The 72,089-nt window shown below is 40.0% G+C and overlaps 1 protein-coding gene and 2 pseudogenes across 1 annotated transcript; all 3 read right to left on the bottom strand.

The window, feature by feature from the left end:
- Positions 1-42,016: 42,016 nt before the first annotated feature.
- Positions 42,017-43,266, bottom strand: LOC127081328 (pyrophosphate-energized vacuolar membrane proton pump 1-like; annotated as a pseudogene).
- Positions 43,267-52,912: 9,646 nt separating this feature from the next.
- Positions 52,913-54,448, bottom strand: LOC127081327 (uncharacterized). Its single transcript, XM_051021598.1, has 2 exons — positions 53,599-54,448; positions 52,913-53,460 (listed from the first exon to the last, which is right to left on the bottom strand). The coding sequence occupies exons 1-2, from the start codon at positions 54,446-54,448 to the stop codon at positions 52,913-52,915; spliced, it is 1,398 nt and encodes a 465-aa protein (XP_050877555.1).
- A 6,145-nt stretch (positions 54,449-60,593) lies between these two features.
- On the bottom strand, positions 60,594-62,149 carry LOC127081326 (pyrophosphate-energized vacuolar membrane proton pump 1-like; annotated as a pseudogene).
- Between the last annotated feature and the right edge of the window lie 9,940 nt (positions 62,150-72,089).

Genomic DNA, 72,089 nt, shown 5'->3' with positions numbered 1-72,089 from the left:
TTTTAAGGAGTACGCTCAGAGGTGGCGAGAATTGGCTGCACAGATTGTGCCTCCGCTAGAAGAGAAGGAGATGACCAAGATCTTTCTGAAGACCTTGAATTCATTTTATTATGAGCGGATGATTGCTAGCGCTCCTTCTGATTTCATCGAGATAGTGAACATGGGGATGCATCTAAAAGAGGGAGTCAGGGAAGGGCGCCTGACTAGAGAAGAAGTCTCTTCTGCCAAATGTTATGGGGCATTTGCGAAGAAGAAAGATGGTGAGGCACATGTTGTGTCCTCCCATGGCAAATCAAGAAGACCCTCTGTGAAGAGGAAAACTGTGCGTCCAGCCAATAACCAGCACCAGGTGGCTCATATAGCACCTGCATTCAGAGAAAACCAGCATTATCAGCATCAAAACCAGCAACAGCAGCATCAACAGTATCAGCAACAACAGTATCGTCCTCAACAGCAGGCCTACCAGCTGTAAGACCCTAATTTTGTCCCTAAGATCCCTCATGGCATCATAACATTGCATTTGCATTGCCTCAAGGATCACTAGCATCTTGGTTCCCTTTACCCTTGGGGTGGGACTTCTTGAGAGTGGTTTGAGATCACCAAGCATGCTTGAATTGTATATCATTGCTTTTCTTATTTTGTTCACTAACCAAAAGCACAAAAATATGTCACTAACATCTTTTGTTTGTAGCTTGAGCAATCACAAGGTCCAAAGCTTTAAGAAGATCCTTTGTATAGAGATATGGCCAAGAGAAGATGATAGCAAGCATGGTAATGGTTCCCAAAGCTCTCATCCATCAAATATGCCTCCCTAGTATCTCAATTCATCATTTTGATCAAAGCAAGTCAAAGGATTTGAGGTTGGTTCCCCAAAGAAACCCTAATTCATCTATGCACCACAATGCCTTGCTCATGAAGCAACCTCAGCCCATGATCAAATGCAATCAAGGGAAGTTCTTTAATTAATCATTTCATGCATATTTGAACTTATTTGAGTGTCCTCAATCATCAATTCATCAAGATATGAGTCATGGACTTGAAAAGTTGATCAGTCAATTCATCCGACTATTTTGAAATGCACTGAGACCTAACATTTTATGTGTTGGTCAAATGGAGATGGTTCCAAAAGCAAAAATGTTCTTAAGGACAATATTAACAACTTTCATGTTCATCAAAAATTGATTTGAATCTTGGAAGTCCATCTCCCATTCCAATACATTAGAGGTCATTTTGACTGAAACCCTAATTTTGGGTCAACTTCCCAAGGACATAACTCATTCATTTTTTATGATTTTGAGGTAGGATAAAATGCATTGGAAAGCTTAAGATGTCTTCTTCAAATGTTATGTTGAACAAAATTTCAAAATCTCAAAGTAAATACATGTGATAATGCAAGAGAGTATAGGTCCTTTTGGGCCAAATGCATTAAAAGGAAAAAAAGTCCAACTTCAAGTGCCCATAACTCTTTCATCAAAAATCCAAATGATGTTAACTTTAAGTCCATTTTTATTTTCTTGAAAAGATCTACAACTTTGATGTTGGAGATCTTTTCATTTGAAGCTTGCATCATCAAAATAGAAGGGCTTGAACATGGGCCAAATTTGGAAACCTTGCATTGACATTTTTTGCACACCACACTTTAAACTCAAAATTCACTAATTTCCACACTTCAAATGAGTTTTTGTCCAACATAACATTTGTTCCTTATACAAAGACCTTTCCAACCATTACCCACATGCTTATGTTTGGATTTTCTAATTGGCATTTTCGAAGAGGTGAATGTTTAGGTTCAATTGTGGAATTCATGTTGAAATCTTGATGCACAAGCAAATTCAAAGAAAACTACACGTCCATTTCATTCCAGACTGAGATCAGCTTGCAATTGGCATTGTTTTTGGGCCTTGTGCATGATCATGCAAGCCCATGCAAGGATTGTCCATGTTCATGCACACGGATTGGATCATGATTTCCTTGCCACTCACTCTATAAATAGAGACCTCATTACATTCAAAAGGGACCCCTGATTCAACCTGTTATGTTGCACAAATCTCTCCATAGCCATTACTAAAGGAATTTCAATATTCTTCTAAAAAATTCAGATCAGAATTTCAACTTCCTTGGTTGATTTTCAGATCTATAATTCCTCAGCCTTGCTTCCTCTTCATCACTAGATCTCATTGCAAGCTTTGGTTGTGAAAGATCGTGCTCTCCATACCTGCATTTCAAAGGTGGATATCAGAACTTTTTCTCTTCGAAACTCTTTGATCCTTGCTTATTTCTTGAGTTCCTTGGTATGGCTGAAGTCCTCTCAATAGAGATATTTGATTTGTGCTTTCAATTTTGTAAAAACATGATGAACACCATCATACTTCCATCTCTGATTTCTCCATTTATAGAAATCTAGAGTGTAAGTGAATGGTATAGGAGTGATGTACATCACTTCCTCTTTCGATTGATGCCTGGATCGCATGTTTTGGCGCACATTTGCTCTTCTGCAAATTTGAGCTCTCACCGGAGCTAGCCGGAGAAGACGGTGGCGCTGGCCACCGTCCCAACTCCAGATCCAATCGTGGCCGTCCGTTTCTATTTCCAGATCTAATCCTGGTTGTCCAAACTTATGACTTATTTAAATACCACGTGTGGTTGCATTGACTATGGAACACGTTGGACGCGCGCCTCTGGATGCTTGGATCTGCCAGCTCAATTAATGAGCTCAGATCCAAGGGCTCTCGTTTTTTGCCATTTCTAATTTATGATTTCTATTTTCTTTATTTCTTTTAATTCCAATTATTTTCAAAAATCAATATCTCTCTCATTTTTAACCAAAAATTATGGGACTAATTGCATTAGTCTCCAAATAAATTCTAGTTTTCATTTCTGATTTGTAATAATTTTTATTTTGTCATTTGATATTTTTTGTGAATTTTCTCTTTTCTGGTGGTTTTTAATTCATTTTAAATAGTTTTTGATATTCAAAAAATACAAAAATATTTTCCTAACCTATTTGAATGATGATGGATCTATGAAAAATATTCTCATCAACTTTTTAATTGATTTGAGATTTATTTGAGATTTATTTGAGATTTTAGTTCAATTAGGTTATTTTTATTCATTTTTAATTGATTAAAAATAGTTTTTGACTTTTAAAAATGCTGAGATTTTTTGTCAAACTTTGTTTGACCTTGTTGAACTTGGGATAAATTGTTTGGACCTTTCAAGGTTGATTTGAAGTGATTTTGAAGTTTGACCTTTCTTTTATTTTTAATTCAAGTTTATTTTAATATTAAAAATGCTAAAAATATTTTGCTTATTGTTTGATTTCCAATCTTCATCTCATTTCTGATTTCTTATTGTTTGACTTTGACTTTCAATGTCATTTGGTCAATACATATGGATTGGTACATCTTATTTCATTTAATACATTTTGATCTTTCCATTTCCTTATCCTTTCTTCATCCATTCTCCATCTCCTTCTTCTTCTTCTTCTTTCTTTTTTTGATCAATGAGTGGAAGGTTGATAAGTTAGCATTGATTAGGGAGACTTAATCTTCCTTGATTCAAATCTAATTCATCTTGATCAATTGATCAAGTGAATGGCTTTGCATTAAGGATAAGTTGTTTCCTAAATCATGCAAAAGGCTTAAACCAATACAAGATCAATTCTCTTTTTTCTTTTTGGCATGGCAAGTTGTTGGAACTTGATTCACTAATCAAGACTTCTAACTTGTGTTGTTGCCTACATTATTATTGACCGACCTCAGATAGTTGTGACTTCTACATAAGTCCAATTACGATTGCTTAACATAGCGCTAAATTTGCCTTATGGCACACTAACTACTAACACTAACCATTAACAATTAACATTTACTTGTTGCCCTTTACTTTTATGCAATTTACTATTCTTGCACATATTATCCATTTGCTTTTCTCTTTGCTCACTTGAGCACATGTTTATGTTAATGCCATTTGCCTTTTGCTCACTTGAGCACATAATTGTGTATATACTTTTGTGCTTGTGTTTTTGTTTTGATTGTTATGGACCAAATGCAAAGAAATGGACTTAGTTTCTAGGATTTTCCCTATGCAAAGAATGGAGAATTGGACTTAGATTCTAGGACTTTCCTTATGCAAAATTGGAGTAAATGGACCTTAATGATGAAGATGGATTAGAAGGACCAAATCTCTAAACTCACTCTTGTCCATTCTTGTTTTACTTCATGGAACTTTTGATGTGTTTGCTTTTGTGCTAGGGAATTCTATTTGAGCTTAATTGGAGAAACCATTGCCATGTTCATCCAAAGTGAAAGATACAAGACACATTGAGGATCTCTTAGGAGACTTGTTTGATTGCTTATGCTTTTTGTGATTGCCTATTCCAAAGGATGGGAGCTACTTGGATCATCAATATGATCTCAAGAGAGGGAATCCATTGTGGTTTTGTTTCTTTATCCCTCACCTTCTTGTATGCTTAGGATCTTAGCCCTTCTTCTTCTTCTCTCCACTCTAACCCAAGCCAACACTTTTTGTGCAAACATTTAACTATTGTTTTCAAACATTAGAAACCTAAGCCTTATGCTTTTGATTTTCAAACTTTCCTTTCATAACACTTATTTTGAATTGAACCTTTAAATCAACTTTAACCACTTTTGTATATACTTCTAATTGATAAATATAACCCATTCAAATTTCTTTTTGTGGTTCCAATGGCCACTTGCTTAATCAAAATCTTTCATAACCTTTAGCTATTAGGTTTGAGTTATCCTTATGGTAGATGTAATACTTACTTATATCCTTAGTGATGGACAATGAGTCTTCCATGCTTATTATAGGGTTAACCCCTCACTAGCATGTTGAAGCTATCCTCACATGGTGGATTTGTGGTTTTAGGTTGAGTTTTCTCCCTTAGATAACAAAAGACCTTAAGGCTTTTGGACCAATCAATTCACCAACTCATTTTGAGATTTTTACCCCGAACTACGAGGTTTTGATCCTAATCTTTTTATAAGATGGTACGTAGGCAATGGGTTTATCCATCCAAACACAAAATGTAAATAACTTGTATATTCTCTTCTCATCTCTTCAATCATGTTTGCACAAATAAATTTCCACAAAACAACAACCTTTACAACAAGTGTGAAAAGGGCTCCCTAGGAGTACCTAGGATGTTTTGGGTTCCTAACACCTTCCCATTACATAACCAACCCCCTTACCCAGATCTCTGTTTTCTTTTACTAGTTTTTGTTAAAGCTATTAGGTTTTTGTTCGCTTTCTAACCATTCCTTTGGATAAATAGAAGTGCGGTGGCGACTCGACTTGTATGATTTACCTTGGATTTAGTCAATATCTCTAATGGTAACGAATACCCCGCTACATAAAAGTGGCAACTCTGCTGGGGATCCTTTGCCTAGTGGGTTTTGCCTACTTTTCATATTTGTTGTATTGTATTTGTCTTGTGACATATTTTTGTGCAAATTGGGATTACTGTATTATATGTAATGATTGATTTGCTTGATATTAATTCCTTGTATGCTTGGTGATCTTTGTGAGATGCGTTCTATACCCGGACTCGAGTGCACTTAGGATAGGAGAATGGCGTAGTCTTGTTGACTTGTGTGGAGTTATTCCTTAGCAAGTTGAATTGCAAGTCCATTCACTTGGTGGAGGTCATGTGGGATCAATAATGTCACACAAGTAAGTTGTGGTTAGACATTACTCTTTCCAATATAGACCTTAGAAGCCAAGGACCTTAGTTTACCAAGCCCATCTTGGCCTATTCTTAGGATGTAGTGTGAAAGTTGTTCAAGTGTAAGATTTGATACGATTGTTACGCGATACTACACTCATAAGAGTCTCTCTTGAGAATATTTTTGGAACACGAGTAGTTGTTTCTCCGATAATATCCGAAAGATGGGATGATGTCTATGGGAACCTCTTGTAGAACATGTTTGGCAGGTTTAAACCCTAGTACACTCCGTTTGGGTGGTTCTTAACCGAAACTCCATGCTCGTGACTTGCAACAAACCCTTGATTCATGGTTGATCCGTTCATATATCCTTAATATAAATGGAACATGGGTGTTGATAAGGTGTAAACCATAATCCACCAAAATGGATGATTGATATTAAGGATGATATGATCCATCCCATGACCTTTGTTTGGTGTGCTTTGCTTGATCCTTGAGTGTGATTGTTGCATTCATGCATTCATGCACTCATTTGCATCCATATCATCAATGAAGAAAATTATCAAGGAACTTAAGGGGTTTATTTGCAAATTTTCAGACATGGAAAGACAAAGAAGGAATACAAAGAAGTACAGTTTCAGACAACCAGATTTGAAAGAGTTAAGGAATCTGACATCCTATGTATTAGATCCTTTGGGTTTCAAGGCTCGTTTTGGGAAGCTTCTGCCTCTTCTGACTACTCAGGTGGATGAAGGGTTGATGAGTGTATTGGTACATTTTTATGATCCTTTGTACCGTTGCTTCACGTTTCCAGATTTTCAGCTTTTACCTACCCTTGAGGAGTATGCCTACCTTGTGGGTATACCTATTCTAGACCAGTTGTCGTTCAGTGGCTTGGAGAGTATTCCTACTTCTCAAGAGATAGCAGACATGTTGCACATAGATGAATCTCTGCTTGGTGCTCATATGACTGCCAAAGGTGGAATTCAAGGTCCCCCTTCTGAGTTCCTCATTACTCAAGCTACTGTATATGGGAAGGCCTTGAGTGAGGATGCCTTTGAGGCCATATTTGTACTTCTCATCTATGGATTAGTATTGTTCCCCAACATCGACAAGTTTGTGGATCTGAATGTTATTAGGATTTTCTCTACTCTTAATCCCATTCCGACTCTGTTGGGTGATACTTATTTCTCTTTGCATCTGAGGAATGCAAAGGGTGGTGGTGCCATTGTCTGCTGTTTGCCCCTGTTGTATAAGTGGTTTATTTCTCACTTACCACAAACGGTCGCCTTCAAGGAGAACAAGGGATGTCTACGGTGGTCCACGAGACTTATGTCTCTCACTAATGATGATATCTCTTGGTACAACCGTGTGTATGATGGTGTGCAGATTATCGACTCTTGTGGTGAATTCTCCAATGTACCTCTTCTTGGTACATGTGGCGGAATTAACTACAACCCTGTTTTGGCACGTCGTCAGCTTGGGTTCCCCCTAAAGGATAAACCCAATAACATTTTGTTAGAAGGTGTGTTCTTTCAGGAGGGTAAAGATCCCCAAGGCTTGAAGGGCAGAATGGTCCGCGCTTGGCGCAAGATTCATAGGAAAGGAAGGAAAGAGTTGGGTCCTAAGAATTGCATCGCTTTGGAGCCCTACACTGCTTGGGTTAGGAAGAGAGCGTCTGAGTATCTCAAGCCTTACGAATATCCGAGACTTACACCTATGATTATGGTCGGGCCTTCAACCCTCCCTAATCAAGGAGTAGAGGAGTTGAGAGACGAAGACCGATCACGTGCCTGAATCCGTGAACGAGAAGAGTTGCTTCAGCAGATCAAGGAGAAGGATGCTTTGATTGAGTTCCTCGAGCATCAGGTTATTGACGATACTAATGATGCATGGACTTCTCTACTTCCTCAGTCTTCCAAGTTTTGGAAGAGGAAGTACGATCGACTCGCCAAGGAGAAGGCAGATATGGAGGCAGCCTATGAGGAGGAGGTTAAGAGGCTTCGCGCATCTTATCTTCCCGTGTCCCAAGCTTTGGATGATTGTTTCTAGGGATCCATAGGATGATTATTTTCCTTTTCTCTTGTATATGATTGACAATGTTGTACTTCTTTTCCCCGATATTATTTGATAAAATATTTCCATATGTGAATAAATGCTTAATATTTCCAAAAATTTGCAAATAGAACCCTAAAAGTTCCTTTGAAAAAAAATAAAAAACAAATCATATGCACAAGCATTGCATGCATCATGTGCATAAGCAGGTTTTGTTCCCGGCTTCTTGTCCTATGGTCTAACTCTGTGTTCTTTATTTATTTCAAAGACAAGCTGACTCACCGGTACTACACCAGAGCCAATATTTCAAGACTGATGGATCATCTGGAACAGGAGAACCGCGAGCTAAAAGAGGAAGTGGCCATATTGAGTGCCTTGATGGAATCATTATTGGATGCCTAGAGCCAGTCTTCTCCGACACCTTCAACTCCTCCCCAGAGGACAGTCATCTCTGAGATTGTCTCCTCAACTGTGCTTGCAGCCAGTGCACACTTTGCTCTGACGGCCATGTCAGCCGGATTCCCGTGGGGGATGCCTCCCAATTTCATGCCCGAGGGTCCTGCTCCTACCTTTGCTTATATGCCGGCATCTAGCCCGGTCCTTGCTGTTCCTCCTCCTATTGTCCATACTATGCCCAGGGTAGACGACACCATCTATCATTCTGAGCCATCTGAAGGCCCAGATGTCTATGAGAAGATGGACGCTATGAACGATCAATTTCTTGAGCTTCGCAAGGAATTGAAAACTCTTAGAGGAAAGGATCTTTTCGGCAAGTCTGCTGTCGAACTTTGCTTGGTCCCCAATGTGAAGATCCCTGTAAAATTCAAGGTCCCTGACTTTGAAAAATACAAAGGAAATACTTGTCCTCTCAGCCACCTAGTCATGTATGCCAGGCAGATGTCGACTCAGACCGACAACGACCAATTGCTCATCCACTACTTTCAGGATAGTCTGTCCGGTGCCGCTCTGTGTTGGTACATGGGTTTAGACAGTGCGGACATCTGATCCTTCAACGATCTTGGCTAGGCCTTCGTCAAGCAATACACGTACAATGTGGACATGGCTCCCGATAGGGATCAATTGAGGGCCATGTCCCAGAAGAACAAAGAAACGTTTAAAGAGTACGCCCAAAGGTGGCGAGAGGTAGCAGCTCAGATCGTGCCTCCGCTAGAAGAGAAAGAGATGACTAAGATCTTTTTGAAGACCTTAAGTTCTTTTTATTATGAGCGGATGATCGCTAGCGCTCCTTCTGACTTCACCGAGATGGTGAATATGGGGATGCGTCTAGAAGAAGGGGTTAGAGAAGGACGTCTGACCAGAGAGGAAGGCTCTTCTGCCAAATGCTATGGGTCGTTTGCGAAGAAGAAAGATGGAGAGGCACATGCTGTGACCTCTCATGTAAAACCAAAAAGGCCCTCTGTGAGGAGGAAGACCGTGCGTCCCACCGGTAACCAGCACCAGGTGGCTCATATAGCACCTGTCTTTAGAGACAATCAACAGTACCAACAACATAACACCAATCAGCAACCACATCCACAATATCAACATCAGCAGCACCGTCCGCAACAGCAGGCCTACCAGCCTCGAAATAGTAATCAAACCAGCACGAGTTACGAAAGGAAAAGGGTCACCTTCGATCCTATTCCAATGACGTATGCAGAGTTATATCCCTCTTTGATAGAGACGAAGTTGATTACTCCGAGAGACCCACCGGCTATACCTGCTAACCCCTAGTGGTGGTATAAGCCTGAGTTACACTGTGTTTACCATTCTGGTGCTCCCGGCCACGACGTGGAGAATTGTTACCCTTTGAAGACCAAGGTTCAAGACCTTGTGAGGTGTGGCATTCTATGTTTCGAGGACATAGGCCCTAATGTGAAGAAGAACCCATTGCCCGAGCATGGGAAATCTGTCAACATGGTCCAGGGCTACCCTGGCAAGTACAAAGTCAAGTATGTCAGACATATTCGACAATCTCTGGTCGAGATGCATCGTTTGCTGTGTGAGTATAGTCATTATGAGCATGACCATGATAGATGCCGAGTTTGTTCTGTTAATCAAAGAGGTTGTCGCCAGGTGCGCAAAGATGTTCAGGAAATGTTGGATGAAGGAGTCATTGAGATCCTTCAGAATAGAAATGTTGACGAAGATGAGCCCGAAGTCAATGTGATTTCTCCAGTGTTTCAGATCCCCGAGCCTGTTATCATCAGGTATGATGGTAGCAAGCAGAAGGTTTATCCCGCATTAACCATCAAGCCGGCCGGACCAGTACCATACTCTTCCGAAAAGGCGATTCCCTATCGCTACAATGTTGTCACGGTAGAAAATGGGAAAGAAGTGTCCTTACCATATTCCTATGTTGTTAACATTGCAAATGTTAGTGGTTTGACCCGCAGTGGTCGTGTGTTTTCAGCACCTTCAAAGCCCCAGGCTAATGCTGATTCTGTTGAGGCCCGATTGGGGATGTTGTGAGTACTCCGAATCCGACACCTGTTGTTAAGCCCTCCTCTACATTGATAACTCTTGCTTCTGTTGGCCCAAGCGGCAGTGTGAAAGAAGACTGTGATGAGATGCTAAGGCTCATCAAGAGAAGCGAGTACAATGTTGTAGACCAGCTTCTACAAACGCCATCCAAAATATCGGTGTTATCCTTGCTGTTGAATTCAGAACCACACCGAGAGGCTCTGCAGAAGGTTTTGGATGTGGCATATGTAGATCGTGATGTCACGATAGAACAATTCGATAACATTGTTGCAAACATTACTGCTTGTAACAACTTGGGTTTCTGTGACTCTGATCTCCCCGAGGAGGGAAGAGACCACAACTTGGCATTACACATATCTATGGGTTGCAAAGACGACGCCGTGTCCAATGTGCTGGTGGACACTGGGTCATCATTGAACGTATTGCCAAAAACCACTCTTTCAAAACTGTCATATCAAGGGCCTCCCATGAGGCAGAGTGGAATTGTTGTGAAGGCTTTCGATGGGTCTCGTAAAACTGTGATTGGGGAAGTTGATCTCCCAATCAAGATCGGACTGAGTGATTTCCAAATCACCTTCCAGGTCATGGACATTCACCCATCGTATAACTGTCTCTTAGGCAGACCATGGATTCACGAGGCGGGCGCCGTGACATCCACCCTACACCAGAAACTGAAATTCGTGAAGAATAAGAAGCTGGTGGTGGTAGGGGGAGAAAAGGCTCTCCTGGTTAGCCATTTGTCTTCTTTCTCATATATAGATGCTGAAGATGAAATTGGAACTCCTTTCCAAGCTTTGTCTATTGCTGACCCTATTGAGAAGAAAACTCCTTCATTTGCTTCCTATAAAGATGCAAAGTTGGCCATTGAGTGTGGTGCAACTGCTGGTTTAGCAAAGATGATTAAGCTAGAAGACAACAAGTCTCGGGCTGGCATATGCTTTTCTTCTGGGGTGTTCAACGCGCAAGGGCTGTTCAAGAGTGGAGGATTCATCCACACCAGTCAAGGCGAGGAAGCTGCTGCCATTCTGGAAGAGGACGAAGAGGATTCTGGCAACTTCGTCATCCCTGGGGGAATCTGCAATAATTGGGTCGTTGTGGATATTCCAACAGTAATCCATAAGTCAAAGTAATGTTCATTGTGTTTAAAAACCCTCCTCCCATGCCAAAAGGAGGAGTGATGACATTGTTGGCGCATTAATACAATGATATTTTCATTCAATAAATTCATGTTAAATGTTTGTTTTTCCAATTATTTTCCCTTTTTGCTTTTTGCATGAAATTGGTGATCACATAAAACCTTAAAAATAGAATAAAATCAATCTTTTCATCTGCATAATGATTGCCTTGTTTGAATTCTAAAGCTTTTCATATCCAAAATCATTATGCATGATGATCAAACCCATTGAACATAATGACCCAACACCATCTCCCAATTTTGAATTCCCTGTATTTGAAGCGGAAGAGGATGATGTTGAAGAGATTCCTGATGAGATCACCCGTTTACTTGAGCATGAAGAGAAGATCATTCAGCCGCATCTTGAGAATCTGGAAACGATCAACTTGGGGTCCGAGGATTGTGTGCGAGAAGTGAAGATTGGGGCACTCCTGGAAGAGTCTGTTAAGAAGGGGTTGATTGAATAGCTACGAGAATATGTTGATGTCTTTGCATGGTCATATGAAGACATGCCCGGTCTAGATACTGACATTGTGCAACATTTCTTACCTTTGAAGCCTAAGTGCGTGCCTGTGAAGCAGAAGCTCAGAAAAACTCATCCTGATATGGCAGTGAAGATCAAAGAGGAGGTTCAGAAGCAAATTGATGCAGGGTTTCTGGTGACTTCTACATATCCTCAATGGGTGGCCAATATCGTGCCCGTGCCTAAGAAAGATGGAAAAGCCCGGATGTGTGTGGACTATAGAGACTTGAATAAAGCTAGTCCGAAAGATGATTTTCCTCTACCACACATTGATATGTTGGTAGACAATACAGCTAAATTCAATGTCTTTTCATTTATGGATGGATTTTACGGATATAACCAGATCAAGATGGCACCCGAGGATATGGAGACGACAACATTCATCACACCTTGGGGAACATTCTGTTATCAAGTGATGCCCTTCGGTTTGAAGAACGCCGGAGCCACGTATCAACGAGCTATGACCACCTTGTTCCATGATATGATGCACAAGGAGATTGAGGTGTATGTTGATGATATGATTGCTAAGTCAAGAACGGAAGTTGAACATGTAGAGCACTTGTTGAAGCTTTTCCAGCATTTGAGGAAGAACAAGCTTCGTCTGAATCGCAACAAGTGTACATTTGGAGTCCGTTCCGGAAAGTTATTGGGCTTTATCATCAATGAAAGAGGTATTGAGGTTGATCCTGCAAAGGTCAAAGCAATACAAGAGATGCCTGCGCCCAAAACTGAGAAGCAAGTCCGAGGTTTTCTTGGCCGCTTGAATTATATTTCCAGATTCATATCCCACATGACTGCCACATGTGCGCCGATATTCAAGCTCCTCCAGAAAGATCAGACCCATGATTGGACCGAGGATTGCCAGAAAGCTTTTGACAGTATTAAAGAGTATCTGTCCGAACCCCCGATTCTGTCTCCGCCTGTGGAAGGGAGACCTTTAATTATGTATCTGACTGTTCTTGAAGACTCAATGGGTTGTGTTCTTGGTCAGCAAGATGAATCAGGAAAGAAGGAATATGCTATTTACTACCTGAGCAAGAAGTTCACAGAATGTGAGTCTCGATACTCGATGCTTGAGAAGACATGTTGTGCTTTGGCTTGGGCTGCTAAGCGCTTACGCCAGTATATGATAAATCATACGACCTGGTTGATATCCAGAATGGACCCAATCAGGTACATCTTCGAGAAGCCTGCTTTAACAGGGAGGATTGCCCGTTGGCAGATGTTGTTATCTGAGTATGACATTGAGTATCGAGCTCAGAAGGCTATTAAAGGTAGTATCTTGGCTGACCACTTGGCACATCAGCCGATTGAAGATTATCAATCATTTCAGTATGACTTCCCAGATGAGGAGATCCTGTATTTGAAAATGAAAGATTGTGATGAGCCTACATTCGATGAAGGGCCAGAGCCTGGTTCCAGATGGAGTATGGTGTTTGATGGCGCTGTAAATCAGTATGGAAATGGTATTGGGGCAGTGATTATTACTCCTCAGGACACACATATTCCTTTTACAGCAAGGCTAACTTTCAAATGCACGAATAATATGGCTGAGTATGAGGCCTGCATTATGGGATTGGAGGAATGCATTGATCTTAGGATCAAGCATCTTGATGTTTATGGTGATTCGGCCCTCGTTGTCAATCAGATTAAGGGCGAATGGGAAACGAATCAGCCTGGTCTCATTCAATATAGGGATTATGCGAGGAGGATTTCAACGTTATTTACTGAGGTTGACTTCCATCATATTCCTCGAGATGAGAATCGGATGACGGATGCTCTTGCTACGCTGGCTTCGATGATTGTGGTAAAACTTTGGAATAAAGTCCCCAATATCACTGTGATGCGCTTGGACAGACCAGCTCATGTATTTGCAGTTGAAGAGGTGAAAGATGATAACCCATGGTATCATGATATCAAGTGCTTCCTTCAGGACCAGGTTTATCCTCCTAGGGCATCTGTGAAAGATAGGAAGACTCTGAGGAGATTATCAGGAAGTTTTTACCTCAATGGTGAGGTACTCTACAAAAGAAATTTTGACATGGTGCTGCTCAGATGCGTGGATAGACACGAAGCAGACTTGTTGATGACTGAAGTCCATGAGGGTTCATTTGGCACTCATTCCAATGGACATGCCATGGCTAGAAAGATGTTGAGAGCAGGCTACTATTGGCTGACAATGGAATCTGACTGCTGCAAATATATGAAGAAATGCCATAAGTGTCAGATTTACGCGGATAAGATTCATATTCCCCCGACACTTCTGAATGTGATTTCATCACCATGGCCTTTCTCCATGTGGGGAATTGACATGATTGGCATGATAGAGCCGAAAGCGTCTAATGGACACAGATTTATTCTCGTAGCAATCGATTACTTCACCAAGTGGGTTGAAGCGGCATCGTATGCAAATGTGACCAGGCAGGTGGTCATGAAGTTTATCAAGAATCATCGTATATGCTGTTATGGTGTGCCAGATAAGATCATTACTGATAATGGATCTAACTTAAATAACAAAATGATGAAAGAGCTGTGTAGTGAGTTCAAGATCGCCCATCATAATTCTTCTCCTTATAGACCCAAGATGAATGGGGTTGTTGAAGCTTCTAATAATAATATCAAGAAGATTATCCAAAAGATGGTTGTCCCGTATAAGGATTGGCATGAGATGTTGCCATTTGCTTTGCATGGATATCGTACGTCTGTCCGCACTTCAACAGGGGCAACCCCTTTCTCTCTTGTTTATGGCATGGAGGTTGTACTCCTAGTAGAGGTGGAGATCCTATCAATGAGAGTCTTGATGGAGGCCAAGTTGACTGATGCTGAATGGGTTCAGAGTCGTTATGACCAGCTGAATTTGATTGAAGAAAAGAGATTGACTGCCATGTGCCATGGTCAGTTATATCAGCAGAGAATGAAGAAAGCTTTTGATAAGAAGGTCAAGCCTCGTGTGTTCCGAGAAGGTGACCTTGTGCTCAAGAAAGTCTTGTCTTTCGCGTCCGATTCCAGGGGCAAGTGGACTCCAAACTATGAAGGTCCATATGTTGTTAAGAGAGCCTTTTCAGGCGGTGCTTTGATGCTTACAACTATGGATGGGGAGGATTTCACTCGTCCTGTGAATTCAGATGCAGTCAAGAAATACTTCGCCTAAAAATAAAAACAGAATAGCTCGCTAAGTTGAAAACCCGAAAGGGCGGCTTAGGAAAAAATGAGCGTCTCGGTGGATTGAAAATCCGAAAGGGCGGTCTAGGAAAAAGTTAGAGACACAAAAAATGAATATTTGTATCCCGCTAGATTGAGTACCTCATTCTGGGGCAATCTAGGCAAAAATTAGGGATTTGGCAAGTAACTTCATTCTGACAAGACTTTGTTCTACAACTGTCATCCGTCAGAGATTCTTGCTCATTCGTCATCAACCGAAGCTTCGAATACATCGGATTCAGAATTGGTGGAGAAATGGTCATTATGTTCAATGTAGACCTTTTCCAATATATATCACCAATTTCAAATTTGTATAGATCTATGGAGTCTTGCCATTTGCATACTACCATTCCATCAAATAAACTTGAGCCTTTTATCCAATTGTTTGCACTCTTATTTGTTTCTATTCGACAAATGTTTTGCATGCTTTTAATTGAGAAAATATCATTGTTTTGAATAAACAAATTTTTCATAACCTGTTTTTAAACAAAGTGAACATTCACAATGACGAAAAGATACTTAGGAGATCCTCAGTGCTCTCCCAATGATGGTATGATCTCCAACAGGGTAAGACTTTTGTTCATATTCCTGGCATGACTGTACCTTCTTCCTCCGGAGCCTTTTTGTGGTTTATCCTGCTGAGTGGAACGCTTGTTGAGATATTCACTACTCTCCTCTTTAACAGAGTAGCGGCCTTTCCTCCTCAGCCGATGTGATCTCCTTGGTTGGTACGGTATTTGGTGGTTGACCCCCAGAATACCTTTACCTCCTCGGATGGATTCCCCAGTAGATTGGCTTATGTGGCAGATTTTATTTGTGCAATAACTCCGGTCCCCAGCCAGATTGACCGATGATTCATCCCCTGCAGAGTTTTTGTTGCTTCCTGGTATCTCTGATCCCCGGCGGATTGGATACTCTCCGGTGAACCTGGTTTTCTCTCTTGGGATGTAGTACCGGATGTTTGTGTGCTTATTCTTTGAAATTGTTCGTGTTAGAAATGTCTGTCTGTCAGCATTCATCATACATAAATCATGCATGTGTGCATTTAATTTTCAAACAGTCGGATATTCATGTTGCATTCTTTGCCATATATCTGTGTTTGTTATCCTCTGCTAGTTGGTAATACATTCCCCAAGCAAATGTCGGTGTCTGATCCCTCAATGTAGAGTCAGCCCATTAAGCAGAAAGTGTGTATCTTTCCTTCCGCATTCCCCACTGAGTTATATCCTCGTGGACAACGGTTGTTTTCGTTTCCTCCCAACACATATATTGGGATGGGTTCCTCTATTGAGTTATATCCTCACTAGGACGAGTCTTGATTCAGTGCGCCTCTTTGGTTTGATCCTAATTTGGCCTCTTGTGACTGTTTCCTTTGGTTCCCTGTGGTATAAATGAATAATTGCTCAGTAATCAGTAATCATTCATCTTATCCCCGGTGGAGTCTGTGGTTTTCTACCCTTATACCGGTAGTTGTAAACCCTTTTTCCCCTTGCAGAGTTAACCTTCTTGTTCATCCTAATCGATGACGGTTACTCTTCTGTGGTTTTCTACCCAGTATCCGGTAGATGTAATCCCCTCCTTGACGGTTATCATTATCCAATATTCGGTGGTGATATTCCCTCGTTCTTTTGGATAATAGCTCTGATTAGGCAGTTTATCCCCAACAAGTCATCTTTCATGTACCAGTTGTCGGTAATGTTTGTTGCTCTCCTTGTTTGGACATCATTATATACCTAGTTTTGGTATCCCGATGCCTTTCTCTTTGTCGGTCGATTTATCTTTGACAGCTATGAATAATCAATTCCTTGAGTTGCGCAAGGAAATCAAAAATCTCAGAGGGAAGGACCTCTTTGGCAAATCTGTTGCTGAGCTTTGTCTCGTACCTAATGTCAAGATTCCTGTCAAATTCAAAGTGCCTGACTTTGAAAAGTACAAAGGAAACACTTGTCCGCTCAGCCATCTTGTGATGTATGCACACAAGATGTCAACTCAAACCAACAATGATCAACTCCTAATCCATTACTTCCAGGACAGCCTGTCCGGTGCCGCTTTGAGATGGTACATGGGTTTGGACAGCGCAAACATCCGCTCCTTCAACGACCTTGGCAAATCCTTCGTCAAGCAATACAAATACAACATTGATATGGCTCCCGATAGGGACCAACTGAGGGCCATGTCCCAGAAGGAGAAAGAAACTTTTAAGGAGTACGCTCAGAGGTGGCGAGAATTGGCTGCACAGATTGTGCCTCCGCTAGAAGAGAAGGAGATGACCAAGATATTTCTGAAGACCTTGAGTTCATTTTATTATGAGCGGATGATTGCTAGCGCTCCTTCTGATTTCATCGAGATGGTGAACATGGGGATGCGTCTAGAAGAGGGAGTCAGGGAAGGGCGCCTGACTAGAGAAGAAGTCTCTTCTGCCAAATGTTATGGGGCATTTGCGAAGAAGAAAGATGGTGAGGCACATGTTGTGTCCTCCCATGGCAAATCAAGAAGACCCTCTGTGAAGAGGAAAACTGTGCGTCCAGCCAATAACCCGCACCAGGTGGCTCATATAGCACCTGCATTCAGAGAAAACCAGCATTATCAGCATCAGAACCAGCAACAGCAACATCAACAGTATAAGCAACAACAACTTCGTCCTCAACAACAGGCCTACCAGCTGTAAGACCCTAATTTTGTCCCTAAGATCCCTCATGGCATCATAACATTGCATTTGCATTGCCTCCAGGATCACTAGCATCTTGGTTCCCTTTACCCTTGGGGTGGGACTTCTTGAGAGTGGTTTGAGATCACCAAGCATGCTTGAATTGTATATCATTGCTTTTCTTATTTTGTTCACTAACCAAAAGCACAAAAATATGTCACTAACATCTTTTGTTTGTAGCTTGAGCAATCACAAGGTCCAAAGCTTCAAGAAGATCCTTTGTATAGAGATATGGCCAAGAGAAGATGATAGAAAGCATGGTAATGGTTCCCAAATCTCTCATCCATCAAATATGCCTCCCTAGTATCTCAATTCATCATTTTGATCAAAGCAAGTCAAAGGATTTGAGGTTGGTTCCCCAAAGAAACTCTAATTCATTTGTGCACCACAATGCCTTGCTCATGAAGCAACCTCAGCCCATGATCAAATGCAATCAAGGGAAGTTCTTTAATTCATCATTTCATGCATATTTGAACTTATTTGAGTGTCCTCAATCATAAATTCATCAAGATATGAGTCATGGACTTGAGAAGTTGATTAGTCAATTCATCTGACTATTTTGAAATGCACTGAGACCTAACTTTTTATGTGTTGGTTAAATGGAGATGGTTCCAAACGAAAAAATGTTCTTAAGGACAATATTAACAACTTTCATGTTCATCAAAAATTGATTTGAAGCTTGGAAGGCCATCTCCAAATCCAATACATTAGAGGTCATTTTGACTGAAACCCTAATTTTGGGTCAACTTCCCAAGGACATAAGTCATTCATTTTTTATGATTTTGAGGTGGGATCAAATGCATTGGAAAGATTAAGATGTATACTTCAAATTTTATGTTGAACAAAATTTCAAAATCTCAAAGGAAATACATTTGATAATGCAAGACATTATAGGTCCTTTTGGGCCAAATGCATTAAAAGGCAAAAAAGTCCAACTTCAAGTACACATAACTCTTTCATAAAAAATTCAAATGATGCATAATATAAGTCCATTTTTATTGTCTTGAAAAGATCTACAACTTTGATGTTGGAGATGTTTTCATTTGAGGCTTGCATCATCAAAACATAAGGGCTTGAACATGGGCCAAATTTGGAAACCTTGCATTGACATTTTTTGCACACCACACTTTAAACTCAAAATTCACTAATTTCCACACTTCAAATGAGTTTTTGTCCAACATAACATTTGTTCCTTATACAAAGACCTTTCCAACCATTACCCACATGCTTATGTTTGGATTTTCTAATTAGCATTTTCGAAGAGGTGAATGTTTAGGTTCAATTGTGGAATTCATGTTGAAATCTTGATGCACAAGCAAATTCAAAGCAAACTACACGTCCATTTCATTCCAGACTGAGCTCAGCTTGCAATTGGCATTGTTTTTGGGCCTTGTGCATGATCATGCAAGCCCATGCAAGGATTGTCCATGTTCATGCACACGGATTGGATCATGATTTCCTTGCCACTCACTCTATAAATAGAGACCTCATTCCATTCAAAAGAGATCCCTGATTCAACCTGTTATGCTGCACAAATCTCTCCATAGCCATTACTAAAGGAATTTCAATTTTCTTCTAAAATATTCAGATCTGAATTTCAACTTCCTTGGTTGATTTTCAGACCTATAATTCCTCAGCCTTGCTTCCTCTTCATCACTAGATCTCATTGCAAGCTTTGGTTGTGAAAGATCGTGCTCGCCATACCTGCATTTCAAAGGTGGATATCAGAACTGTTTTTCTTCGAAACTCTTTGATCCTTGCTTATTTCTTGAGTTCCTTGGTCTGGCTGAAGTCCTCTCAATAGAGGCATTTGATTTGTGCTTTCAATTTTGTAAAAACATGAAGTTCATGATGAACACCATCATACTTCCATCTCCGATTTCTCCATTTATAGAAATCTAGAGTGTAAGTGAATGATATAGGAGTGATGTACATCACTTCCTCTTTCGATTGATGCCTGGATCGCATGTTTTGGCGCACATTTGCTCTTCTGCAAATTTGAGCTCTCACCGGAGCTAGCCGGAGAAGACGGTGGCGCTGGCCACCGTCCCAACTCCAGATCCAATCGTGGTCGTCCGTTTCTATTTCCAGATCTAATCCTGGCTGTCCAAACTTATGACTTATTTAAATACCACGTGTGGTTGCATTGACTGTGGAACACGTTGGACGCGCGCCTCTGGATGCTTGGGTCTGCCAGCTCAATTAATGAGCTCAGATCCAAGGGCTCTCGTTTTTTGCCATTTCTAATTTCTGATTTCTACTTTCTTTATTTCTTTTAATTCCAATTATTTTCAAAAATCAATATCTCTCTCATTTTTAATCCAAAAATTATTGGACTAATTGCATTAGTCTCCAAATAAATTCTAGTTTTCATTTCTGATTTTTAATAATTTTTATTTTGTCATTTGATATTTTTTGTGAATTTTCTCTTTTCTGCTGGTTTTTAATTCATTTTAAATAGTTTTTGATATTCAAAAAATACAAAAATATTTTCCTAACATATGGATTGGTACATCTTATTTCATTTAATGCATTTTGATCTTTCCATTTCCTTATCCTTCTTCATCCATTCTCCATCTCCTTCTTCTTCTTCTTCTTTCTTTTTTTGATCAATGAGTGGAAGGTTGATAAGTTAGCATTGATTAGGGAGACTTAATCTTCCTTGATTCAAATCTAATTCATCTTGATCAATTGATCAAGTGAATGGCTTTGCATTAAGGATTGGTTATTTCCTAAATCATGCAAAAGGCTTAAACCAATACAAGATCAATTCTCTTTTTTCTTTTTGGCATGGCAAGTTGTTGTAACTTGATTCACTAATCAAGACTTCTAACTTGTGTTGTTGCCTACATTATTATTGACCGGCCTCAGATAGTTGTGACTTCTATATAAGTCCAATTACGATTGCTTAACATAGCGCTAAATTTGCCTTATGGCACACTAACTACTAACACTAACCATTAACAATTAACATTTACTTTTTGCCCTTTACTTTTATGCAATTTACTATTCTTGCACATATTATCCATTTGCTTTTCTCTTTGCTCACTTGAGCACATGTTTATGTTAATGCCATTTGCCTTTTGCTCACTTGAGCACATAATTGTGTATATACTTTTGTGCTTGTGTTTTTGTTTTGATTGTTATGGACCAAATGCAAAGAAATGGACTTAGTTTCTAGGATTTTTCCTATGCAAAGAATGGAGAGTTGGACTTAGATTCTAGGACTTTCCTTATGCAAAATTGGAGTAAATGGACCTTAATGATGAAGATGGATTAGAAGGACCAAATCTCTAAACTCACTCTTGTCCATTCTTGTTTTACTTCATGGAACTTTTGATGTGTTTGCTTTTGTGCTAGGGAATTCTATTTGAGCTTAATTGGAGAAACCATTGCCATGTTCATCCAAAGTGAAAGATACAAGACACATTGAGGATCTCTTATGAGACTTGTTTGATTGCTTATGCTTTTTATGATTGCCTGTTCCAAAGGATGGGAGCTACTTGGATCATCAATATGATCTCAAGAGAGGGACTCCATTGTGGTTTTGTTTCTTTATCCCTCACCTTCTTGTATGCTTAGGATCTTAGCCCTTCTTCTTCTTCTCTCCACTCTAACCCAAGTCAAAACTTTTTGTGCAAACATTTAACTATTGTTTTCAAAGATTAGAAACCTAAGCCTTATGCTTTTGATTTTCAAACTTTCCTTTCATAACACTTATTTTGAATTGAACCTTTAAATCAACTTTGACCACTTTTGTATATACTTCTAATTGATAAATATAACCCATTCAAATTTCTTTTTGTGGTTCCAATGGCCACTTGCTTAATCAAAATCTTTCATAACCTTTAGCTATTAGGTTTGAGTTATCCTTGTGGTAGATGTAATACTCACCTATATCCTTAGTGATGGACAATGAGTCTTCCATGCTTATTATAGGGTTAACCCCTCACTAGCATGTTGAAGCTATCCTCACATGGTGGATTTGTGGTTTTAGGTTGAGTTTTCTCCCTTAGATAACAAAAGACCTTAAGGCTTTTTGACCAATCAATTCACCAACTCATTTTGAGATTTTTACCCCGAACTACGAGGTTTTGATCCTAATCTTTTTATAAGATGGTACGTAGGCAATGGGTTTATCCATCCAAACACAAAATGTAAATAACTTGTATATTCTCTTCTCATCTCTTCAATCATGTTTGCACAAACAAATTTCCACAAAACAACAACATTTACAACAAGTGTGAAAAGGGCTCCCTAGAAGTACCTAGGATGTTATGGGTGCCTAACACCTTCCCATTACATAATCAACTCCCTTACCCAGATCTCTGTTTTCTTTTACTAGTTTTTGTTAAAGCTATTAGGTTTTTATTCGCTTTCTAACCATTCCTTTGGATAAATAGAAGTGCGGTGGCGACTCAACTTGTATGATTTACCTTGGATTTAGTCAATATCTCTAATGGTAACGAATACCCCGCTACACCAGCCTCGAAACAACAATCAAACCAGTACGAGCTATGATAGGAAGAGGGTCAATTTCGATCCTATTCCAATGACCTATGCGAGCTTTATCCATTATTAATTGAAAGGAAGTTGATTACTCCACGTGACCCACCTGATATACCTACCAACCCTCAGTGGTGGTATAAGCCTGAGCTTCATTATGTTTATCATTCTGGCGCTCCCGGACATGATGTGGAGAATTGTTACCCTCTCAAGATCAAGGTCAAGACCTTGTTAGAAGTGGTATCTTGTTTTTCGAGGACTTAGGTCCTAACGTCAAGAAGATCCCATTGCCCGAGCATGGGAAATCTGCTGTTAATATGGTTCAGCGTTGCCCTGGCAAATACAAGGTCCGATATGTCAGCCATATCCGACAATATCTGGTCGAGATGCATAGATTGTTATGTGGATACAGTCACTACGAGCATGACCATGACAGTTGCCGTGTTTGCACTGTCAATGAGAGAGGATGTCGTCGAGTCAGAAAAGACATCCAAGAAATGCTGGATCAGGGTGTAATTGAGATACTTCAGAATCGTGATGAGGACGAAGTGAATGTGATATCACCTATATTCAGGATACCTGGCCCTGTTGTTGTCAGATATGATGGCAGCAAGCAGAATGCTTCTCCCTCTCTGATTATTAAGCCAGCTGGCCCTGTTCCGTACTCTTCCGACAAAGTTGTTCCCTATCGTTATAATGCGGTTGCATTGGAAGATGGGAAGGAGGTGATTCTACCCTCCACTTCTATTGTGAATATTGTTGATGTCAGTGGATTGACCCGCAGTGGTCGTGTTTTCTCGGTGCCGCCAAAACCCCAGGCTAACACCAGAAGAGTTGATACTGTTGATAGTGTCGTTCGTCCTTTGGGGAATTCTTCTGTTTCTACGAATCCGGCACTTGCTGTTAACAGACCTATCGTTGCTGCTAGAACTCCTGTCCCTGCTGGACAGAATGGTATAAAAGAGGAGTGTGATGAGATGATGAGGCTCACCAAGAGGAGTGAGTACAATGTTGTAGATCAGCTGCTACGAACGCCTTCAAAGATATTTGTGTTGTCTTTGTTAATGAACTCTGAGCCACATCGTGAAGCTTTGCAGAAGGTGTTGGACATGGCGTACGTAGATCATGACGTCACCATAGAACAGTTTGATAGCATTGTTGCAAACATTACTGGTTATAACAACCTGAGCTTCTGTGATGTTGATCTTCCCGAGGAGGGAAAGAATCACAATTTGGCACTTCACATCTCTATGAATTGCAAGGATGATGCCTTATCTAACGTGCTGGTAGACACTGGATCATCGTTGAATATGTTGCCAAAATCCACTCTGGCCAAACTTTCATATCAGGGGCCTCCCATGAGGCAAAGTGGAGTGGTCGTGAAAGCTTTTGATGGATCCCACAAGACTGTGATTGGCGAAGTTGAGCTCCCAATCATGATTGGACCTAGTGATTTCCAGATCACTTTTCAGGTCATGGATATCCACCCATCATATAGCTGCTTGTTAGGAAGACCATGGATTCACGAGGCAGGCGCCGTGACATCCACTCTACACCAAAAGTTGAAGTTCGTTAAGAACAAAAAGTTGGTGGTGGTAGGGGGAGAGAAGGCTCTCTTGGTTAGCCATCTGTCTTCCTTTTCTTATATTAATGCCGAGGATGAGGTTGGGACGTCGTTCCAAGCCTTGTCTATTGCTGAGCCTTCTAAGAAAATAACTTCTTCATTTGCGTCCTACAATGATGCGAAGTTAGCCATTGAGCATGGCGCAACTACTGGTTTAGGAAAAATGATTAAGATGGAAGACAATGATTCTCGGGCTGGCATAGGGTATTCTTCAGGCACTTTCAACAAGCACGGTCTATTTCAGAGTGGTGGTTTCATCCACACGGTTGAAAACCAGGAAGCTGCTGCTATTATGGAAGAAGATGCAGAGGAAGATTCTGGCGACTTTGTCATCCCTGGAGGAGTCTGCAATAATTGGGTCGCTGTTGATGTTCCAACAGTTGTCCATAAGTCCACGTAATGTTCATTTTTGTTTAAAAACCCTTCTCCCATGCCAAAAGGAGAAGTGATGACATTGTTGGCCCATAAATACAATGATATTCATTCAATAAATTCATGTTAAATGTTTGTTTTTCCAAAATTATTTTCACTTTTTACTTTTTGCATGAAATTGGTGATCACCAAAAAACCCTAAAAAAATAAAATAAAATCAATCTTTTCATCTGCATAATGATTTGTTTTGTTTGAATTCTAAAATCTCTTTTATATCCAAAATCATTATGCAGGTTGATCAAACCCATTGAACATAATGATCCAACACCATCTCCCAACTTTGAGTTCCCTGTATTTGAGGCCGAAGAAGATGATGTTGAAGAGATTCCTGATGAGATTACCCGTCTGCTTGAGCACGAAGAGAAGATCATTCAGTCGCATCTTGAGAATCTGGAAACAGTCAACTTGGGGTCTGAGGATTGTGTTCGTGAGGTGAAGATTGGGGCACTCCTGGAAGAATCTGTTAAGAAGGGATTGGTTGAGTTGCTACGAGAATATGTCGACATCTTTGCCTGGTCATATGAAGATATGCCTGGTCTGGATACTTATATCATGCAATATTTCCTGCCTTTGAAGCCTGAGTGTATGCCTGTGAAGCAGAAGCTTAGAAGAACTCATCCTGATATGGCAGTGAAGATTAAAGAAGAAGTTCAGAAGAAAATTGATGCGGGTTTTCTGGTGACTTCTACATATCCTCAATGGGTGGCCAATATTGTGCCCGTGCCTAAGAAAGATGGAAAAGTCCAAATGTGTGTGGACTATAGAGACTTGAATAAAGCTAGTCCGAAAGATGATTTTCCTCTACCACATATTGATATGTTGGTAGATAATACAGCTAAATTCAATGTCTTCTCATTTATGGACGGATTTTCCGGATATAATCAGATCAAAATGGCACCCGAGGATATGGAGAACACAACATTCATCACACCTTGGGGAACATTCTGTTATCGAGTGATGCCCTTCGGTTTGAAGAACGCCGGAGCCACGTATCAACGAGCTATGACTACCTTGTTTCATGATATGATGCACAAGGAGATCGAGGTGTATATTGGTGATATGATTATGAAGTCGAAAACGGAAGTTGAACATGTAGAGCACTTGTTAAAGCTTTTTTAGCGCCTGAGGAAGTATAAGCTTCATCTGAATCCGAACAAGTGTACATTTGGAGTCCGTTTCGGCAAATTATTGGGTTTTATTGTCAGTGAAAGAGGTATTGAAGTTGATCCTGTCAAGGTCAAAGCAATACAAGAGATGCCTGCGCCCAAAACTGAGAAGCAAGTCTGAGGTTTTCTTAGCCGCTTGAATTATATTTCCAGATTTATATCTCACATGACTGCCACATGTGCGCCAATATTCAAGCTCCTCCAGAAAGATCAGTGTCATGATTGGACCGAGGATTGCCAAAAGGCCTTTGACAGTATCAAAGAGTATCTGTCCGAGCCTCTGATTCTGTCTCCGCCTGTGGAAGGGAGACCCTTGATTATGTATCTGACTATTCTTGAAGACTCTATGGGTTGTGTATTGGGTCAGCAAGATGAATCAGGGAAGAAGGAGTATGCTATTTACTATCTGAGTAAGAAGTTAACTGATTATGAGTCTCGATACTCAATGCTTGAGAAAACTAGCTGTGCTTTGGCTTGGGCTGCTAAGCGCTTACGCCAGTATATGTTGAATCATACGACTTGGTTAATATCCAAAATGGATCCAATCAAGTATGTCTTTGAGAAGCCTGCTTTAACTGGGAGGATTGCCCGTTGGCAGATGTTGTTGTCTGAGTATGATATTGAGTATCGAGCTCAGAAAGCTATTAAAGGTAGTATCTTGACTGACCACTTGGCACATCAACCAATTGAGGATTATCAGTTAGTTCAGTATGACTTCCCAGATGAGGAGATTCTGTATTTGAAGATGAAAGATTGTGATGAGCCTACGCTTGATGAAGGGCCAGAGCCTGGTTCCCGATGGAGTATGGTGTTTGATGGCGTTGTAAATCAGTATGGAAATGGTATTGGGCAGTGATTATTACTCCTCAGGGCACACATTTTCCTTTTGCAGCAAGGCTAACTTTCAAATGCACGAATAATATGGCAGAGTATGAGGCCTGTATTATGGGATTGGAAGAGTGTATTGATCTTAGGATCAAACATCTTGATGTTTATGGTGATTCAACCCTTGTTGTTAATCAGATTAAGGGTGAATGGGAGACGAATCAGCCAGGCCTCATCCCATATAGAGATTATTGTTAGATGCCCAAAAGTGCTTATTTGAGCTATCAAATGTGGGCATCTTTCACTCCTTTTTGTCGAGAAAGTGTTCGAAACCGCCCTCGCTTTTGATGATTTGTAATACAATGTTAAATGATCTTGGTACCTTTAATTTGTGTGTTATTGTGCAGAAATTAGGCATGAAAGAATAGAAAACAAAGACACAAGAAAGTTGGCAAAGGAACCAAGAAAGGAAGCATTCATCAGCATGCTCGCTAGGCGAGTGTTGTAGCGAAGTGCTCGCTAGGCGAGCACTTAGCGAGCTGCCAGCGAACATCCCCAGAATTTTACAGTAGCAAAGTCAGCAAACTCGCTGTGGCGAAGGAAGTAGCGAACACTCCCAGACTTGGACAATCTCACAGCTAGCACTTGCTCGCTAGGCAAGCCACTAGCGAGCTCCCAGCGAGCAATTCCAGTAGCAAAACTATCTAAACTCGCTGGAGCGAAGGAGGAAGCGTGGGCTTCGCCTAGCGAACATGCAATCTGGACTTAGATATTTCTCTGGGCGCAGGTGCCTCAGGTGGCCTATTTTGGGGCTCGCTAGGCGAACCATTCTGCTCGCCTAGCGAGCATGACAGCTCAGGAACCAGTGCTATAAGTAGCAAGGGCTACTTTTTGGAAAAAAAACAACTTTTAGACTTAGATATTTTTCTGCATTTTCTTGGGATCATACTTTGTAACCTAGAAACACATTTTCTTCATTTTTCTTCATCTCTTAACAATATTCTACAAAAAGAAGGTGGATTCCCATCCAATCTCGATTCTTCGACTCGGATGTTGATCAACCTTCAACCGAAACTTGTTGTACAAGCTACCATGAAAATGAGTAGCTAAGTCCTTCATTTTGTCAAGGTTAGATGTAGATGATCATAAGCTTTGTGTGTATATGGGATGATCTTCATTTGTAAACTCTTTAATGATGAATATATGGTGAAAACTTTATTTTATTGATAACTCTTTGTGTTGGTTTATGATCGAGAGATGTTTTCCAACTCTTTACCTAGGTTTTCATCCAATCTTGTTTGTTAGCTAGAGATAGTAATGAATGATTTTGTTCACCATAAAGTTGAACCAAAAAGTTGTCATTTTGATAGATTGTGTGAGAGATCAACAATGGATCAAAATGGGAAAACCCACAATGTGTGTTAGAGATAAACACATTGGGAGGTCTTTGTGAAATAGTTTATCATCTGAAGAAGTTTATGAGTTTTGTTGATCGAACATATGCATGCAAAGTGATCGTCGAACCCTAACTTTGACAATCTTTCTCAAATAGAAAAACCAAAACTTTTACCGCAATTTCTTACTCTTTTATGCAAGATACCGTGACTAAAAACCAAAACCCCCCTTGTTACTTTAAGTTAAGAATTTAACAACTGTCGAACGGCGGCGATATCTCATAATCCCTGTGGAGACGATAACAAAAACCCGACACTTTAACCCTAACCCAACAATTATGCGAGGAGGATTTCAAATTTCTTTACTGAGGTTGACTTCCATCATATTCCTCGAGATGAGAATCGGATGGCAAATGCGCTTGCTTCGATGATTATGGTGAAATTCTGAAATGAAGTCCCCAATATCACTGTGATGCGCTTGGATAGACCAACTCATGTATTTGCAGTTGAAGAAGTAAAAGATGATAAGCCATGGTATTGTGATATCAGATGTTTTCTTCAGAGTCAGATTTACCCGCCTGGGGCATTTGTTAAAGATAAGAAAACTTTGAGGAGATTGTCTGGCAGTTTCTACCTCAATGGCGATGTGCTTTATAAGAGAAATTTTGACATGGTTCTGCTCAAATGCGTGGATAGACACGAAGCAGACTTGTTGATGACTGAAGTCCATGAGGGTTCATTTGGTACTCATTCCAATGGACATACCATGGCTAAGAAGATGTTAAGAGCAGGCTACTATTGGTTGACAATGGAGTCTGACTGCTGCAAGTATGTAAAGAAATGTCATAAGTGTCAGATTTATGCGGATAAGATTCATATTCCCCTGATACTTATGAATGTGATTTCATCACCATGGCCATTCTCTATGTGGGGAATTGACCTGATTGGCATGATAGACCCAAGAGCGTCCAACGGTCACAAATTTATTCTCGTAGTAATTGATTACTTCACCAAATGGGTTGAAGCGGCATCGTATGCAAAAGTGACCAGGCAGGTGTTTGTGAAGTTTATCAAGAATCAACTCATATGTCGTTATGGTGTGCCAAATAAGATCATTACTGATAATGGATCTAACTTGAACAGCAAGATGATGAAAGAGCTGTGTAGTGAGTTCAAGATTGCACGTCATAATTCTTCTCCTTATAGACCCAAGATGAATGGGGTTGTTGAAGCTGCTAACAAGAACATTAAGAAGATTATTTAGAAGATGGTTGTTACGTACAAAGATTGGCATGAGATGCTGCCATTTGCTTTGCGTGGTTATCGTACATCTGTCTGCACTTCAATAGGGGCAACCCCTTTCTCCCTTGTATATGGCATGGAGGTTGTGCTCCCAGTGGAGGTTGAGATCCCATTAATGCGAGTCTTGATGGAAGCCAAGTTGACTGAGGCTGAATGGGTTCAGAGTCGTTATGACCAGTTGAACTTGATTGAAGAGAAGAGATTGACTGCCATGTGCCATGACCAGCAAAGAATATAGAAAGCCTTTGATAAGAAGGTCAAGCCTCATGTATTCCGAGAAGGTGACATTGTGCTTAAGAAAGTCTTGTCTTTCGCGCCCGATTCCAGGGGCAAGTGGACTCTAAACTATGAAGGTTCATATGTTGTTAAGAGAGCCTTTTCAGGAGGTGCTTTGATGCTTACAACTATGGATGGGGAGGATTTCACTCGTCCTGTGAATTCAGATGCAGTCAAGAAATACTTCGCCTAAAATAAAAACAGAATAGCTCGCTAAGTTAAAATCCCGAAAGGGCGGCTTAGGCAAAAATGAGCGTCTCGGTGGATTGAAAACCCGAAAGGGCGATCCAGGCAAAAGTTAGAGACATAAAAAATGAATATATATATATATATATATATATATATCCCGCTAGATTGAGTACCTCATCCTGGGGCAATCTAGGCAAAAATTAGGGATTTGGCAAGTAACTGCATCCTAACAAGACTTTGCTTTTCAGCCGTCATCTGTCAGAGATTCTCGCTCAGTCATCGTCAACTGAAGCTTCAAATACATCGGATTCAGAGTTGGTGGAGAAATGATCATTATGTTCAATGTAGCCCTTTTCCAATATATATCACCAATTTCAAATTTGTAAAGATCCATGGAGTCTTGCCATTTGCAGACTACCATTCCATCAAATAAATTTGAGCCTTTATCCAATTCTTTGCACTCTTATTTGTTTCTGTTTAACAAATATTTGCATGTTAAATATCATTGTTTTAAATAAATAAAGTTTTATAAACTATTTTTTAACAAAGTGAACATTCACAAAGATTAAAAAGGATAACTGGGACATCTTTAGTGATTTCCCAAGGATAGTATGATCTCCAAAAGGTTAAGGCATTTGTGCATTATTCCTAGCATACTTGTATCCTCTTCATTATCTTTCAGGTTGTCTCCTTCGCGAGCGCGGAAGGAGATTATGCGTCACCAATTCCCCAGAGAGTTTGGAGCTTTGGTCCTGATTTGTTTAGAGAAGTATATCTCTAACTCCACCAAAATCCCCTAAGACAGCCTGGAGTTTGGCCTCGGTCTTCTAGCTCCTCAGTGAGTCTGGATCTAGCATCTGTGTTATCAATTATATGGTTGTTATCCCTTGTGTGGATTGACCTAAAATCCCTTATAGACTGATAAATTGATATGTTATCTCTCTTTCGAGGAAGTTAGTATTCTCTCATTCAAATTGGATTTCTCCCGCAGAGTGGGCAGGAAATCCCGACATGAGTGGAATTTTCAACAAATTGGTTTGTAGCTTATCCTCAGCGGATTCGCGTACTGTGATCTCCAACAGGTTTGCCTCCCGTTCATCCTCAGCAGGGTTTTTCACCTTAGACTTCCCCAATTTGGTCGCCAGCGGTTTATCTCCAGTTGATCGCCTTCAGGTTGTCCCCGGTTTGATCACAAACAGTCTTACCCCAGGAGAGTTTCCTGATCGGAGCCTGATTGTTGTTGTTTCCTCCTTCTCGTATGCTTTTCCCTCCTAGCGGAGAGGGTGATGAAAATGTTTATTTTCTATCCCTAGTGGAGTGTTGTTTCTCTTTTCCTTGGCAGAGACTGTTTCTCCAGCAGTATGACGAATTGTGGTGGTTATTGGAACTTCTGTTTGGCAGTTGTTCCCCACAGAGTTTCATATCTTGTCCCGATAAGTTCCCCTGTAGAGTTTCTTCTAAAGTGGAATCTTATCCGTGTTGTTTCCCCTCAGCTAAGGCTCTGTCTGATCCTAGTTTGACGTTGGAACTTCTGAGGAAGATGTTTTCTCTTCTTCCCCCGGCGGAGTGACTGGTTCTCCTTCTCCACAGCAAAGATATTCCTTTCATGGCTAGAAGTGCTTGTTGTTTGATGTGCTTCTGTTTGGGTGGTTGTTCCCCACAGAATCCCACATCACCTCCTGATAAGATCCCCAGTAGATGTCTGCTCTGAGTGATCTTATCCTTGTCTCTGCGTATTGTTGGAAGATCCCCAGCTTTGGTTGTGATCCCTTGCTATTTCCCAACGGCAGTCTCTGATTCCCGGTGATCTTGTTTGTTCCCCTAACAGTGATCTTTGTCCCTGGCAGCGACTTCATTCGATCCTCAGCATTGGTCTTTATCTCCTGCAGAGATTTGGTGTTTCCTGGTATTGGTTGCCCCCACCAGATTGGATTTCCTCCTGTGGGTCTGGCTTTCTCTTTTAAGGTGTAGTACCGGATGTTTGTCCATTGATTCTTGAACCTGGTTGTGTTAGATATGCCTGCTTGTCAGCATTCATCATACATAAACCACCCATATACATCCAGATATTATAACATCCAGATATTCATGTTGCATTGCCATATATCTTTGTTTGTTGTCTCCTGCTATTTGGTGATACATAGTTCCCCAAGAAGATGTATGTGTCTGATCTCTCCATATAGAGTCAGCCCCATAGGCAGAAAGTGTTCACCCTTTCTTCCATATTCCCCATTGAGTTATGTCCTCGTGGATGATTATTATTTCACTTTCCTCCCAAAATATGTATTGGGATGGAATTACTCCCCTGAGTTATATCCTCATTGGTTTGAGTCTTGTTTCATTGTGTCTCTCTAGTTTGTTCCTAGATTGACTACTCTTGTTATTTTCCCCTGCACTTCCTCGTAATTTAGATGAATGATTGCTCAGTAACCAGTAATTGTCCATCTTTCCCCCGACGGAGTTTTGTGGTTTTCTACCCAGTAACCGGTAGATGTAATCCCCTCTTTGTTGGTTATCTTTATCCAATATTCGGTATTGATATTCCTTCGTTTTGAATATACCACCCAGTAACTGGTGATATGTCTCTTGGATAATTGCTCTGATAAAGAAATTTATCCCCAGTGAGTCATCTTTCATTCACCCTTGTTTGGTAATGATTGTTTCTCCCCTTGATTGGTCATCATTTTATACCCAGTAGCCGGTATCCCGATGTCCTTTCTTTTCGGTCGATTTATCCTTTATTAACCCAGTAATCGGTTGTGGATAATCTTCCATGTGAGTATGTTATCTACGTTCTGACGGTAATAGATAATATGTCCTATGCGCTCTTCGATCGAAGTCTTTTTCGTCCCCAATCGAGTAAGATTCGTATTTCCTTATGGAATTGAATGTCCATCCTTTAATCGAGTTCGCTTTTTCAGCCCTTCTTTGGATGATGAGTTTTTTTGGAAATATTCCCCAATTCACACCTTGGTTGGTCACCTATTATATGGCCAGTAACCAGTATCCCTGGTGTTCCTTCCTTCTGCTCCCTGATATGACTTGTTGTCCCCTGTGGAGTCAGATTTTCCTGAGTCTAAATATACCTTTTTTAGGTCTTCCTCAGATGTTTTGGATGATTGATATCTCTTACCCTTATACCGGTCTTAGATATTCATTCTCCCCGAGCGTGTTGTTATCTCACCCTTATACTAGTGTTTTGATCACATGTCTCCTTGAGCTTATTACCCAGTAACCGGTAATACCTCAGTTTGTTGTTTCCTCAACTGAGTCCTTTATGGATTTTCCCAGCCTGAGTCCCTTTGTGGACATTTCCCACCTGAGTCCGGATTTTTTATCCGAAGTATCCTTTGTGGATAGTTTTGCTATATTGGCATATTCCCGAATACATGCATCTTTGCGTCAGCTCGAGTCTTTCCATTGATTTATTTTCATGGAATCCCTTCGTGTCTCTCAGCAAGTTTTTAGTCGTGACCTGCTCACGCATTTTATCCCTTTCTTCCCAGTAAAGTCCCCAGAGTCTCTGTCCCATTAATGAGTGTATTACTCATAAGGATTCTCAGTTTCTCCTGATCTCTTTTTCCTTTGTGGATATATATCCCCACAGAGTATTAACTTTTGCATACATACATTTGCATCATGAGGTCTCTTAGGGACCAAAATTCGTCTCTTTGTTATTATTTAAGCCCATTCTACCTCGTCGAGACGAAGATTTTAACCTTCATATCTCCGGCTAGAATGACCTTAAATAGGGGCATCTGTAAGACCCTAATTTTGACCCTAAGATCCCCCATGGCATCATATCATTGCACATTGCATTTGCCTCAAGGATCATAGCATCTTGGCTCCTTAACCCTAGGGTTGGGACTTGTGTGAGTTGGTTTGAGACCACCAAGCATGCTTGAATTGTATATTATTGATTTTCTCATTTTGTTTACTAACCAAAAGCACAAAAATATGTCACTAACTTTGTTTGTTTTGTAGCTTGAGCAATCATGTGATTCAAGGCTCCTAGGAGGCCCCTATGCTCAAAGAATGGCCAGATGAAGTTGAAAGCAAGCATGACAATGGTTCACAAATCTCTCAATTGTCATATATGCCTCCCAAGTATCTCAATTTGTCAATTTGTCAAGATAAACCAAAAGGCTTGAGGATTGTTTCCCAAGGAAACTCTAATTCAACTGTGCATTGACTGTGCCTTGCTCATGAAGCAACCTCAACCCATGATCAAATACAATCAAGGGAAGCTCTTTAATTCATAATTTTATGCATATATGGACTCATGTGAGTGTCCTCAATCATCCATTCATCAAGATTTAAAGTTTGGACTTGAGAAGTTGATCAGTCAATTCATCTAACTATTTTGAAATCCACTGAGACCTAACTTTTGATGTGTTTGTCAAATGAAGATGACCCCAAGATAAAAAAATGTTCTTAAGGACCATATGAACAACTTTCATGTTCATCAAAAATTGATTTGAAACTTGGAAGGTCATCATTAATTTCAAAACATTATAGGTCATTTTGACTAAAACCTTAATTTTGGGTCAACTTCCCAAGGACCTAACTCACTCATTTTTCATGATTTTGAGGTTGGATAAAATGAATTAGAAACTTTAATATGTCTACTTCAATTGTTATGTTGGACAAATTTTCATAATCCTAAAATAAACACATGTGATAATACAAAATATTATAGGTCACTTTGGACCAGAGTCATTGAAATGTGAAAAAGTCCAACTTTAAGTGCCCATAACTTTCTCATCAAAAATCCAAATAATGCAACGTTTAAGTCCAAATTGATTGTCTTGAAAATATCTACAACTTTGATGTTGAAGGGTTTGTCAGTTGAGGCTTTCATCATTGAAACAGAAGGGCTAGAAGTTGGTCCATTTTGGCAAAATTCACATACACATGTTTTGCACCTTGAACTTCATGATCAGTTTTCATAAATTTACCAACTCCAAATGGATTTTTGTTCAACATAACATTTGTTCCTCATGCCAATACCTTTCCAACCATTACCCACATGGCTATGTTTCAATTTGGCAAAGTGCATTTTCGAAGAGGAGAAGATTTATGTTCATTTATGGAAACAATGTTAAAACTTAGTGCACACTCCATTGCAATGCCATGTACACGTCCAAAACACTCCAACTACACTTCAGCTTGCATTTGCCATCAAGTTTGGGCCTCCCATGCGCCTGTACAGGCCCATACATGGAGGCCCTCATTCCACATGCACACGAGTTTGTCATTGCTTGCATCAGCTTTCACTATAAATACAGATGCTTGGCTTCATTCAATTCCAACCTTAAGGCGCCTAACACTCTGCAGAATTGAAATCTTACCCTTCACTCAAAGGAATTTTGAATTTTCTTCTTCAATTTTTCAGTTCAATTTTCAACTTCCTTGGTTGATCATTGAGCTTCAATTCCTAAGCCTAGCTACTTTGCCATCTCAAGATCACATTGCATCAAAGAATTGGAAGAGATCGTCCCATGTAAAGCTGTCGTTCAAAGGTTGTTGTTCAAACGTTTTTGATTCGAAACTCCCTGGATCTTGCTCAATTCTTGTGTTTGTTGGTTCCTCTGAAGTCCTCATGTGAGAGGCAATTGATTTGTGCATTTAATTTCATGAATTGATCAAGTTCAGTTTGAACACCATGAATTTGTATCTCAGAATTCTCCTTCTATGAGAGTCTAGAGTAGAAACCAATGGCACAGGGGTGATGTACATCACCCCAGCTTTCCAATGATATGAGGATCGTGCGTTTTGGTGAGGTTTTTAAAACCTGCAACTCTGGCCGGAGTTGGCTTGCTCGCCGGAGAAGACGGTGGTGTACACCACCGTCCCCCACGCCAGATTGCATCTGGACCACTGCATGTTGTTTCTAGATTGAATTATAGCCATGCAATGTTATGACTTTTTTAAATGCATTATGTTTCTCTTTTGACCAAGGCCTTTGGTGAGCGCGTACTTTACAGCCTCTTGATTAGCCACGTCATTTAATGAATATGATCAGACGCTCCAGGCTTTTTCTTAATTTCTGAATTTCATTTTATTTTCTTTTATTTCCTTTTATTTCAAAAATTCATATCTTCTTCATTTTAAATCCAAAAAATATGGGACCAATTGCATTATTTCCCATTTTAATTCTAGTTTCTGAAAATGATTTTTAATATTTTTTATGATGTCATTTAATATTTTTTGTGAATTTTCTCTTTTCTGGTTTTTTTAAATTCATTTTAAATAGTTTCCAATATTCAAAAAATGCAAAAATAGTTTCTTAACATCTTTGAATGATGATGAATCTATGAAAAATATTCTCATCAATTTCTTAATTGATTTGAGATTTTAGTTCAATTATGTCATATTTTCTTCATTTTTAATTGTTTAAAATTAGTTTCTGTTTTCAAAAAATAATGAAAATTTTTGTCAAACCTTGTTTGACCTTGTTGAACTTATGATGATCCATTTGGACTTTTCCAAGTTGAATTGAAATGGATTTGAAGTTTGACCTTTATTTGTTTATTTTAATTTAAGTATTATTTTAATTCTCAAAAAATACCAAAAATATTTTATTTGTTTCTTGATTTCTAAACTTCATCTCAGTTCTGTTTACCATTGATTGATTTTGATTCATTTCATGTTTGATCAATGTGTGTTGGCTATTTCATTTGAATTCCATTTATGTACATTTCCATTTCTTCTTCTCCTTCTTCTTTTTCTTTTTGATCAATGAGTTAAAGATTGGTGGTTAGCCTTGACATATGACAGGCTTAACCTTCCTTGATTCAAACCAAATTCATCTTGATCAAGGATCAAGTGAATTGTTTTGCATTAAGGATAGGTTGCTTCTTGGTCAAGCAAAAAACCTAAATCAATACAAGATCATTCTTCTTTTCTTTTGGCATGGCAAGTTGTAGGAGCTTGGCTTACTAGTCATGGTCTCTAACTTGTGTTTGTTGCCTATAGTTTTATTGACCGGCCTCAAATAGGTGTGACTACTACATTAGTCCAATTACGATTGCTTAACATAGCACTAAATTGCCTTATGGCACACTAACACTAACTACTAATCATTAACTTTTAATTCAAGCATTTAATTCTTGCAATTTACATTAATGCAATTTAATTTCTTGCTCATTATTTCATTTGCCTTTGCCCTTTGCTCACTTGAGCTCATGTTTATGTTAATGCAATTTGCCTTTTGCTCACTTGAGCAGATTATTGTGTATATACTATTGTGCTTGTTTTGTTTTGTTTGTGTGAACCCAATGCAAATGGAGAAAGGACTTAGACTTTAGGATCTTACCTATGCTAAATAGAGTTTGAAGAGCAACTAGGCCTCATGCCTTTAGAGTGCTAAAATTGTCAAAGAGCAACTAGGCCTCATGCCTTTAGAATGCTTAATCTTGAAGAAGATATTGAAAGGACCTAATTCTAAACTCACTATTATCCATTATTTATTTGTATTGTGGAACTTTTTTATTTGTGTGTACTTGTGTGCTAGGGATCCCAAACTTGCCAATTAGAAGAACCATTGTCATGAGCATCCAAAGTGAGAGATACAAAAGCCAATTGGAAGATTCCTAGGAGCTTGATTGTTATTTGCTTAATTGCTTGAGTTATTTGCTTATTGCTTGCTAATTCCAAAGGATGGGAGCAACTTGGATCATCTTTATGATCTCAAGAAGGGAACTCCAATGCGGTTTTATTTCTCTTCCTTCATCTTTGCATGTTTAGGACCTAGCCATTCTCTTCTTCTCTCCACTCTAACCCAAGCCAAAATTTTGTGCAAACATTAACATTGTTTTCAAAATTAGAAACCTAAGCACTATGCTTATGATTTTTCAAACTCTTTTCATAACACTTATTTTGAATTGAATCCTTAATTCAACTTTGACCTTACTTTGTGAATACTTTTCATTTGTAAATACAACTCACTCAATTGTTTTGTGGTTTCAATGGCCACTTTTGCCAAAACTTTTCATTATTAGGTTTGAGTTATCCTAGAGTTTGATATAATACTCACATATATCCTTAGTGATGGATTATAAGCTTTCCATGCTTATTATAGGGTTAACCCCTCACTAGCATATTGAAGTTCTCCTCACATGGTGGGTTTGTGGTTTTAGGTTGAGTTTTCTCCCTTTGATAACAAAAGACCTTAAGGCTTTTGACCAATCAATTCACCAACTTCTTTTGATATTTTTACCCCGAACTTCGAGGTTTTGATCCTAATCTTTTTTAAGATGGTACGTAGGCAATGGGTTTATCCATTCAAACACAAAATTGTGAATAACTTGTATATTCTTTTCTCATCTCCTCAATCATGTTTGCACAAATATTTTCATAAATACCAACCTCCTTACAACATTGGTGAAAAGGGCTCCCTTAGAGTACTAAGGATGTTTTGGGTGCTTAAAATCTTCCCATTGCATAACCAACCCCCTTACCCAGATCTCTGACATTTTTATTAGTTTTTTTGATTTGATAAAACTTCTCGGTTTTTGTTCGCTTTCTAACCTTTCCTTTGGATAAATAGAAGTGCGGTGGCGACTCGAATTGTATGATTTACTTTTGATTTAGTCAATAAATCTAAAGGTAACGAATACCCCGCTACAATAATCTACCTTCATAAATACAAAGAAAAAATAAACTGAAGTTTGTATTGAGGTTAAAGAAACATCCACACATCATACAATAACAAAAATTTGTTCTCGATGATTCACATCAGAAATAAAATTAAATATGATTGAAAAATATTTTGCATTAATTGCTTTTTAGAAACAAATGCTGTAATTTGTTACTTGTGTGTATATAAAAAAAATAGAGAGCTTTTTTGAATGCAGCACTAGCACTACAATGAGAAATCGACACATAAACGCAAACGTGATTTTTTTACGAAAATAACCCAAATTTTCAAGGAAATTCCCAAAATAACTCTAGTTTCAAAAAAACTCCCAAAGTACCCCACTTTTAGGAGGAGGCGTCAATCCAATTGGCGACTCCTCTTAAAAATTGAATGGAGGTGCCAATTGGATTGGCTAGGGCACATGGTGCAGCCAATCCAATTGGTGCCCATGTGTATTTTTGCAAAGGAGGCGCCAATTGGATTGACACCTCAGTGTAAAATGCAAATTTTTTGTTATAAATAGATGTGTTGTGTGAATCATTGTTCCACATCTCATTTCATCATTCGGCAATCATGTTTTGTGTTCGTCGTCGATACGGAAAGGTGATTTATGCGAGAGACAAACCTCAGATGTTGATGTTGTTCTAGAACATCACTATGTTTGATCAACTGAAGAGGGAGCTGGTTCGTTGGTTACTGTCGCACCTCGTAGAAAAAATGGGATACGACCTAGCGAAACGCGATCGCACGCTCGCAATGATGGACTGAACAGAGTCGCCACCGAACTTTATTTATTCCTAAAAAGGAAAGGGGAAATATCGATAAAACCCAAGAACAAAACGACAATGATTATGGTCGTCGCAACCAAATCAGGGTTCGGGAGTCGATTACGTTAGGGGAAGGTATTAGCACCCCTCACGTCCATTGTACTCAATGGGAACCATTAGGTCAGTTGTGTGCGTTAGTGTTAGTTCGAAATGTTAGGCTTTTCAATTTATTAGGTAGGAAAGAAAGAATAGAAGAGAGGAGAAATGTTTTTGGATTTTTTTAACGAAGGACTAAACCTAAGTTTTTTATTAGTGGGCCTGACAAGATTTACAAATCCTGCTCCTACGTATCTCAACAGAGAAATCAAGGCTTACGTAGTTCTAGGTAGAAAAATGTTTGTTTGTTAGTCGATTTTAGCGAAAGCTACTTTGTGTCGAATCGAGGAAAACATTGTTTGGACTACCCAAAACAGATGGAAAAAGATTGTCTTGCATTGTTTTGAAACAAAGTACCTTTCGTTTGAGAAAAGGTTTGAAGGGTTAATCGCACGGCGGCGAGAAAAAGAAATTGATTGGTTTGATGTGTTTTGAGTAATGGCGAGAACTTGGATGAGCGAGATATACATCTCGAATCCTAGCCTCAGGAGTGCACGGTATACACCATGTTCCATTTCCATCTTTATTGAAAGAGGTTAAGATAGGAATTAAGTATTTTGGAATTTGATTGAGAAAAGGTTTGAAGAAACCGCATTGACAATTTTAGACGATGGCGAGAGCTAAGATAGGCGAGGCATACGTCTCGAATCTTAATCTCATGAGTGCACAGTATACACCATGTTCCATTTCCACCTTTATTGAAAAAGTGTTAAATAAGAATTAGGTATCTTGAGTTTTATTGTGAAAATGACTTGACGCTAGATCAAGTGTTGATGGACGTTTAAGAGAAATTTGAATGAGTGTTTGAGAGAAAACAAAGTGGATAAATTTGGATGATGGCGAGAGCTAGGATTGGCGAGATATACATCTCGAATCCTAGTCTCAAGAGTGCGTGGTATACACCACGTTCCACTTCCATCTTTATTGAAAAGGTTTTAATTATGAATTAATATTTTTTGAGTTTTTATTAGAAAAAATGACTTGACTTTGAATCAAGCGTTTGATGGAAGTTTGAAAGAAATGGAATAGAATGGGAAAAAGAAATGGATTGATTTGTTTATTGAGAAAATACTCGACGTTGGATCGAGTCTTATTTTTGATCTTTTGGAAATTGTTGATTTTATTCTTGTGTTAGTAGCTAACTAAACAGTCAAAGAAATAAAACAGTAAAATTATTACACATCGGGGGAGTGGGGTACATTTTGTCAAATGGGGATTCAAAATACTGGAATAATTAAATCGGACCCAAACAACAAATAATGCAATTTATGAGTGTAAGTGCAAGCGAACTGTCTCATTGTAAGAAAGCCCAAGAGTAAGCCATGTGAAAATAACACAACAAGTTATATTTACAAGACACTTAAAAATTAAATCGAAAAAAGGATAAAATCGGGATTTGCACGGATGGAAATTGAGGAACACACAAAACCTAAATAATGTGCTCAAAGCCGGTTTGCACATATTGACAACAATTGAAATGTCATATGCGATTAATCGAAACGCGGCGAAATACTATCAATATATCGATAAAAATAATCATGAATAAATAACAAGAAAATTGTCAAATCCATAAATTAAAAATCGATGTTTAACATTAAAATCAACAAGTGTTTAAAAAAAGAGAAAAAATAAAAATAAAAAATAAATAAAAGATTTAAAATAATAAAAAAAAATGGTAATAATAATAAAAACTAGTAGAAAATAGAAAGTATGTTAAAAATGAGAATTGTTGAAAACCAGGGATTGAACACAGAACCTAGAGTTTACCAAAGCACCTCTTTACCAACTCAACCAGATAGACATCCTTGTTATATAGTTTCAAACGCTAATACATAATATAACAAAAGACGCACCAGACCTTTTAAATAAAACACAAAGTTGAAAACAGTAAGTACGAATAACCAAAGCTCATGTTAAAAACAGTAACGATGAATCCAAAGCTCAGTTTTCTTTCCATTTTGAAAATCAAAATCTTAACAGCAAGTTAACATCACAAGCAGCGGTGTTGCTAAATCAAACATGGAGTTCAAAGCATAATCAAAACATGGAGTTCAAAGCATAATCGAAACATGGAAATAAAGCTCGGAAAGGAAACTAACCGGTTGCGGCGAGCTCGACAGGTGAATGTAGACAAGCGTTGCCTTGAAGTCTCTCCTTTTCTTTTCTGAATGGTAGCCGCCAATCCTCTCCAAAAACTAGGGTTTTTCAGCTCCCTTCTTTATGAACAGTGGCCTCTCTTTTATATGTGGCTAATTTCTCTTTCCTCTGCTGTGTTGCTGTGTTTTCTCAGAGTAGTGGAGGTCTGCTGTGCAGTGGAGAGGTTTGTTTGTAAAGAGGATGTCTGGGGAGTTTTGTCCTTATTCCACTTGTGGTCCCTCTTCCTCAATTCTCTCCATTTCCAAGACTTCACTATTGGTAAGAAAACTTTCACTATAGTAACTGACTTAGCTGAAAAGTTTGTTGTAGAATTAACTGATTTTTGGTATTTGTGTTGTTGTGGTTTTACTGCAGTGCATTTCCTTAAAGTTATGTTGCACCATCCTTGCTTTGTATCAACCTGGCCTGAGTTTTCTCGCTGCCTGCTGCGGCGTTACTTGCTATGGTAACGAACTCTGATCGCGGGTGAAGAGGTAACGTAGCGGCTACTCTCTACGATATCAGGAATGTTCGGAGCTTTTCCAAAGCTCGAAACAGCACTGTCAGGAAAGACGAAGTCTCCAAAGTCATACTCATCAGCAGCATTCTGAGAAGAATTAAAGACACCTCCTCCTCCAACAAATGTTGTATACTCATTCCCTACCGAACTGGTTGGAGATTGAGCAGAGCCAGTTTGCACTTCACCACCGATACAAATTTGTAGCATTATCACCACCACAAAAAAAAAATTTAATGACTACAATTTGTTCATAAACTACAGCAAAACCACTCCCAGTATTAGAAATCCTGTCACCATTAGAAGGCTTTTAATTCTCAATTTGCGGCTGTGGATGTTGTAGGCTGAAGAATCGGAATTTGAATTCATTAATGGTGCTGTGAAGTTGCCAAAGGTGCTATTTTTGTTGCCAAAACTTCCAAGATATAGACAAGAACCATGACCTGGATCTGAGGTGGTGATTGTAGCACATGTGGCATAGTCAGGTTTCGCAGTTCCCTCCATCAATCCGAGAATCGTGTTGAATTGCCTGCAAACTTTCTCAACCATCTTCAATGCTGCGCTTCCAACACTCTTCATGGTCAGGTCAGAAAACCAGTAAGAGAGCATGGCACCCACAATCAGACCAATGAAAACCTTGGGAGTCAGGACATCAACTGTTGTAATACCAGCATGGCTCACAAAGGCACCAAAAAGAGCCAAAGACACAAGGGCGGCATAACCAATAGCAAACCCCTTTCCAATGGCAGCAGTTGTGTTTCCTGCAGCATCAAGAGCATCGGTTCTCTCATGAATTTTGTGACTCATTCCAGCCATCTCGGCAACAACTCCGGCATTGTCACTGATTGGACCGTATGCATCGATGGCTACTCCGATTGCTATAGTATTTAACATTCCAAGTGTAGCAAACAGCAACACCATACATGGCATCAAAACTGAAACTTACAAAAATACTAATTGCAAATGGCAAAAAATAGGAATGATAACAGACTTGCATCCCAAGGCAAGACCAAAGATAACATTGGTAGCAGCACCAGTCCTGCAAGAATCAGCAACATCTTGCATAGGGCTGTATGCATCGCCGGTATAGTATTCAGTGACAAATCCAATGATAAGCCTTTGTGCAAAGACCAACAGAAACACACAAGGATAGCTGCTAGTTCTTTACAACTTTCTGTTCTCCAAACTCGAAGATTGTGAAGGTAGATGGGAGCGCTAACCAATTAACAATTGCAATTCTACCAGTCATCAGTACTGTTGAAACGACAATGCTATTTTTCAATGCTGGCTCAAATTCCTTTACAAGTTTGATCTCAAAAAAGTCAGTTGCAAATAAGGTGGTTAGCAAGCAAGCAAGGAGATCCACATAACTGATGATGAGAAGGAACAACATGGTAGTGAACTCGTGATTAATCCCAAAAGACAGAGATGGAAGCAAACACAAGGGCTGCACAAGATGCCTCTGCATACGCACCAAATAGATTGGATCCCATACCAGCAATATCACCAACATTATCAGCAATAACAGCTGGATTCCTTGGGTCATCCTCAGGAAGATTATAATATTCTGTAAACAATGAAGGGCTTTTAACGCAAAGCTCGCCAATCCCCGATTCCTCACTCTCATGCTCCTCATCTGCAAGAATCTTGACATGCATACCAAGTAATGGTTTGCCAACGGTGCCTGCTTTACGCTCACCTTTCAAAGGATTTGACAGTGCCATGACAAATTCAGTCATGCCATCTCGCTCCAATAAGTGATGTCCGGTGATGGATTCCCATTCTTGCATAACAGGTTGAGGAAGTGCAGAGGATCCACACATCATTAGACGCAAGTTCCTTGTGCTAGATGCAGAAGTGGCTCTCAAAAGTATTCATTTGACACTGCTGCAGCTTGTGAGGATTAAAATGGCAGGCCGTCCAGGCACTATAGTCATGGTGATAAGCAGGTTTACTGTGAAATTCATTGGAGTGCTCAAGAAACTCACTGCCTAAACAACGGTTGGATTCGGGAACATTCCCAGCTAAATGAGGACCAGGCTCATTTGTAAATTATGTATTTTTCTAGATAACCTACGATTTACAATGAATGAAAATTGGTGTTTCTTGCAGCAAGACAATGATCTCTCTTGTTTAAGTGTGTCTTGAACAATTTGTTTGCTAACATCATCTCCAATGCTAAGTCCAAGACCTTCTTTTGCAGCCAATGAGAGTTCCGTATTAGGCTTAATTGTTTGGGATCCCAGATTACTGCAAAACAGATGTCTTATTCAAGGAATCATCTTGTCTGGCAAAGAAAAACCTGGACTGGTTCTTCTAGATGTCCGATAGGCAACACCAAGCAGTGCCCCTCCATGCAAACCAATGACTAGTTCATTGCGTGCACCAACAGATCTCATTAGTATATTTGATGTTCCATCATCCAACACGGTTCGCACTTGAACAGAAGCTGAGGAACCAGCAGCAGCTGCGGCAACTTCTTTTGCTCTTTTTGATGAACTACCCTTGGGAATTATAGGAATTCGGGGAGGTAATGATGATTCCAATATAGAAAATCTGTCACAACAAGCATCCCAAGCGAGAAGCCTTGCACTGCCAGAGTCAACAATTGACCAATCACTGACCTTGTAGACAGAGAAACAAGGAATATCTGGCCATACGATTGCTAAATACTTTCCTGAACTGCTTACAGGAAAAACCGAGTATGAATCATGAGGAACGGGTGTGCTAATGTGCTTCTTCCCCTGCTTGACAGTCAATGGTTCAAAAGAATCTCCCTGAGGTCTTCCTGTTTCTGACAAGGAGCTGTTATTTCCAAGGGATGGATTTACAAGAGTTGTTCAGTTGAAAATTTAATAGCTTTAGTATATCCACTAATAATCTCACTAGGATGCAAACCCATCCTAATAAGCTCCTCGACACCATGAAGAAACTCGCCGGCAAAAGAAATAGTCAAATTAGCACCATCACCGATTTCCTCTTGCTGAGCCTTACTAGCCAACACCAAAATCTTAGCAACAGGATGTTGAACTTCAAGTTCATTCACAATCGTAGCAGTATCATTCGTCATAAAAAGTTTATCCAAATGATTTGTAACCATCTCATTCATCCCGTTGGGGCCGAGGGAAGTGCGAGTGATGGTGAAGAGTTGGTTACAGGCATCGGTGTTTTTGAGAATGGCTTCGTCGAGACCGGAGAGATGCTTGTGACATTCTTTGAGCATGGATTGCATACCGTAGGACGATTGAGAGTTGAAACCTACCACATTTGTTACTGTCAAATTTTTCATCCAAGAGATACCAAAGAACATATAACTTTAAGCAATTGGAAAAACAAATTTTAGAGCGTGGGGTCCTCTCCCGAACAATAGGTCCTTTGTTGCCACTGGATCTTTTCAACAACACAGAAATGTCGGTGGCTTCCATGGGGTCCATGTCCATATCTGGGCGATCATTGTAGTGATCCAACCACTGATCTCCAATTTCATCAACTCCTGATTGGTTCATCTCTAGCCAGTTTGTAGGTATATGCTCATGGTGATTGTTTCATTATCCATTTTCTTTAAATTATCACGCACGCAGGATTTAGAAGTTGAGCATGATTCTGTTAAGGATTGTTGCAGGGCCTGCTATCACAACTGTTATGACGTTTTGGGCGTGACAAGGCATAGCTCCAGTTCAAGGATGTTAAGTTCCGTAAAATTGGATACATGACAATAAGGCCAGCACCAGTAATGATCTTATTGTTGGATGGAGAGAAGCTAATGCCAGCAGTTGGTGGACTTGGGATCATTGGTGACCTTATCCCTCTCTAAAGCTATGTCTTTTGACAGCTTGTCAATTTCAGTGGTGTAATGATCAATAGAATCTACTTTCGTTCCACAACAGCTAAGGAAACCATTCTTCATTTCTGGTCTTATTGAAGTTCTGTCCAGCTTATTTTGATAATGGACGAGTCAATTCTGCATCCTGCTCTCCTTTTTAACCAACTTTGCCAACCGGTTTGCATTATAAACAACCTGGTGAGTCAGATAGGTATTCGAATGGTTGACCAGAAAGAAGTGCTCCACAAGCTCACTGACAGATTCGTCAGGATCTGGTGGAATGTTTCTAACGAGCACCGAAAATTGATCAGGACGACGTTTTTCTGCTGCAAGAAACTGCAATCTCATTGCGGAAACTTTTCCATACTCCTTCATCAAAATATAGCATGTCCAGAAGGTAACTGCTTAAGCAACTATTATATGTGACCAAAACCTTTCGGATCCACGCTGGACATTAGAAATTGAGAGCTTATCAATGTCACTGGAAGTCTCAGAAGATCCAGCCAGTTCTTGCCTTGCATGAAAATCTTCCATTTATTCATGTGATAAGACGCTTTGTTCATATGCCAACATCATGATTGAATGAACGAAATAAATGAAATACGAATGAGTATGTAGAATTCCTTTAATATGAATGGAAATTTTCCAATGTGAATGAAGAAATAAATTTTTTTGAATGATGAATGAATGAGAAAAATGCATATGAATGATGGCCTAAAACAAAAATGTTTTGCACTTGACACATAATTTATTTGAAAAAAAAAAGTGAGAACGGGTAATGTGACAAGGCGAGATGAATAATCACTTCAATGAAACGGGAACGAAAGATGAAACATGGGGCTCCCTTGATTGCGACAAATGAAAGAGGTTTCAAATCTCCTATGGCTAAAGAGATTAATCATCTTATACCAAAATAAAGAAACAAAACCCAAAAGACTAACATGGACTGGTCGTGGTAGCAAGTCCAACAACAAACGTTTTTTTTTGGATAGTATCATGATCAGATGGAATGGTCATGAAGAAAGAATGCAAATGAATGATTGATGGGGAAAATTTTTCAGGGCCAAAATCGGGGTATGACAGTTGCCCCTATTTAAACATCCTCCACCAGAGGAAAAATGAAACAACACTTTTCATTGGATCGCGGTGGGGGATGGTTAAATACCATGGAGACCTAGATTTTGATCCTGAAAAAAATGCAAATGCCATGATATGACATGCATGGATGCAGAACTCTTTATTTTTTCGAATCTATCTGTTAAGGATACAAAGATGCTACTAGACAGACCAGTTTGTGGGAAATACTGATGGTCCACAGGGAAACAGACAAAAGGGTAAAACAACTCACTGGGGAAAACAATCATGTTGGAGAGTCAGACACACACTGGAGAGTACTCAAAGTGAAACTCGATGAATGACACTTAGAATACAAGAGATTTCGGCAGTAAGTTCACACATGACATACTAAATTCGGAATAAGAAAAATTTCTACAACAGGTTCATACATGACCTGATAACACTGAAACAATCATAGAGAAAGATTTTTCAAAACAGGTTCATACATGACCTGGTAACACTGAAATAAAGGCTGAACAACAGGTTCATACATGACCTGACAATATTGGGGAATATCAAGAAGTTCTGACAGCAGGTTCAGACATGACCTAACAAACTCAGTAAAAAAATCAAAAAGAGTATATCAACGGGTTCATACATGACCTGATGACAAACTTGACTACTTTGAGAAAATTTCCACAACAAGTTCATACATGACTTGACGACACTGGAATAATCAAAGAAAAAGATTCTTCCAAAACAGGTTCATACATGACCTGGTAGTATTGGAATAAAGGCTTAACAGCAACGGGTTCATACATGACCTGACAATGCTGGAATAACAAGAAGTTCTGACAGCAGGTTCAGACATGACCTAACAAAACAGGAACATTCAAATAATTTTCAACAACAGGTTCATACATGACCTGACAACACTTGACTATTCAAAGAATTTCAATTAACAGGTTCATACATGACCTGACAACATTGGAACAAAAGGTTCAGCAACAGGTTCATACATGACCTGGTAATACTGAAACAAAAGCTGAACAGCAGGTTCATACATGACCTGACAAAACAGGAATGTTCAAAGAATTTTCTGACGGCAGGTTCAGACATGACCTAACAAACTCAGAAAAACTCAAAAAAAGTATATCAACAGGTTCATACATGACCTAATGACCAACTTGAACATTTTGAGAAAATTTCCACAACAAGTTCATACATGACTTGACAATATTGGAACAAAATGTTGAGCAACAGGTTCATACATGACCTGGTAATACTGGAATGAAAGTTCAGTAGCAGGTTCATACATGACCTGACAATACTAGAATGAAAGTTCAACAGCAGGTTCATACATGACCCGAGAATATTGGAAAACATACAAAGGAACATCATTAGAGTTTTCTAACACGAAAAACCTCCAAGCTTCTGGAAATTCCTCAAGATGATAAGTCATACATGACTTTCACGGAACCATCAGGAAAGACAGGGTAATTAAACTCTATGTACGTGCCAACAACAATTGGACTTTTAACCGTAAGTAATGGACTGCAACCAACTTTTAACGGAGTTTGCCAACAACAATTGGACTTTGAAAATGACTGCGAAAACCGGATGTTGGTTTAAGGGCACCAAATTCAAATTGGAATTAGAGGTTAAAGGATATGAGATCAACAACAAGACCTGGGTCAATGCAAAATGAGCCCGAAGTATATTTCGGTTATGCATGGTTTAAATTTCCTTTTATGCATGAATGATCATGAAATGCAAATGCTGACAATATACAGACTGAAAATTAGGGAAAACTTTATGGAGGTACTGAATCTTCAACACTAATAACTCAACCAAAGGAGTGAGTAAATGCATTAAAGGAGGATCTATCAAGCTGAACAGTTACAACTGGCCCAATAATCCTTCCAGAGAATGATAAATTTGTGCTCTCTAGAGATAGATGTTGATCATCCAGGGGGAGTCTTGCAACTTGAGACTTGCGGGGAAAGACGAAAGATTTCCTTTTAATATTTCCGCATGTCAAAGCAAAAATTGTGTTTCTCAATATGTTGAAAAATTCTTTTTTGAGTTCAAAATTTCATTATTAACAAATAAATGACATTTTGCATAACAAAGAAAATCAGAGAAAAACAGCAAATGATAGAATTTGATGGGCAAACTTGTATTTATTCAAGAATGGTAGCACACAAATGGCGTAGCTCCATGGAATGTTACAAATTTGAAAATGGCAATAGGGAAAGGTTTATATTGAATCACAATGACTACTACTATCCCTAATAACAATGACTCCACGAGACCTCGCTTCTGAAGGGAGTAACTAGATTGATCTTCCATTTTTAGCTCTTCTATATTGATCAGTGACGAACCAATGCAGTCTATGCCTTTTGTCCCTAATTTTTTCCTGGATCGCCCTTTCGGGTTTTCAATCCACTGGGACGTTTCTTTTTGCCTAAGTCGCCATTTCAGGTTTTCAACTTAGCGAGCTACCATTTTTTTTATCCCTAACTTTTGCCTGGACCGCCCCTTCGGGTTTTCAGTCCACCGGGATTTGCCAGGCATAGTATCTTTTGACTGCATTAGAGTTCACAGGGTGAATGAGCTCTTCGCCATCCATAGTTGTGAGAAATATAGCACCTCCGGAGTATGCTCTCTTTACAACGTATGGGCCTTCATAATTGGGAGTCCACTTCCCACGTGAATCTTTGTGTACTGGCAAGATCTTCTTGAGCACGAGATCTCCTTCCTTGAACTCTCGAGGACGGACCTTTTTGTCAAATGCCTTCTTGATTCGTTGCTGGTACAATTGTCCATGACACAGAGCGGTCATACGCTTCTCATCAATGAGATTAAGTTGATCATAGTTGTTCTAGATCCATTCAGCTTCATCCAGCTTGGCTTCCATCAATATTCTCATTGAAGGTATCTCTACTTCGACTGGGAGAACTGCGTCCATCCCATACACTAAGGAGAATGGGGTTGCCCCTGTTGAAGTGCGGACTGAGGTTCGGTATCCATGCAAAGCGAAGGGTAGCATCTCGTGCCAATCCTTATAAGTTTTCACTATCTTTTGCAGGATCTTCTTGATATTTTTGTTGGCAACTTCAACAGCACCATTCATCTTTGGACGGTATGGAGAAGAATTATGGTGGTCAATCTTGAAACTCTCACATAATTCTGTCATTGTCTTGTTGTTCAAGTTTGAACCATTGTCGGTGATGATCTTGCTTGGGATTCCATAGCGGCAGATAATCTCTTTCTTGATAAAGCGAGCAACCACATGTCTCGTCACATTGGTGTAGGAAGCAGCCTCTACCCATTTAGTAAAGTAATCGATGGCGACCAGGATGAAGCGGTGACCATTGGAAGCTTTAGGCTCTATAGCACCAATCATGTCGATGCCCCACATTGAGAAAGGCCAAGGTGATGTTAAAACATTCAGTAGCGTTGGCGGTACATGCACTTTATCAGCGTAAATTTGGCATTTATGACATTTTCTAGCATAGTTGAAACAATCGGATTCCATGGTCAACCAGTAATAGCCAGCTCTCAAAATCCTTTTGGCCATGGCATGTCCATTGGCATGGGTTCCAAAGGATCCTTCATGAATCTCCTTGATTAACATGTCTGCTTCGTGTCTATCCACGCATCTGAGCAGAACCATGTCATGGTTTCTCTTGTAAAGCACATTATTGCTCAAAAAGAATTTGGACGATAACCTCCTCAGAGTTTTCTTATCCAACAATGTAGCATCTTCTAGATACTCTTGACTTAAAAGATACTGCTTGATGTCATGAAACCATGGTTTACCATCAGTTTCTTCTTCAATCAGCTGACAGTAAGCAGGCTCATCTCTTCGCTCGATTCGAATAAGTGGAGCTTCATTATGGAATCTGACTTGGTACATTGATGCTAATGTTTCCAAAGCGTCAGCCACTTGATTTTCTACTCTTGGGATGTGATGGAAAGTGATATCGTCGAAGTATTCTATCATCTTCACAACATGAGCGCGATACGGGATCAGCTTCGCATCGCGGGTCTCCCATTCACCTTTGACCTGATAGATCACCAAGGCTGAATCTCCATACACCTCAAGGATCTTGATTCGGAGATCAATTGCAGCTTCAAGACCAAGGATACAGGCTTCATATTCGGCGACATTATTTGTACAATCAAAGCACAACCTTGTTGTAAAAGGGGTAAAGCCACCATTTGGATTCATCAAAACAGCCCCCACACCGTGACCATTGTAATTGGAAGAACCATCGAACGCGAGCTTCCATCGAGATCCTGGTTCTGGTCCTTCATCTGGGCCTGGGATCTCACAATCCTTTACCACCATTATATCCTCATCGGGGAAATCAAACTTCAATGGCTGATAGTCTTCAACTGGTTGATGAGCAAGATACTCTGCTAACACACTTCCCTTAATTGCCTTACGTACTGGATGTCATACTCTGACAAAAGCATCTGCCAACGGGCAAGTCTTCCAGTCAAGGCAGGTTTCTCAAAGATATACTTTATTGGATCCATCTTCGAGATCAACAAAGTAGTATGGCAAACCATGTACTGCCTTAAACGATGAGCGGCCCATGCTAGCGCACAACAAGTTTTCTCCAAAAGTGAATATCAACTTTCACAATCGGTAAAACTTTTTACTCAGATAGTAAATAGCATGTTCTTTCCGACCAGTTTCGTCATGTTGCCCCAACACGCATCCCATTGATCCTTCAAGCACAGTCATATGCATGATTAATGGCTTTCCTGGGACAGGTGGAATCAAAATAGGAGGCTCTTGTAAGTATTGACGAATCTTCTCAAAAGCATTTTGACAATCAGAATTCCATTCAACAACTTGATCTTTTCGAAGCAATTTGAAGATAGGCTCATATGTGGCCGTCATATGTGAGATAAACCTTGAGATGTAATTCAAACGTCCAAGGAAACCTCTGACTTCTTGCTCGGTGCGTGGAGCAGGCATTTCTTGTACAGCTCGGACCTTGTCAGGGTCTACCTCAATTCCTCGTTGACTAACAATGAAACCAAGCAACTTCCCTGAACGGACACCAAATGTGCATTTTGCAGGGTTTAATCGTAATCTAAACTTTCTGAGACGTTCAAACAGCTTTTTCAGATGGTTCATATGATCTTCTTCATTCTGAGATTTAGCGATCATGTCGTCAACGTAGACCTCTATCTCCTTGTGCATCATATCATGGAAGAGAGTGACCATAGCTCTTTGGTAGGTTGCCCCAGCATTTTTGAGACCGAAAGGCATTACCTTGTAGCAAAACGTGCCCCAAGGGGTAATAAAAGTGTTCTTCTCCATGTCATCTGGAGCCATCTTGATTTGATTGTATCCCGAAAAACCGTCCATAAAGGAGAAGACAGCAAATCTTGCAGTGTTATCTACCAGAGTATCAATGTGTGGTAGGGGAAATCGTCTTTTGGACTAGCTCTATTCAGATCCCTATAGTCAACGCACATCCTCACCTTTCCATCCTTTTTGGGCACAGGTACAATATTAGCTACCCATTGTGGGTCTTCGCCACTGCGAGAAAACCAACGTCAAATTGTCGTTTGACTTCTTCACGAATCTTCAGAGCCATATCTGGTCTTGTTCTTCGGAGTTTTTGTTTTACTGGCGGGCATTCTGGCTGAAGCGGGAGCTTGTGCTCAACGATGTCGGTGTCTAGACCTGGCATATCCTGGTATGACCATGCAAATACATCCACATATTCTTGTAACAGCTTGACCAATCTCTCTTTGATGCTTGCTTCAAGCGTGGTACCGATTTTGACTTCTTTCTTCTCTTCCTCTGTGCCAAGGTTGATTGTTTCCACCGGTTCTTCATGCGACTGAAAGGCTTTGGACTCGTGCTCGAGCAGCCTTGCCAATTCGTCGGGGATGTAACAATCTCCTTCACCCTCTTCTTCCGCTTGGTAGATAGGGGGGTCAAAGTTATGAGAGGTAGTAAAGTCATTGGATTCAACGGGGTTATCATTTATTCTGCATGTTTGAATGATTGATTTCTTTTAGAAAAGTAAAAATAAAAGATGCATAAATGAAAAGTTTTTTTTTTTGTTTTTGAAAAGATTGCCATTTTCTTATGAGAAAGCCAAGTAAATGAATAAAAAGAATTTAACAAAATGCCTTTCATTCATTGATAATGATTATTTGAAAATGAAAAAGGGGCCCATACACATGATCCATTAGCCTTGGGCAGAGCTAAGGATTTGAAAGGAAAAATACAACAATTATTACTTTGACAAAGGAAAAATTTCGGGGATCTCAACCGCCTTCCAATTGTTCAAAGTTGTCGCACACCGGTAAACCAAACATGGCTCATCTTCATTTGCGGTGCTATCTTCAATTGCATTGACTTGATCTCCATGGATGAATCCTGTGCTGAGGAATACTTCCTGGATGCTTCGGGTGTTGTCCTTTGTAGGGACTCGGGCTCCTTTCGCAGCGGAAGGCACATATCCCAGACCAAAGCGATCATGCTTCTCACGAATATCAATAAGTTGACCCCAACCTTCAGGGTTTCCTCCTTCAATACTAGACTTTTCGCTTTTCAGAGACACGAAAGATGAACAAGCTTTCCCAACAGGGTTCTTCATCTCCACAAAAGTGGCATTGGCTATTTCAAGAGCTTGGAAAGAAGTTTCCAAAGCGTCCTCATCAACCTCAATATATCTGAAGGATGAAAGGTGACTGACCATAAAGTCCTCTTCTCCAGAAATGATGATTAGTTGATTGTCCACTACAAACTTCATCTTCTGATGTAGGGTGGAGGTAATTGCCCCTGCAGCATGAATCCAAGGACGTCCCAGCAAGCAGCTATACGCTGGATTAATATCCATGACTTGGAAATTAACCGGGAATACATGAGGGCCAATCAATATGGGCAGTTCCACCTCTCCAATCACGGTTCTCCTGGAACCATCAAAAGCTTTCACTACCAAGGCACTAAGCTTCATAGATGGTCCTTGATAAGACAACTTGGCGAGTGTTCTTTTTGGCATAACATTCAGAGAAGATCCGGAATCAACCAACACTCTTGCCAAAGCATCATCTTTGCATTTTACCGAGATATGGAGAGCACGATTGTGATTTTGTCCATCCTCAGGTAATTCCTCTCCACTAAAGCTCAAAGTATTACAAGCTGTGATGTTTGCAACTACTCCATCAAATTGGTCTACAGTTATGCTTTGCGTTACATGAGCTTGGGCAAGCACCTTCAACAAAGCCTCCCTATGGGCTTGGGAGCTCAATAACAGAGACAGAATAGAGATCTTAGACGGTGTTTGATGCAACTGATCCACAACCTTATAGTCACTTCTCTTGATCAACTTCAAGAATTCAACAGTATCTTCGGATTGGACCCCTTCGGATTCTTTAGCAGGAGTTACAACTGTTGATTCCTTGGTCGGCCCTTGAGGAGTCACATTGAATTCAGGCGTATAGATTCGACCGCTACGGGTCATTCTGCTCATTCCTGCAATATTGGTGACGTCTTCACCTACAGCTTTTGTCACTTCAGCGTATGAACTTCCATCAACTACCTTGTCTACAACAGTAATCTCATATTTCCAAGGTACAACCTTGATGCTCTCGTATGGAAAAGGCGTGGGCATACATATCTCGACAGGCGACGGCTTACTGTTCACCGGGACCACTTCACCACTATAATATGGGATTTCAATTGGTTCAGGTAAATTGAAACAAGGTTCAATTACCAACACATCTTCGTTCTTCACAGCACTGGATATTTGAAGCACTCCCTTATCCATCAAATTTTGAATGTTGTCTCGTACCACCTGACATCCTCTTGGGTGTGTGGCACACTCTTCACAGTCGTCATGATCAACATTAACCAGGCCAGCTTGCACCAATCAGGCATGGAATGCTGCCAAAGGAGTCTTTACATTATCCACCTTCTCAACCATAACAACAGTAGATGCATCTTCAATAGCGTTCACCGTAGGATCTCCATGGGGAGGAATAGGATTGCTCTTCACATTCGGTCCCATGTCCTTAAAAGACAAGATCTTGCTATCAATCAATTCCCGAACCCTATGCTTTAGAGCGTAGCAACCCTCTAGGTCATGCCCGGGGGCACCCTCATGAAAAGAACAGTGTGCATTAGGGTTGTACCATGGGGGAAGACGGTCAGGTGGAGGTCCCATAGGCCTAGGAACCACCAAACCCTTTTGCAACAAGGAGGGATAAAACTCAGTGTACGACATTGGGATTGGATTGAAGGTCGCCCTCTCCCCTTGCTTCCTATTCTGGTTCTGAGCATTTTGCCTCGGCGCTTGAGCTCTCGGTTGTTGATAAACAGGAGCTGCTGGTGCTTGTTGATAAGCTGGAGGAGCCGCAGCACGCTGTTGAACTGGAGCTGGTCGATAGACCGGAGGCGCTTGATAAGCCTGAGCAGGTTGTTGATTGAACGCAGGCGTCACAGCAGCCACATATGGTTGCGGAGCATACTGGACGGGATACATGGGTTGTTGATAGGGAATTGGTTGTTGAACATATTGCTGAGGTGGATATTGTTGTGGTCTCCTTCTTGGAGGAGCTCTTCCTTGACCAGCAGTCACAGCATTTGTTTCCCCTTCCTTCTTCCTAGGAAACCCTCCAGAGAACTTCTTTTGATTGGCATTTGAAGTTCCAGCTACAGCCGCTAGTTTGCCATTCCTTACACCATATTCAACACGAGCTCCTATAGCAACAAGCTCGGAGAATCCCAAAGAAGCACTTCCAACCATCTTCTCGTAGAATTGGGGTTGGACAGTGTCGATAAACAGTTTGGCCAATTCTTTTTCAGCGAGAGGTGGTTCAACCTGAGAAGCCAGTTCCCTCCATCTTTGAGCATACTCCTTGAACGACTCCTTATCATGCTGAAACATGCTCTGCAACTGTCTTCTGTCAGGCGCCATATCCATGTTATACTTGTAGTGTTTTATGAACGCATCTGACAGGTCTTGGAAACACCTGATCCTATTCTGATCCAGACTTAGATACCATTTGGAAGGAGCCCCACTCAAGCTGTCCTGAAAACAGTGGATCATCAGCTTGTCGTCCTCCACGTGTGCAGCCATTTTGCGGTAATACATGATGAGATGGCTTTTTGGACAAGTATGCCCCTTGTATTTGTCGAAGTCTGGAGTTTTGAATTTGGCTGGAATCACCAACCCCGACACCACGCACATTTCTTTGGCAGCAGATCCAAAGACGTGGTCTCATTCTAGATCTCGGAACTTCTTCTCAAGGAGCTGCATGTTCTCCTTTACCTCCCTGAAGTCCTCAAACCTTACTTCGTCACCATCAACAGTCGAGTCAACAGTCTGATACATGTGGTTTTGATCTTCATAATGAGTAACATGCCTAGCATAGGCGGCTGGTGGAACCACAATATGGATGACTGGACGTGCGTCGGTGTAAACTGGTAATGGCACAGCTTGTTGGACAGATTGCCCCATGTCGTGCACCACCTCCGCTCGGGGGACGAAGTCATAGGGTAGCCCATATGGAGGAATCGTTGAGGGTAACATCCTCTGAGGTGGGACTTCTACTGCTGGGCCCGTGGTCTCTGAAATCACGGTCGCTTGTGGAATCTCGAACCTGAAGGTTAAAGCTTGCAGCATCTCTCGCATCTGGGACATGCCTCCTTTGATTTCGTCTAGTTCAGCTCTAACTCGGGCGCTCTCTTGTTCTTGTTCAGCCATTCTTTGTCTTGCTCTGGCGCGAGTATTATACTGGTGTTGAAAATTCAGCGTGAAACTGGTGGAAGAAAGGGCGGAGTGAGACTTTTTTTTTTTTTTTTGAAAATGTATGAATGCATGTATGGATGCATTTTTTTTGTAAAACTCTTGGTTCAAACTAAAAGTTTTGCTTTTTATGCGTATGCAATGAATGGATGGATGCAATGTTTTTTTTGTTTTTTCTTTGGATAGGTTCAAAGGTCGGAGGTATGGATAAATTTGATTGCTTTCCAAAACGGGGTTCTCACCGGGTATGATCTAGGGCTTTGTTACAAAGGATCCCCAGAGTCATTGATTCACAAGAATGTTTGACGCTTACGGGAAATACTTTCCGGTCGTCAACTCCATCAAGGGAATCTATTCTGGGTGAGGTTCTCGTACCGACTCTTACAAAGTATTCACCTCGGGAGTCCGTACTATGCAACCATCGACTTGGTTCTAGACAGGGTACTCAGAGTCATGGATTCAAAAGACTGTTTGACGCTTACGGAAAATACTTTCCGATCGTCAACTCCATCTAGAGAATCTATTCTAAGCGAGGTTCTCGTATCGATTCTTACGAAGTATTCACCTCGGGAATCCATACTACGCAACCATCATTTCTAGTTGGCCAGAGGTTCAATGTTCTAAAAGGTTCTTAGAGTCATGGACCCCTTTGAAACATTGAAGCTTACGAGGTATACACCTCGGGCAACAATATTTGCAAAAGGATCTACTCTAAGTGAGGTTCTCGTACCGACTCTTACGAAGTATTCACCTCGGGAGTCCGTACTACTCAACCATCGTCCTATCTTATGTTTTTTTCACTCTAGACTCGGGTGTAGAGTCTTTCCCACATGGTTTGCAATCAAATACCCAAATACCAACAATCACAGTAGAACCAATATACAACAGATATATCAATATAATAATAAAGATAATAAAAAGAAATAAATAAGGAAAAACCACACAATTAAACAAACAAAGGCACACAAACGTCCTAACTAGGCCTGACTCACTTAGGGATTGGGTGTGGTCCCCAGCAGAGTCGCCATCTGGTCGCACCTCGTAGAAAAAATGGGATACGACCTAGCGAAACGCGATCGCACGCTCGCAATGATGGACTGAACAGAGTCGCCACCGAACTTTATTTATTCCTAAAAAGGAAAGGGGAAATATCGATAAAACCCAAGAACAAAACGACAATGATTATGGTCGCCGCAACCAAATCAGGATTCGGGAGTCGATTACGCAAGGGGAAGGTATTAGCACCCCTCACGTCCGTTGTACTCAACAGGAACCATTAGGTCAGTTGTGTGCGTTAGTGTTAGTTCGAAATGTTAGGCTTTTCAATTTATTAGGTAGGAAAGAAAGAATAGAAGAGAGGAGAAATGTTTTTGGATTTTTTTAACGAAGGACTAAACCTAAGTTTTTTATTAGTGGGCCTGACAAGATTTACAAATCCTGCTCCTACGTATCTCAACAGAGAAATCAAGGCTTACGTAGTTCTAGGTAGAAAAATGTTTGTTTGTTAGTCGATTTTAGCGAAAGCTACTTTGTGTCGAATCGAGGAAAACATTTTTTGGACTACCCAAAACAGGTGGAAAAAGATTGTCTTGCATTGTTTTGAAACAAAGTACCTTTCGTTTGAGAAAAGGTTTGAAGGGTTAATCGCACGGCGGCGAGAAAAAGAAATTGATTGGTTTGATGTGTTTTGAGTAATGGCGAGAACTTGGATGAGCGAGATATACATCTCGAATCCTAGCCTCAGGAGTGCACGGTATACACCATGTTCCATTTCCATCTTTATTGAAAGAGGTTAAGATAGGAATTAAGTATTTTGGAATTTGATTGAGAAAAGGTTTGAAGAAACCGCATTGACAATTTTAGACGATGGCGAGAGCTAAGATAGGCGAGGCATACGTCTCGAATCTTAATCTCATGAGTGCACAGTATACACCATGTTCCATTTCCACCTTTATTGAAAAAGTGTTAAATAAGAATTAGGTATCTTGAGTTTTATTGTGAAAATGACTTGACGCTAGATCAAGTGTTGATGGACGTTTAAGAGAAATTTGAATGAGTGTTTGAGAGAAAACAAAGTGGATAAATTTGGATGATGGCGAGAGCTAGGATTGGCGAGATATACATCTCGAATCCTAGTCTCAGGAGTGCGTGGTATACACCACGTTCCACTTCCATCTTTATTGAAAAGGTTTTAATTATGAATTAATATTTTTTGAGTTTTTATTAGAAAAAATGGCTTGACGTTGAATCAAGCGTTTGATGGAAGTTTGAAAGAAATGGAATAGAATGGGAAAAAGAAATGATTGATTTGTTTATTGAGAAAATACTCGACGTTGGATCGAGTCTTATTTTTGATCTTTTGGAAATTGTTGATTTTATTCTTGTGTTAGTAGCTAACTAAACAGTCAAAGAAATAAAACAGTAAAATTATTACACATCGGGGGAGTGGGGTACATTTTGTCAAATGGGGATTCAAAATACTGGAATAATTAAATCGGACCCAAACAACAAATAATGCAATTTATGAGTGTAAGTGCAAGCGAACTGTCTCATTATAAGAAAGCCCAAGAGTAAGCCATGTGAAAATAACACAACAAGTTATATTTACAAGACACTTAAAAATTAAATCGAAAAAAGGATAAAATCGGGATTTGCACGGATGGAAATTGAGGAACACACAAAACCTAAATAATGTGCTCAAAGCCGGTTTGCACATATTGACAACAATTGAAATGTCATATGCGATTAATCGAAACGCGGCGAAATACTATCAATATATCGATAAAAATAATCATGGATAAATAAAGAGAAAATTGTCAAATCCATAAATTAAAAATCGATGTTTAACATTAAAATCAACAAGTGTTTAAAAAAAGAGAAAAAATAAAAATAAAAAATAAATAAAAGATTTAAAATAATAAAAAAAAATGGTAATAATAATAAAAACTAGTAGAAAATAGAAAGTATGTTAAAAATGAGAATTGTTGAAGACCAGGGATTGAACACAGAACCTAGAGTTTACCAAAGCACCTCTTTACCAACTCAACCAGATAGACATCCTTGTTACATAGTTTCAAACGCTAATACATAATATAACAAAAGACGCACCAGACCTTTTAAATAAAACACAAAGTTGAAAACAGTAACTACGAATAACCAAAGCTCATGTTGAAAACAGTAACGACGAATCCAAAGCTCAGTTTTCTTTCCATTTTGAAAATCAAAATCTTAACAGCAAGTTAACATCACAAGCAGCGGTGTTGCTAAATCAAACATGGAGTTCAAAGCATAATCGAAACATGGAGTTCAAAGCATAATCGAAACATGGAAATAAAGCTCGGAAAGGAAACTAACCGGTTGCGGCGAGCTCGACAGGTGAATGTAGACAAGCGTTGCCTTGAAGTATCTCCTTTTCTTTTCTGAATGGTAGCCGCCAATCCTCTCCAAAAACTAGGGTTTTTCAGCTCCCTTCTTTATGAACAGTGGCCTCTCTTTTATATGTGGCTAATTTCTCTTTCCTCTGCTGTGTTGTTGTGTTTTCTCAGAGTAGTGGAGGTCTGCTGTGCAGTGGAGAGGTTTGTTTGTAAAGAGGATGTCTGGGGAGTTTTGTCCTTATTCCACTTGTGGTCCCTCTTCCTCAATTCTCTCCATTTCCAAGACTTCACTATTGGTAAGAAAACTTTCACTACAGTAACTGACTTAGCTGAAAAGTTTGTTGTAGAATTAACTGATTTTTGGTATTTATGTTGTTATGGTTTTACTACAGTGCATTTCCTTAAAGTTATGTTGCACCATCCTTGCTTTGTATCAACCTGGCCTGAGTTTTCTCGCTGCCTGCTGCGGCGTTACTTGCTACGGTAACGAACTCTGATCGCGGGTGAAGAGGCAACGTAGCGGCTACTCTCTACGATATCAGGAATGTTCGGAGCTTTTCCAAAGCTCAAAACAGCACTGTCAGGAAAGACGAAGTCTCCAAAGTCATACTCATCAACAGCATTCTGAGAAGAATTAAAGACACCTCCTCCTCCAACAGATGTTGTATACTCGTTCCCTATCGAACTGGTTGGAGATTGAGCAGAGCCAGTCTGCACTTCACCACCGATACAAATTTGTAGCATTATCACCACCACAAAAAAAAATTTAATGACTAAAATTTGTTCATAAACTACAGCAAAACCACTCCCAGTATTAGAAATCCTGTCACCATTAGAAGGCTTTTAATTCTCAATTTGCGGTTGTGGATGTTGTAGGCTGAAGAATCGGAATTTGAATTCATTAATGGTGTTGTGAAGTTGCCAAAGGTGCTATTTTTGTTGCCAAAACTTCCAAGATATAGACAAGAGCCATGACCTGGATCTGAGGTGGTGATTGTAGCACATGTGGCATAGTCAGGTTTCGCAGTTCCCTCCATCAATCCGGGAATTGTGTTGAATTGCCTGCAAACTTTCTCAACCATCTTCAATGCTGGGCTTCCAACACTCTTCATGGTCAGGTCAGAAAACCAGTAAGAGAGCATGGCACCCACAATCAGACCAATGAAAACCTTGGGAGTAAGGACATCAACTGTTGTAATACCAGCATGGCTCACAAAGGCACCAAAAAACGCCAAAGACACAAGGGCGGCGTAACCAATAGCAAACCCCTTTCCAATGGCAGCAGTTGTGTTTCCTGCAGCATCAAGAGCATCGGTTCTCTCACGAATTTTGTGACTCATTCCAGCCATCTCGGCAACAACTCCGGCATTGTCACTGATTGGACCGTATGCATCGATGGCTACTCCGGTTGCTATACTATTCAACATTCCAAGTGTAGCTAACAGCAACACCATACATGGCATCAAAACTGAAACTTACAAAAATACTAATTGCAAATGGCAAAAAATAGGAATGATAACAGACTTGCATCCCAAGGCAAGACCAAAGATAACATTGGTAGCAGCACCAGTCCTGCAGGAATCAGCAACATCTTGCACAGGGTTGTATGCATCGCCGGTATAGTATTCAGTGACAAATCCAATGATAAGCCTCTGTGCAAAGACCAACAGAAACACACAAGGATAGCTGCTAGTTCTTTACAACTTTCTGTTCTCCAAACTCGAAGATGGTGAAGGTAGATGGGAGCGCTAACCAATTAACAATTGCAATTCTACCAGTCATCAGTACTGTTGAAATGACAATGCTATTTTTCAATGCTGGCTCAAATTCCTTTACAAGTTTGATCTCAAAAAAGTCAGTTGCAAATAAGGTGGTTAGCAAGCAAGCAAGGAGATCCACATAACTGATGATGAGAAGGAACAACATGGTAGTGAACTCGTGATTAATCCCAAAAGACAGAGATGGAAGCAAACACAAGGGCTGCACAAGATGCCTCTGCATACGCACCAAATAGATCGGATCCCATACCAGCAATATCACCAACATTATCAGCAATAACAGCTGGATTCCTTGGATCATCCTCAGGAAGTTTATAATATTCTGTAAACAATGAAGGGCTTTTAACGCAAAGCTCGCCAATCCCCGATTCCTCACTCTCATGCTCCTCATCTGCAAGAATCTTGACCTGCATACCAAGTAATGGTTTGCCAACGGTGCCTGCTTTACGCTCACCTTTCAAAGGATTTGACAGTGCCATGACAAATTCAGTCATGCCATCTCGCTCCAATAAGTGATGTCCGGTGATGGATTCCCATTCTTGCATAACAGGTTGAGGAAGTGCAGAGGATCCACACATCATTAGACGCAAGTTCCTTGGGATAGATGCAGAAGTGGCTCTCAAAAGTATTCATTTGACACTGCTGCAGCTTGTGAGGATTAAAATGGCAGGCTGTCCAGGCACTGTAGTCATGGTGATAAGCAGTTTTACTGTGAAATTCATTGGAGTGCTCAAGAAACTCACTGCCTAAACAACGGTTGGATTCGGGAACATTCCCAGCTGAATGAGGACCAAGCTCATTTGTAAATTATGTATTTTTCTGGATAACCTACGATTTACAATGAATGAAAATTGGTGTTTCTTGCAGCAAGACAAGGATCTCTCTTGTTTAAGTGTGTCTTGAACAATTTGTTTGCTAACATCATCTCCAATGCTAAGTCCAAGACCTTCTTTTGCAGCCAATGAGAGTTCTGTATTAGGCTTAATTGTTTGGGATCCCAGGTTACTGCAAAACAGATGTCTTATTCAAGGAATCATCTTGTCTGGCAAAGAAAAACCTGGACTGGTTCTTCTAGATGTCCGATAGGCAACACCAAGCAGTGCCCCTCCATGCAAACCAATGACTGGTTCATTGCGTGCAACAACAAATCTCATTAGTATATTTGATGTTCCATCATCCAACACGGTTCGCACTTGAACAGAATCTGAGGAACCAGCAGCAGCTGCGGCAACTTCTTTTGCTCTTTTTGATGAACTACCCTAGGGAATTATAGGAATTCGGGGAGGTAATGATGATTCTAATATAGCAAATCTGTCACAACAAGCATCCCAAGCGAGAAGCCTTGCACTACCAGAGTCAACAATTGACCAATCACTGACCTTGTAGACAGAGAAACAAGGAATATCTGGCCATACAATTGCTAAATACTTTCCTGAATTGCTTACAGGAAGAACCGAGTATGAATCATGAGGAACGGGTATGCTAATGTGCTTCTTCCCCTGCTTGACAGTCAATGGTTCAAAAGAATCTCCCTGAGGTCTTCCTGTTTCCGACAAGGAGCTGTTATTTCCAAGGGATGGATTTACAAGAGTTGTTCAGTTGAAAATTTAATAGCTTTAGTATATCCACTAATAATCTCACTAGGATGCAAACCCATCCTAATAAGCTCCTCGGCACCATGAAGCAACTCGCCGGCAAAAGAAATAGTCAAATTAGCACCATCACCGATTTCCTCTTGCTGAGCCTTACTAGCCAACACCAAAATCTTAGCAGCAGGATGTTGAACTTCAAGTTCATTCACAATCGTAGCAGCATCATTCGTCATAAAAAGTTTATCCAAATGATTTGTAACCATCTCATTCATCCCGTTGGGGCCGAGGGAAGTGCGAGTGATGGTGAAGAGTTGGTTACAGGCATCGGTGTTTTTGAGAACGGCTTCGTCGAGACCGGAGAGATGCTTGTGACATTCTTTGAGCATGGATTGCATATCGTAGGACGATTGAGAGTTGAAACCTACCACATTTGTTACTGTCAAATTTTTCATCCAAGAGATACCAAAGAACATATAACTTTAAGCAACTGGCAAAACAAATTTTAGAGCGTGGGGTCCTCTCCCGAACAATAGGTCCTTTGTTGCCACTGGATCTTTTCAACAACACAGAAATGTCGGTGGCTTCCATGGGGTCCATGTCCATATCTGGGCGATCATTGTAGTGATCCAACCACTGATCTCCAATTTCATCAACTCCTGATTGGTTCATCTCTAGCCAGTTTGTAGGTATATGCTCATGGTGATTGTTTCATTATCCATTTTCTTTAAATTATCATGCACGCAGGATTTAGAAGTTGAGCGTGATTTGTAACACCTCAAAATTTGCCCTCCTCTCTTGGGACTAGCTAACATATTGCATATCATTTGTAGGTCTTTAGGCATTGCATATTGCATATCATGTGGTTACATTGTGCAAGTCATCCTCACAAGTCTTGATCAGAAGAAGAAGAGGTTATGTGCAAGCTAGGGTTTCATTGGACTGGTCATTAATCATCTGAGGATGTGGAGGTCCAAATTAGGGTTTTGTGGTTCTCAAGGAGATTGGTCTTCATCTTGGGGGGATTGATACATCATCATCATCATGGTCTTGATATCATCCAAGAAATTCAGAAGATTGATCAAGATACCTTGAGATTAGGGTTTTGACCACTGGTCAACCCTAATCAGTTGCATTGGGCCAATCGGGGCATAGCAAGGAGATGGGGTCTATGATGGATATGGGGATCATTTCATGATTGTATTGAGCTTATTGAGGCTAGGGTTTTATCCTTGAGCCATTTCATCAGAAGATTGGGGCTCAGATTGATCAGTGCATTGCCAAATTCATCTATCAGTTGAAAAAGTCAACTGTGGTCAACTATGCTTGATTTTATGGATTTGGAGGTGGGAGAGAGTTGGATACACTTCAGTCATGTTGAAACAAGTTTCATTTGACATTTCCAAGCTCAAGAATGAAGAAAATAAAGTCAGGACAAAAATTGCCAAAAATAGAAAGTGACTTGTAATGGAAGTTTCCAAAAATGGAAAGTTTTTCACCACAAAATTACATGTCCAAAAAAGCTTCAAATGAAAATTGGTTCAACATGAAAGTTGTAGATCTTGGTCTTACCTTTCCAAAAAGTCCAAGAACTTGAAATTCCCATGTATGGTTGACAAGTTATGGTCCATTCATTTTCCAAAAATACCTATAATCAAAGTGGCATAACTTCCACATGGAATGTCCAAAATGGATGATCTTTTTATGAGCAAACTCCATTTCATATGTACTTTCATGGTGCATAATCAAAATTCATCAAAAATGGTCAATGCAAAAGGTCAATTTTCAAGTGCACTAATTAAATCCAAGGGCAAAATGGTCCAAGTTGAGAAATATATGGAATTTTGGAATGAGGATTTTTGCAACACATCACAAATGCCATTTAGAAGATGTTTGAGCTGTCATGGTGTAATATTTGGCAAGGGCATTTTTGGACTTGCACTTAAGTTTCACATTACACTAATTAAACTCATTTTTGCTAAATTTGGATTAAGAGAGTGATTAAGGTGAAGTATAAGATGCTAATCATAACTGAATTGCAAATCACAATCACAATTCTCAAGAATCCTAACCAACTTTCCCTCCATTTTCTCTCAATTTCTCAAGAATCTTCATCAACATTTTTCACCAAAACTCCATCAAATCTCAACCAAATTGCAATGTTCTTTTTGATTCATCTTCCATGAACCTTCAGCTCCAACTGTTTGGGTGAATTTGTGCAAGAAACTACAAGATTCGTGACTGTTCATCATGAGCTCAACAATGGTGATTTGATTATTCTCACATCTGGATCGTGCTGGAGCTAAACTAGCTGTTCTATTCAACTTCCTCAACCTTAATCTCGATCTGTTTTGGATAATTGGAGCAAAATACATCAAGATACATTGCTGCCTTCATCAATAGGTCAGTTTTCGAATTCTTCCATTGCTTGAATTGAGCTAGGGTTTAGAAAGGTCTTTGAACATAGATCATCGTGACATGATTAGTTTTTGAATTGGTTAACTGATGAGTGAGAAATCTGGATTTGAACCTTTGATGAGCAAACTTATTTTGCTCGATTCATGCTGTACAGTTAGGGTTAGGATAAAGCAGTTACATATTCATCATGTACACGTTCATAGGGTTCTATTGATTATACATTTGTTGATTTTAGTGAAGATTTGTTGTTCATGATTTCTGTAATTTTCTGGAGAGTTCTTGTTGAAGAACATGAACAAAACGCGTGTAGATCCTCAATATCCATTGCCTTGTTTTGAATCGTGTTTACCGCCTTCCTTTGACCAATCAGGAAGCGCCTTCGCTTATGTTTGAAACGGCGCCGTTTTGGCCGATGGTTTAAATATTTCAAGTTTGCCATTTTCGCTTTAATTTAATTGATTTATTTCATTTCTTTTTCATTTGTTTTTCAATTTTGATATCTCAACTTCAAAAATTCATAGAGAGCTCATTTTTTATCCAAATTGAGTGAGACTTTTTGCATTATTTTCATGATGATGTGTAGAATTTTATGGTTATTTTTGTGGATTTTTTGCATGTATAGAAAAATAATTGGCTTAGGGTTTGTTGAATATGTCACATTTTTGTATGTTTTGCCAAAACCTTCATGAAATACTCATACTTCCAAAGAAATGAATGAAATTTTTTGTGCTTATTCTGGACATGTTGATGGTGATTTTCATGTAGAGTTTGTGATTTTTGGATACTTGGTTGATTAGATATGATTTTTTGAATAGAGGTGTGACAATTTGTGTCACACCAAGCTAGGTCCACTTTCTGATTTTATTTGCCTGGCTTAGGAATGTTGAATTGCTCCAATTTTTTGTGTGAATGAACATTGATATGTCAAGATTACATGTGAGTTTTGCTGGAATTTTTGATGTCATTTTCTAATTGATTGATAATTTTCTTCTCTGTTGGCTCATTTTGTGAGTTTGTGTGACACATGTTGGCATTTCATTTGTGAAATTCTCATATTGTATTGGATGAAGATGAAATTTGACATGAGCATTCTAGACACATTATAGGACATTGTGGTTTTGATCCCATTCATTTCTAATATGTTGTCACTGTTTTATGATTTATGGAATTTGATGCTTGTGTTGATGCCTTGAATTGGCTTATATAAATGTGTCTGGACTTCTTAATTTTCATTGACCTAGTTTCTTTTGTCCAGTTGAGCTGAAAATTGACATGCTATACATTGAATGTGTCCTGTTTAGGTGTGAATTTTTGTGGAATTAATTGAATTGTTTTGATATGGATTTGATTGAGATAGTTCTGTTTGGTCATTTGAAGTTGCAAATTACATGTTGGATGCTATTTTGTGCATAAAATGATAATGGTGATTGATATGAGCATGGGACCAATTGAATTTGTTTCTAATTTGTTTGAATGTGATTTTGGATAAATTTCACTTGCTGTTTAGGATTTTTTATCTCCTTTGGACCCTAGGCTTGGCCTAGTGGTCTTGTTTCTCACATTTGGTTTGGATTTTCAGGTTAAAAGTGCAAAAGGCTTAAGGAGAGAAATTCAAGTTGTAAATTGAGTTTTGTTTGATGTTGTAAACTAACATTGATTTTGTGTTGTAGGTTTGATGCTTGAGCTTGAGCTCATGGCTTGCACTTATGTGCATTAACTTGTGTTGTCTGTATAGATTGACTTTTGCTGTTTATTGTTGGTTTGTCTGAGTACTGATGATACTTGATTGATTTCAGGTACATTTAGTCGCTTACAGTTCTTTAAGAACTTGCTTGCTGCTGCTTGGTTTTTAAACCAGTTGAGGTAGACTCTTTTGTCTTCATGTAGTCTGGAAGACCTGGCTTGTTATTTGGCCAGGCAACTGTCTGAAGTCCTCCTTAAGAGGCGATGATTGTGATTGTTTACTTTTGTGCCAAGCAGGTAAAGACCTCTATGAGGCAATTGGCGGATCATAGGGATATGCAATCTATCCCCCGCTATTCTGTTGAGTCGTCCCTCTGCTCACACCACTGTGTTGATGCATTGGGACATTAACCCAAGATCTTGTACTTTGTACAGTTGTGTCAGAGTCCTTGAGCGTAGAAGGGTCCCTCCATTCTGGACCCACGCTCCTTTGTCTGAAGCTCTCCCTGGCCAGGGATAAGAGCTGTGAAGTCTAATCTTCACTCACCTTTCATCAGCTTCACCTTAGCCTCTCAATGGCAAGGTTAAGAGCTAACTCTACCTTGTACAGATGACTTGCCTCGGCAGTCCACCCTTGTTTGAGCCTCACTTGACTGGATATAGTGTGTGCTATGTGAAATGTTTGTTTTATTGTGATTGATGCTTGCATGCTTGCTTTCTTCCTGGATAGGATTAGCTTGCTGTTGTGCAAGTAGGTAGAAACCATAACATAGGGCAATGATGCATGATAACACTAGGCTCGAGTACAGCTCCCTGGTAGTGTGTCTCCCTTTGTATCTGGTTAGAATTTCTTTCCCTTTCAGGGGAACTACATCGCCCTGATCCTCGTTCCAGACGAGGTATGTAGGCAGGAGACCGTGCGAGGTCTCTCCGGGCACTTTTCTTTCTTTTTGTGTGTGTGCTTGACGGTTATAGGCTCGAGTTCCCGACTCCCTATTAACTCGTTTGGTTGTTGTGTGCTTGGAAGCTGATGTAAGTCCATCGAGTGGCATTCGGGTTCCAGTATGCGTTTGCTTGTTATCTTCTTGTGTGTCAGGATATGGATGTAAGCCCAGCGATTGGCTGTCCGTATCCTAATTGTGTGTTTGGTTCGGATGCCGATGTAAGTCCAGTGATTGGCGGTCGGGCTCCACGTTTGCCTTCTGGTGTGTGTTTTGGTTCGGATGCTGATGTAAGTCCAGTGATTGGCATTCAGGCTCCATGTTTGCCTGTGTTTGTGTTTGCTTGTTTGGCGTGTGTGAGCCGAACTACGGCAGCTCTGATTCTCGTTCCAGACGAGATACGTAGGCATAGGATGCGATGTCCTATCGAGCTCTCTTCCTCTTAACCCCACCTGTGTTGTCTTCGGTGCGTGTGTGTGTGATGTCTGTTTGTTTAGCAACCTTTTCTTTCTTTAGAGCGTGGATCCCGTTGAGTACGACGGACGTGAGGGGTGCTAATACCTTCCCCTTGCGTAACCGACTCCCTTACCCTTTCTCTTTGGTCGCGAGACCATGCTTTTTCCAGGTTTCTCTGAGCGTTTCCTTTCCCCCATCTTGGGATAAATAACGCGTAGTGGCGGCTCTGTGTTTGTTTTTTTTGTTTTAGCCCGCCGGTTGTTTTTCGCGGATGCGACATGATTCTGTTAAGGATTGTTGCAGGGCCTGCTATCACTACTGTTATGACGTTTTGGGCGTGACAAGGCATAGCTCCAGTTCAAGGATGTTAAGTTCCGGAAAATTGGATACATGACAATAAGGCCAGCACCAATAATGATCTTATTGTTGGATGGAGAGAAGTTAATGCCAGCAGTTTGGTACACTTGGGATCATTGGTGACCTTATCCCTCTCTAAAGTTATTTCTTTTGACAGCTTGTCAATTTTAGTGGTGTAATGATCAATAGAATCTACTTTCGTTCCACAACAGCTAAGGAAACCATTCTTCATTTTTGGTCTTATTGAAGTTCTGTCCAGCTTATTTTGATAATGGACGAGTCAATTATGCATCCTGCTCTCCTTTTTAACCAACTTTGCCAACCGGTTTGCATTATAAACAACCTGGTGAGTCAGATAGGTATTCCAATGGTTGACCAGAAAGAAGTGCTCCACAAGCTCACTAACAGATTCGTCAGGATCTGGTGGAATGTTTCTAACGAGCACCGAAAATTGATCAGGACGACGTTTTTCCGCTGCAAGAAACTGCAATCTCATTGCGGAAACTTTTCCATACTCCTTCATCAAAATATAGCATGTCCAGAAGGTAACTGCATAAGCAGCTATTATATGTGACCAAAACCTTTCGGATCCACGCTGGACATTAGAAATTGAGAGCTTATCAATGTCACTGGAAGTCTCGGAAGATCCAGCCAGTTCTTGCCTCGCATGAAAATCTTCCATTTATTCATGTGATAAGATGCTTTGTTCATATGCCAACATCATGATTGAATGAACGAAATAAATGAAATACGAATGAGTATGTAGAATTCCTTCAATATGAATGGAAATTTTCCAATGTGAATGAAGAAATAAAATTTTTTGAATGATGAATGAATGAGAAAAATGCATATGAATGATGGCCTAAAACAAAAATGTTTTGCACTTGACACATAATTTATTTGAAAAAAAAAGTGAGAACGGGTAATGTGACAAGGCGAGATGAATAATCACTTCAATGAAACGGGAACGAAAGATGAAACATGGGGCTCCCTTGATTGCGACAAATGAAAAAGGTTTCAAATCTCGTATGGCTAAAGAGATTAATCATCTTATACCAAAATAAAGAAACAAAACCCAAAAGACTAACATGGACTGGTCGTGGTAGCAAGTCCAACAACAAACGTTTTTTTTTTGGTTAGTATCATGACCAGATGGAATGGTCATGAAGAAAGAATGCAAATGAATGATTGATGGGGAAACTTTTTCAGGGCCAAAATCGGGGTATGACAGTTAGATGAGAAAATATCAGAAGGGGAAAAAATTAGAAGTATTGAGAGACTCAACAGTATCTTTGGTTGGGTGTGAATAAAAACTGATAAGGATGCTAGGGAAATGGTGTTCGGTCGAGATGACATCAATTTGATTGTTGTAATTAGTTAGAAATATTTCTGTTTTCAATTAGCTTATTTTGTACTGATGTTTGTTGTGAACCACGTTGTAACAAAAACTTTATGATATATAATGATTGAAGGTTATAGAAATACAATGTTACAAAAAGCTTATGACCCAGATGATGCTCCTCGATTGGGACAGTTGTTCTTGTTGTGTCCTGGTTGACGACAGATACTACATAATCTTATCATTTTATCTATCGAATCCATTTCTGTCCTGATACATTTGTTGTTTGGCCTTCCTTTTTTCTTTCTACGCATCTCGTCGTTGTGCCAAACTATATCACCTTCGTATGGAGGCCAATATTCCTCCATTGGTAGTACCGAGAAGCTTTTATCATATACATTCATGACGGTGACGACCTTGTACACATCAAATAAATGATTGTAAGCGTCTTGACAAGTATATACGCATGTTGCAATGACATGGGAGCAAGGAATGCAGAAGGCCTGGAATTTTCCACAATCGCACCAACTTCTGTTTAGTCTAACAGCATAGGCTAAATTTGGTCTCCCCTCGTTGTGGTCCATTGTTTCCTGGACGCTGAAATTTTGCCTATGACGGTCAAAGACTGTTACAACGTGTGTGCTAGATTTGATGCTCTCCTCTTTCATGACTTTCATGTACCACTCACTGAATACTTGCCTAGACATTAACACCACACTCCATCTTTCACCTCTAGTTGTGAATGTAGAAGCCAACCTATAATAGGTCGATCTTACCAAGGCGGTTATTGGTAGATTTCTAATTCCTTTGAATATCTCGTTCATGCATTCCATAAGGTTTGTTGTCATGTGGCCCCCATCGACAACCTCCGCCCAATGCCCTTGTCCACTGCTCTACTGGTATGTTATTCAGCCATCTTCTTGCGTCTTCATTAGACAGTCTAATTTCATCATGATAATATTTAAATGACGGCTGAGTTAGAGCATACCATGCATTCACCACCTTCTTGTGAAAATTCTTATCTTTTATTGCATGCATGAAGTTTTGTGCAATATGTCTAATGCAATAGACATAGGTAGAAGGAGGATCATGTCATCCGTTGTCATGGTTGTTGTAGGCACTCTCAATGGCAGCATGTTTATCAGAAATCAAACAGTGATTGGCTTGTGGAGCCACATGCGTTCTGAGATGTTGAAGAAAGAAACTCCATCCACCAGCCGTTTCACCTTCAACCAGACCAAAGGCAATGGGAAAGAAATTGTTGTTGTCGTCTTGTGCAACTGCCATAAGCAAAGTACCCTTGTATTTTCGTATAACCAAGTGCCATCAATTTGAATAATAGGTTTGCAGAATGCGAAACCTTTGATGCATGGGTCAAACTCCCAAAAGAGACGGTGAAAGATTCTATTACCTGTAACACAAGTTCCGTCTGGCATCATTGCTGGCAATGTCTTCATAATTGCCACAGTTCCTGGGACATATGTTTTTAGTGCCCATAAAAACTGTGGCAATTCTTTGTATGAATCCTCCCAATTGTCGAATACCTATTCAACAGCCTTTGTCCTTGCAATCCAGGCCTTCTTGTAAGATGGAGTATAATTATATGTTGTTTTGATATGGGATATAATTATACTCACCTTCACTGTGAAGGAGAAAAGCGATCCAAAATGCAGCGGAATTTAAAATTCCTCCTTTAATGATCCTTACAAGTGGGCATGACCGATGA

This window comes from Lathyrus oleraceus, chromosome 5 (assembly GCF_024323335.1).
Source record: "Lathyrus oleraceus cultivar Zhongwan6 chromosome 5, CAAS_Psat_ZW6_1.0, whole genome shotgun sequence".
In the NCBI taxonomy this organism is placed as follows: Eukaryota; Viridiplantae; Streptophyta; class Magnoliopsida; order Fabales; family Fabaceae; genus Lathyrus; species Lathyrus oleraceus.
This window is presented reverse-complemented; position numbering and strand designations above follow the sequence as displayed.

Coding starts and splice junctions, on each gene's coding strand:
- LOC127081327 (XM_051021598.1), bottom strand. CDS start 54,448: ATGGATAAGGGAGTGCTTCAAATATCCAGTGCTGTGAAGAACGAAGAT. Junction 53,461..53,598: donor GGTAGTGAAAGCTTTTGATG/GTTCCAGGAGAA, acceptor TTCATGCTGCAG/GGGCAATTACCTCCACCCTA.